This window comes from Hippopotamus amphibius, chromosome 9 (genome assembly GCF_030028045.1).
Source record: "Hippopotamus amphibius kiboko isolate mHipAmp2 chromosome 9, mHipAmp2.hap2, whole genome shotgun sequence".
Classification (NCBI taxonomy): Eukaryota; Metazoa; Chordata; class Mammalia; order Artiodactyla; family Hippopotamidae; genus Hippopotamus; species Hippopotamus amphibius.
Window position 1 is genome coordinate 104,223,671 of NC_080194.1, and position 71,014 is coordinate 104,294,684.

Here is a 71,014-nt window from a genome sequence, read left to right on the forward strand (position 1 = left end):
CATGAGCTGCTTATATATTTTGCAGATTAATCCTTTGTCAGTTGCTTCATTAGCAAATATTTTCTCCAATTCCGAGGGTTGGCTTCTTGTCTTGTTTATGGTTTCTTTTGTTGTGCAAAAGCTTTTAAGTTTCATTAGGTCCCATTTGTTTATTTTTTATTTTATTTCCAGTATTCTAGGTGATGGGTCAATAAGGATCTTGCTTTGACTTACGTCATAGAGTGTTCTGCCTATGTTTTCCTCTAAGAGTTCTATAGTGTCTGGCCTTACATTTAGGTCTTTAATCCATTTTGAGTTTATTTTTGTGTATGGTGTTAGGAAGTGTTCTCATTCCATTCTTTTGCATGTAGCTGTCCAATTTTCCCAGCACCACTTATTGAAGAGGCTGTCTTTTTTCCATTGTATAGTCTTGCCTCCTTTGTCAAAGATAATGTTCCCATATGTGTGTGGGTTTATCTCTGGGCTCTCTATTCTATTCCATTGATCTCTGTTTCTGTTTTTGTGCTAGTACCATACTGTCTTGATCACTGTAGTCTTGTAGCCTTGTAGTAGAATCAATTAGGGAGGCTGATTCCCCCAGCACCGTCTTTCCTTCTCAAGATTGCTTTGGCTATTTGGGGTCTTTTGTGTTTCCATACAAATCATAAAATTTCTTGTTCTAGTTCTGTGAAAAATGCCATTGGTAATTTGATAGGGATTGCGTTGAATCTGTAAATTGCTTTGGGTAGGATAGTCATTTTCATAATGTTGATTCGTCCAGTCCAAGACCATCGTATGTCCCTACATCTGTTTCTATCATCTTTGATTTCTTTCATCAGTGTCTTATAGTTTTCTGCATACAGGTCTTTTGCCTCCTTAGGCAGGTTTATTCCTAGATATTTTATTCTTTTTGTTGCAGTGGTAAATGGGAGTGTTTCCTTAATTTCTCTTTGTGCTCTTTCTTTGCTAGTGTATAGGAATACAAGAGATTTCTGTGCATTAATTTTGTATCCTGCTACTGTACTAAATTCATCGATCAGTGCTAGCAGTTTTCTGGTAGCATCTTTAGGGTTTTCTATGTATTTCTGTCATCTGCAAAGAGTGACAATTTTACTTCTTCTTTTGCAATTTGAATTCCTTTTATTTCGTTTTCTTCTCTGATTGCTGTGGCTAACACTTCCAAAACTATGTTGAATAATAGTGGTGAGAGTGGGGACCCTTGTCTTGTTCCTGTTTTTAGGGGGAATGATTTCAGTTTTTCACCATTTAGAATGATATTGGCTGTTGGTTTGTCATGTATGGCTTTTATTATGTTGAGGTAATTTCCTTCTACACCGTTTTTCTGGAGAGTTTTTATCATAAATGGGTGCTGAATTTTGTCAAAAGCTTTTTCTGCATCTATTGAGATTATCATATGGTTTTTACCCTTCAATTTGTTGATATGATGTATCACGTTGATTGATTTGCATATATTGAAGAATCCTTGCATCCCAGGGATAAACCCCACTTGATCATGGTGTATGATCTTTTTAATGTGCTGTTGGATTCTATTTGCTAGTATTTTGTTGAGGATTTTTGCATGTATATTCATCAGTGATATTGACCTGTAATTTTCTTTTTTTGTGACATCTTTGCCTGGTTTTGGTATTAGGGTGATGGTGGCCTCATAGAATGAGTTTGGGAGTGTTCCTCCTTCTGCTATATTTTGGAAGAGTTTGAGAAGGATAGGTGTTAGCTCTTCTCTAAATGTTTGATAGACTTTGCCTCTGAAGCTACCTGGCCCTGGGCTATTGTTTGTTGGGAGATTTTTTTTTTAAGCTCTTTATTGGAATATAATTGCTTTACACTCTTGTACCAGCTTTTGAGGTACACCAAAGTGAATCAGCTGTATTTATGCATATGTCACCATAACCCCTCCCTTCCGTGACACCCTCCCAGCCTCCCTGTCCTGGCCCTCTAAGGCATCACCCATTATTGAGTTGATCTCCCTTTGTTATACAGCAACTTCCCACTAGCTATCTATTTTACAGTTGGTAGTGTATATATGTCAATGCTACTCTCTCACTTGGTCCCAGCGTCCCCTTCGCCTGCTGCCCCCCCAACCCCGTGTTCTCCAGTCTATTCTCTGCATCTGCATCCTTATTCTTGCCTGTCACTGGGTTCATTAGTACCTTTTTTTTTTTAATTCCATATATATGAGTTAGCATACAGTATTGTTTTTCTCTTTCTGGCTTACTTCTCTCTGTATGACAGTCTCTAGGTCCATCCACCTCACTACAAATAACTCAATTTCATTCCTTTTTATGGTTGAGTAATATTCCAGTGTGTATATGTGCCACATCTTCTTTATCCATTCATCGTTGATGGGAATTTAGGTTGCTTCCATGTCCTGGATATTGTAAATAGTGCTGCAGTGAACATAATAGTACATGTTTCTCTTTGGATTATGGTTTTCTCTGGGTATATGCCCAGCAGTGGGATTACTGGATCATACGGTAGTTCTATTTTTAGTTTTTTAAGGAACCTGCAAACTGTTTTGCATAGTGGCTGTACCAACTTACATTCCCACCAGCAGTGCAGGAGAGTTCCCTTTTCTTGTTGGGAGTTTTTTTTAAGCTCTTTAATGGAATATAATTGCTTTATACTCTTGTACCAGCTTATGAGGTACACCGAAGTGAATCAGCTGTATTTATACACATATCCCCATATCCCCTCCCTCCCAAGACTCCCCCCCACCCTCCCCGTCCTGGCCCTCTAAGGTATCACCCATCATCAAGTTGATCTTTGTTGGGAGATTTTTAATCAGTCTCAATTTCAGTACTTGTGATTGGTCTGTTCATATTTTCTATTTCTCCCTGATTCACTCTTGGAAGATTGTACTTTTCTAAGAATTTATCCATTTTTTCTGGCTTATCCAATTTATTGGCTTATAATTGCTTGTAGTATTCTCTCATGATCTTTTGTATTTCTGCAGTGTCGGTTGTTACTTCTTTTTCATTTCTAATTCTGTTAATTTGTGTCTTCGCCCTCTTTTTCCTGATGGGTCTGGCTAAGGGTTTATCAACTTTGTTTATCTTCTCAAAGAACCAGCTCTTAGTTTTATCGATCATTGCTACTGTTTCCTTCATTTCTTTTTCATTTACTTCTGGTCTGATCTTTATGATTTCTTTCCTTCTGCTCACTTTGGGTTTTTTTTGTTCTTCTTTCTCTAATTGTCTTAGGTGTAACATTAGGTGGTTATTTGAGATTTTTCTTGTTTCTTGAGGTAGGATTGTATTGCTATAAACTTCCCTCTTAGAATTGCTTTTGCTGCATCCCATAGGTTTGGGGTCATTGTGTTTTCATTGTCATTTGTTTCTAGCTATTTTTTGATTTCTTCTTTGCTTTCTTCAGTGATTTCTTGGTTGTTTAATAACATATTGTTTGGCTTCTATGTGTTTGTATATTTTATAATTTTTTTCCTGTAATTGATATCTAGTCTCATGGCATTGTGGTAGGAGAAGATGCTTGATACGATTTCAATGTTCTTGAATTTACCAAGGCTTGATTTGTGACCCAAGATGTGATCTATCCTGGAGAATGTTTCGTGCACACTTGAGAAGAAAGTGTATTCTGTAGTTTTTGGATGGAATGTCCTATAAATATCAATTAAGTCAAGATGGTCTAATGTGTCATTTAAAGCTTGTGTGTCCTTATTTATTTTCTGTTTGCGTGATCTGTCCACTGGTGTAAGTGGAGTTTTAAAGTCTCCTACTATTATTGTGTTACTGTCGATTTCCCCTTTTATGGCTGTTGGAATTTGCCTTATGTATTGAGGTGCTCCTATGTTGAGTGCATAGATATTTACAATTGTTATATCTTCTTTTTGGATGGGTCCCTTGGTCATTATAGAGTGTCCTTCCTTGTCTCTTGTAATTGTCTTTAGTTTAAAGTCTAATTTGTCTGATATGAGTACTGCTACTCCGGCTTTCTTTTGACTTCTATTTGCATGGAATATCTTTTTCCACCCCTTACTTTCAGTCTGTATGTGTCCCTAGGTCTGAAGTGGGTTTTTTGTAGACAGCATATATAAGGGTCTTGTTTTTGTATTCATTCAGCCAGTCTGTGTCATTTGGTTGGAGCATTTAATCCATTTACTTTTAAGGTAATTATTACTCTGTATGTTCCTATTAGCATTTTCTTAATTGTTTTGGGTTTGTTTTGTAGGTCTTTTCCTTCTCCTGTGTTTCCTGCATAGAAAAGTTCCTTTAGCAGTTGTTGTAAGGCTGGTTTGGTGGAGCTGAATTCTCTTAATTTTTGCTTGTCTGTAAAGCTTTTGATTTCTCTGTCGAATCTGAATAAGATTCTTGCTGGGTAGGATATTGTTGGCTGTAGGTTTTTCTCTTTCAGGACTTTCAGCATATCCTGCCACTCCCTTCTGGCCTGCAGAATTTCTGCAGAAAGATCAGCTGTATCCTTATGGGTTTTCCCTTATATGTTATTTCTTGCTTTTCTTTTGCTGCTTTTAATATTTTTTCTTTGTGTTTAATTTTTGTTAGTTTGATTAATATGTGCCTCGGTGTGTTTCTTCTTGGGTTTATTCTGTATAGGACTCTCTGCGCTTCTTGGACTTGATTAACTATTTCCTTTCCCATAATGGGGAAGTTTTCCACTATAACCTCTTCAAATATTTTCTCAGACCCTTTCTTTTTTTCTTATTCTTCTGGGACGCCTATGATTCGAATGTTGGTATGCTTAATGTTGTCACTGAGGTCTCTGAGACTGTCTTCCATTCTTTTTATTCTTTTTTCTTTTTGCTGCCCTGTGCCAGTTATTTCTACTATCCTATCTTCCAACTCACTTACTGGTTCTTCTGCCTCAGTTTTTCTGCTGTTTATACCATCTGGAGTATTTTTAATTTCAGTTATTGTGTTGTTCGTTACTGTTTGTTTGCTCTTTAGTTCTTCTAGGCCCTTATTAAATATTTCTTGTATTTTCTCTATTTTGTTTTTGAGATTTTGGATCATCTTTACTATCATTACTCTGAATTTTTTTTCAGGCAATTTTCCTATTTCCTCTTCATTTATTTGGTCTTGTGGGTTTTTTTCTTGCTCTTTTGCCTGCAAGGTATTTCTTTTTTTCTCATTTTGTCTAATTTATGGTATTTGCTGTCTCCTTTCCCTATGCCGCCTAGTAGTAATTCCTGTTGTTTCTGTTCTCTGCCCCCTGTTGTGGGGTTGGTCCAGTGTCCTGAGTAGGCTTCCTGATGGGAGGGTCTGGTGCCTGCTTTCTGGTGTGTGGATCTGAGTCTTTTCTCTCTGATGAGCAGGGCCGTGTCTGGTGGCCTGTTTTAGGGTATCTGTGAGATTAATATGGCTTTAGGTAGTCTGTGTGCTGATGGGTGGGTTTGTGTTCCTGTCTTGTTTGTAGTTTGGTGGCAGTTGCAGGCAGTCAGGTGAAGCTGGGCCTTAGACTCTGATAGAGGCCCCTGTGAGAATTCTCTGCAGTTAATCTTCCCTGTGGCTGAGGAATCTCTAGTGGTCGAGCATCATGGACTTGGTGCTCCCTCCCCAGAACCTCCAACTGGACTTCTGGTCGAGGAGTCCAGACTCTGGAGGTCGTTGTCCTGGAAATAGAGGGAATTAAAAAAGACTATCCAAGCCCCAGACCAATGGTAAAAGGTTAAGTAAAACAAATAAATACTGAATCAAGGGAACAGGTACATGAACAAGAAACATAAAATCTGAACCCAATATAATATAAAGCATTAGAACATCTTGACAAAAGAATCCCAGAATGCAATCAGACAATTAAAGAGAAAACCAACAAAAATTCAAACAAAGAAAAACCAGGGAAACTGTGAAAACGAGGACCAAATAGATACAGGGAACAAATATAACAAAGAGCAAGTGAACAACCAGATAGACTGAGGATCCCAAAAACAAAACCAAACAATTATAATTAGAACTAAGATAAAGACAAAACCTAATAACGGAAACCAAAGCAGTGTGTCATCTGAAGAATAAAGCAAGGAAACAGAGCAGACCAATAATATTGATTAAAAGTATAATAAGATAAAATAAAATAAAAAGAGATAGAACACAGAGCAACAGAAGAGTGTAGTATGACTGGAAAAAGAAAAAGAAAAAGAAAAAAATAAAATAGAAATGTATTAAAGATAAAGAAGAAAAGAAGATAGGGGAGATAAACTCAGCACTACAAAAAAGCTAGCTAGAAATAGAAATATATAAAAAGGATAAAAATAAAAATATAAGTAAAAAATAGAATTAAAAATATTTTATAAAATGTGAAGATCCTTTAGGACCAAGACGGTAATTAAAAAAAAAGAAAAAAGAAAAAAAGAAAAGCTAGACCTGACCACAGAAGGGATCAGATCAATAGAATTAATAATAATAATAATAATGTTTCTTTGGGGTCTCAGCTGTAAGTGTCCTTGTACATGCCTTGAGCCTCAGGCCACCTTCACCTCCTCAAGAGGTCCTCTTCTGCCTCTGGGTTGGACTCTGGACCTGCTGTGGGTCCGATGGGGTCCACTTAGGCTATGATCTGGGCCAATTCCTGTGTGTGCTTGTTCCCACAGTCCACAGCTGCCAGAGTTAGACCTTATTCATTTGTGGGGACATTCACTGTCTACTCAGATATTCCAAAGACATAGGGTCTACCTAGCTGATCACGGGGATTTAGTCTGCAGTGTGTATATCTTATGGAAAGATTTTAGAACTTTTTGCTTAGTCCCCTTGTCCCTCATGTTCAGCTTTGGTTTTGTCCCTGCTTCCACATGTGGTCTAACTGCCAGAGTCTGGTCCTGAGGCTGCCTTGGAGCTCTTTGGGTCTGCTTTATTGAGGGTTTCCTTTATTGTTCATCTGCAGATGCAGGTGTGTGGGGAGAGAGAGGCTTTGATAGTGGCTTCTCTCCCTGTGTGTGACTCAACAGTAGTGCCCTGCTTGGATCGTGGGAGCCCCATGGGGGATGCCAAATGCCCAGGGATGCCAGTGGCCACGGGTACAGGAAATCTGGCCTTAGTGTGGTTCTTCACTGGTGCCTGGTGCAAATGCCTGATGGGCAGCCCTCAGGGGCTTTTTGTATTACTCTGTGACCAGCAGAGCTTCCTTTATTGTTTGTCTGTAGGCACTGGTGTGTGAGGAGAGAGAGGGTACAATAGTGGCTCCTTCCCCTGTGTGTGAGTCAGCAGTAGCACCCTGCCTGGTCGCGGGAGTCCTGGTGGCGGCAGCAGTGCCTATTGCACAGGGAAGCTAGTGGGCTCGGGTATAAGTGGAGTGTCTCCAGACCTGGCCCACTCTGTGGACTTCTTCTGGTTCTTGGCAGCAGGCTCACCAGGCCGGCTCCCCCAACCCAGGGGGCTTTTTCTACCCCTCGACTGCAACTTCCAGGCACAGAGGGGGCTGCCCTTTGTTCATCACAGGTGGTGAAAGAGAGGCTACAACTGCGGCTCCTCCCCCCTGCATGTTAGTCAGCAGTAGCATGTCACCACCATGGCAGCCCAGCTTTCTTCAGTAGGCATTCTCTGCTGTGGATTTCTTCCCTCCTGTCCCCTCTCCATCCCCCCACAGCCAAATGTTTCTCACCCTGAGTCAATTCTCTGGTTCCCACATTCCAGATCTCAGACCGCCTGTACAGCTGTGAACCCACATCTCTGTCAGGGACATGCAGAGCTGTGGTACAGACCCTCTGTGTGTTTCTCACTCTTTCCCATCTGCCACAAATTGACCGCTTCTCACTCTTTAGACCGTCCCAAATTCCTTCTGACCCAATCAAATTCCCCATTGGAGAGGGGGTTTTCCTGTCAGATAAGGGGTATTTCCCCAAATTTGGCACTCTCTCCTCTGTTTCAGCTTCCTCCGCCCCAGAGTGGAGGACCCATCCCTTTCCTTTCTTTTCCTCCTCTTTCTCCTTCCCCGCCCCCCTCTGTCCTACCCAGTTATGTTGGGATCTTTGCAGTTCTTTCTGGTGTCCAAGTTCTTCTGCTAGTGTTCAGCCAGTTTTCTGTGGGAATTATTGAATCTTTTGATGTATTCCTGATGCATCTGTGAAAAGAGATGCACTCCATGTCCTTCTACTTTGCCACCATCTTCCCCCTCCCCCCGTGACATTTCTATATCATAAACATACTACAGACACAGATAGAAAATAGGTACATGAAAATGTGCTCAACATCACTGATCATCAGGGAAATGCAAATAAAAATCAGAGTGAGATGTCACCTAACACCTGTTAGAATGGCTGTTATCAAAAAGACAAGAAATAACAAGTGTTGGAGAGGAAGTGGAGAAGAGGGAGCCCCTGTGGACTGTTGGTGGGAATGTGAATTGGTGCAACCACTATGGAAAACAGTATGGAGGATCCTCAAAAAAATTAAAAGTAGAACTATTAGGATTTCCACTTCTGGGTATTTATCAAAGGAAAAAAAACCTAACTTGATAACATAACTGCATCCTCATTTTCATTGGAGCATTATCTACAATAGCCAAGATACTGCATGTCCATCAATGGATGAGTGGAAAAGTAAATGTGGTATATATATACACAGTCATATATTATTCAGCCACAAAAAGAAGGAAATCTTGCCATTTGCAATCACATGGATGCACTATGCTAAATGAAATAACTCAGAAAGGAAATGACAAGTACTGTATTATCTCACTTACATGTGGAATCTAAAACAAAATCAAAACTCATTGATCAGAGAACAGATTGGTGGAGTCTTTTGAAGTTCCTTATACATTTTAGAACTTTTGGTTCTATTTTTGTGAAAAACATCATTGGGGTTTTGATGGGGATTGCACTGAATCTGTAGACTGCTTTAGGTAGTATGAACATTTTAACAATGTGAATTCTTCTCATCCATGAGCATAGAATGTCTTTTTAAAAAAAGAATATTCATATGGCACACTGGGATAAACTAAAAGGAACTTGGGAACACCTCTACGAGGCATGAGCACAGAATATCTTTCCATTACTTTGTGTCTTCTTCAATTTCTTTCAACAATGTCTTACAGTTTTTATTGTGCAGGTCTTTCACTTCCTCATTTAATTTTATTCCTAGGTATTTTACTCTCTTTGTTATGATTATAAATGTGATTTTTTCCTTAATTTCTCTTTCTCTTAGTTTCTTGTTAGGATAGAGAAACACAGCAGATTTTTGTATATTTATCTCATTCCCTACACTTTACTGTATTCGTTTATTTTTTTCTAGTAGTTTTTTTGTGCAGTCTTTAGTGTTTTCTACATATAAAGTCATGTCACTTGCAACTAGTGACATTTTACTTCTTCCTTTGCAATTTGGATGCCTTTTATTTCTTTTTCTTGCCTAACTGCCTTGTCTAGGACTTCTAATACTATGTGAAGAAGAGGGGCAAGGGTGAGCATCCTTATCTTCTTCCTAATCTTAGAGGGGTAGTTTTCAGTTTTTCACCATTGAGTATGATGCTAGCTGTGGGCTTGTCATATAAGGCCTTTATTATATAGAGGTATGTTGCCTTCATATGCATTTTATTGAGAGGTTTTTAAAAAATCTTAAGTTGTTGAACTTTATCAAATGCTTTTTCTGCATCCAATGGGATGATCATATAATTTTTATCTTTCATTTTGTTAATGCGGTGTATCATGTTGATTGACCTGCAGATATTGAACCATCCTTGTATTCTTGAAATAAATCCCACTTGATCATGATGTGTGATTCTTTCTTTCCTTTTTTTCTTAATATTTATTTATTTGGCTGTGTCGGGTCTTTGTTGAGGCTTGTGGGACCTTTCCTTGCAGCATGGGCTTCTCTCTAGTTGTGGCATGCGAGCTCTAGAACACCTGGGCTTAGGTGCCCTGAGGCAGTGGGATCTTAGTTTCCCAACCAGGGGTCATCCCCTACATTGGAAGGCGGATTCTCAACCACTGGACCACCAGGAAAGACCCATGATCCTTTTAATGTAATGTTGAATTTGGTTTACTAATATTTTGTTTCTTGTTTGTTGAACGTCAAACATTTGAATTTAATAAGATGGCAGCTCTGGCAATCAGATTCTCCTCCTTCCCTAGGGTTTGCTGTTTTCTTTTGTTTTTTTAATTTTTTGATCATTGTGGTTTGTCTGTGCCAAGGATCAGAATAAGGTGCAAATTAAGGTCTTCTCAGGTCTTTTCTAATCCTGCCCCTGGGCATGCATGGCCACTTTCTAATTTTCTCCATATGCATAGTAGTTTTTGAATGTCCTAGTCTTTAATGTCTGACTCCCAAAAGGAGAATAGACGAAAAATGAAGGGGGGAGAGGTGTTGACCCTTTAAATCACCTAGAAGTCATTTCAGATGGAGGGGGAGGGGCTAGCAAAAATGGGGGGGTGCAACAACAATGGCTGTCTACCTCTTTTCCTGCACTGATGTGATCAGAAGCAGCAACCAATGGATCAGAGCACAGATCCCTGATATTTGGAGTTCATGGTCCTTTTTGCCTACCCTAGCTCCCACAAGCTGTGTGCAAGCAACTCCAGGAACACATGCATAGCTGCCTGCCATGGGGCTGGAAGTGTTGAATGGTAGCTGCTACAGTGCTAAGAGCTAAAATTGTCCAAAATTAACTGAAATTTGCAAGTTACCATGCAGGTCTTTCCCTGGAAGTTTCAAGCCTTCAATAGGCTCTAGAATTCTGAAATAGTTACATCAGACAGATTCTGCTAATGCAACTGTTGTTTAAGTGGGGAGATAGATTCGTGGTGTGTCAAAGCCCATAGCATCCCCAGAATCCTCCTCTAAATTATTTTTAAATTACCTTCAAAAACATAATATAGTCTCCAAGTTGTCAAAGATAAACAAAGCCAAACATTAAAGTGGTAAGGACAGATTTTATTCAGTAATATACTATTGCAATAGGAAAAGAAGTCTAACATAAACTGAACTCCACTTTGATTTGCCCAGAAGTGACATTTTAAAGGGAGAGTGAAGGTGTAGGCAAGGGGGTGAGCAATGGCTCAGCAGTGTTGGGAAAGTGAAAAATTACAAAAAGGGGTGAGTGGTCCATGTGAAATCCATCTCGATTTGCTACCTGGCACTTATACATTTAGGTTCCTACTCTCCACAAAGGCTAGGAGACAGGAGACCTGTCTTCAGGTGTTGGCTGCAACAAACAGTAAGTTCTTTTGACAGCCTTGAGTTTTCTTAGGCAGGCATTTTAAGGAGGACTGGTGTCATCCCAGGGATGGGGCCTTGAGTGGTTAGAAGCTATGTTAGTGTCTATGCAAGTGTTTATAGTTCAAGGTTGAGGCTTAGTAAAGAAGGGGACTCAGAGGAGCCAGTATAGAGTTTGGTCAAGGAGATGTTTGTCAAAGTAAAATTTAAAAGCTACAGATAAAGTGAAACTTGCCTGACAGTCATTCCCATCCTTAGTTCATTTATACTTTCTGAGCTAACCTTTCCTTGTTATTAGAGTAAGTGAGCCTTTCCCAAAGTGTGAATGTACTTTTATATATATGTATATATATACACATAGGTGTGTGTATTTGTGTATTCTTAGGAGACATGTGTGTATGTGTTTTAACAAAACTGTGTCTACTGGTTTCACTGAACAAGACATTCTGAGAGTCTTGCCATAATGGTACCATTATTTTTGATTTGAGCATGGTAATCTATAGTGTGACTTGTCCATAGTCATTCTAGTTTCCTTAGGAGGGTTATTTGGGTTTTTTCCAATTTCTATTGGAATTGCAATAAATTGGATGGCAATGAACACTCTCGTGAATGCCTCCTTGAAGTGCTTCTTTTTTTTTTTAAGCTCTTTATTGGAATATAATTGCTTTACACTCTTGTACCAGCTTTTGAGGTACACCGAAGTGAATCAGCTGTATTTATACATATATCCCCATATCCTCTCCCTCCCGCGACTCCCTCCCACCCTCCCTGTCCTGGCCCTCTGAGGCATCACCCATCATCGAGTTGATCTCCCTTTTTATACAGCAACTTCCCACTGCCTATCTATTTTACAGTTGGTAGTGTGTATATGTCTATGCTACTCTCTCACTTGGTCCCAGCTTCCCCTTCGTCCCCCGCCCCACAACCCCGTGTGCTTCTTAAACACAGAGATGGAAAGGTGGAATTACTGGGTCCTTGAGCATGGATTTAAAATTTTAATAGACGCCACCAAATTGAATTATTTATTTATTTATTTATTTGGTTGTGCGTGGTCTTAGTTGTGGCATGCGGGATCTTCACTGTGGTGTACAGGATCTTCATTGGAGCATGTGGGGTCTTCATTGTGGCATGCAGGATCTAGTTCCCCGATGAGGGATGGAACCTGGGCCCCCTGCATTGGGAGCATGGAGTCTTAACCACAGGATCACCAGGGAAGTCCCCAAATTGCCTTTTTAAAGCATAAAGCAGCCCAACACACTGACCCTCCCTCCAGCTGGGTAAGAGCTTTCATTCTTCCCACTTTTCCCAATGCTGGATAGAATCTAAGTTCCTAATACCTGATAATCTGCTGGATCGAAACCAGTCATTTTGTTGGATTGTTTCTACTAGCCAGCTGTGTTTCCTTTTCTGGGACCTGGCCCAAATCCTCAGATATTAAAATGACTTCTGATGGAATTCTGCATTGTTGCCCGGCACTGGTGGTGGGATCATAGCCCCAGAGTCATGCTAAGGGCTGGATGGAGAGTGGGAAGAGCGAGGGGCAAAGGGAATGCAGAAAACAACTCTTCATCTCCCCCCTCCACCCCTGCAGCTGGAAATGAAACTAAGGTGACGCCCCAGACTCCGGAGTCCAAGGTCTTGGCCAGGTGTGTTCTCTGTCCAGTTTTGCTAGTTCTTGGTGGGGCACAGGGGAAGGGCAGGGCAGGGCAATGTCCTGGGAACTGCTCTGAGTGGGCCAGGCAGGCTGGGGTTGGAGCTCTGGGCTGACACCTCCTGGGCTTGACGTATCTTCTAGAAAGTCCTTTCTTCCTGCAGCAGTGGCAGATACAGGGAGAAGGCAGGAAGAGTGGTGCAAAGGGCGGTGCAAAGGTGAAGCTATGCTCAGCCCGCAGGCCCAGCAGGGCAGAGAACTTCCAGCTGGTGCTGCCGTGCACACCGTGCCGCCTCCCCGCTGCTGTCCCCAGTGCCGGCGCTGGCCCTGCTCCCCGCCTCCGCGGCACCGGACCCATGCAGCTGCTCAGGGTCCTCCTCCTCCTCTGGATGCTCAGGGTCTCCCTGGCGGCCACAGGTAAGGGGGCGAGATGGGGGTGGGCTGGGGAGAGCCTCTTGATGTTCCAGGCCAGGGGTCTGTGTGTGTGTGGGTGGCTCTGGGATCTAAGGGGAGGCTGAGGAGGGGTCCCGCCGAGCTCTCGGCGCAGGGAGAACTGAGGCAGGGGAGGAGAGGGAAGCTGGGTCCAGTGGTGCTGCTCTCCACCTGGGATCCAGCAGGTTTGCAGGAGTCCCTGCTCGCGTCAGGAGGGTGGGATAACCTGTTTCTGGAAGAGTGCTCTTCCCACTGTGATTCAGTTTTCTGAGCCCCCTTCCCCGTGTGGCTCCTGCTCCCCCAGCACTGATGCTTCCTCCACCCTGGACTCTATCCCTCCCTTTACTTGCACTGGTGCAGCCCTCCTGGGGGCGCCTGCCTCTGCCCCTGGGGCCCCCTGCTCTCTCTGGGGCGTCTCCACCTTTGGTCCCTGTGCCCCCTCCCCCGGCTCTGCCCCTGACTCTCCCACCCTGACCCAGCCCATGCTTCTGGGCACAGCTGTCGTTGGCAGGGCTGTGGGGGGAGATCCTGACGGGTCCCAAAGGGTGGTTGTGAGACCACCTGGTGCGGGGTCCTGCTCCTTCTGTCTCCCACCCCTCAGGAACCTCAGAATTGCTCTGCACTCCCCTCCCTCTGCGACCCGCCCAGTGTCTGCTTCTGACCCCCAGCCCTGGACCTTCCCGACCCTGAGGTCCCCTGGTCCTCACTCTCGCTTACCTTCGGGGCCACCTCCTCTCTCTAAAGGCTCTGGGCCAGGAACCTTCATGATGCCCTCCCCTACCTCCCTGACAGCCCAGCGAAGCTGAGACGTGAAACCCCAGCTCTCAGAGCACAGATGTGCTGAGTCTGAGATTCGAAAGTTAACTCTGAGTGGGCAGGAGGTTTGGGTGTTTCCTGCTGGCGACTGCTGTACCTGCCAGTCCCCCTCAGCATTATGAGATCTTTGACCCTCACTCTTATCACCTGTAAAGTGGGGTTGATGACATCTGTAGAGGGAGGGGCTCATGTTTGTAAGCTAATTAACCCCTTGGCCAAAATAGAATTGGTTATAGAAAATATATCTATTTTTATTAACACTCACTGCTACACCTTAAGGTCTCCAGGACTCATGCCTGCCTGCTGAGGTACCTCTTTCTGGAATTTTCCTTTTCTGTCCTGTCCCTCAGCCTGAGTGTGGTCCTCTCTCCTTGTCTCTCAAACTTCATGAAGTCTGAGCTTCAATCTCTGCTTTTCCCATTGTTATTCTCTTTGCAACTATCTGCTCTCTGACCCTTCTGTCTCCTGAAGTCCGTGACATGTCTACACCCTCAGCCCAGGGTTGGCTGGGTTCTCTCTCTCTAAAGAGAGAGTCAGACCAGAGAGCAGTGGGTTACAGGGAGAGGGGCAGAGGTGGGCTAAAGGGTGAGGGAGGAGAACCAGAAGGGACAAGGACTTCAGGCAGCAGCTGAAGGCGAGGGGAGGGAGCAGAGGAAGGGAAAGGTGTGTGTGTGAAGAGAGAGGGACAGAGTGGCGATGGGAGGAGGCAAGACATTCTGCTGAACCTGCTTGCTCAGCACTGCCATCCCAAGAATGCAAGGTCGGTACTCAGACATGTGGGCAAGGCATTAAGGGATTAAGGGCTCCCTCCACCCCAACTCCTCTTGGGGAGGCTGTCCTGGGGAGCAGACAGATGTTGGCCTTTAGAATCTTGAAGGACCCCAGCCCCAAACTGCCTCTGATGGGGGAGGAACTCATGGCATTTCCTACCTTCTGTGACATGTATCTGAAAAATGTGTGAGTAAGCTATGTGGTGTTATGGTGATAAAACAACCTACCAATGAATTCCTCTGTTCTACCACCAATACAGGAGCTTCAGCCATGGCCACATCCACCTCTAATGCACTTTTGCATGCTACTCTCAGCAACCCCCCACACTCCATAGGCACAGCAAGGTGGCCACTGAATACCCCCAAAACTTCTCCCACTCCTGACACTAGAGAAAACTTACCTGTGACGGTCATCACCTCTCCCCACCTGAAATCCATTCCTGAAACATTGCTCAAATCACCAGTCAATTCCAACACCTCAACAATCCCCACGTCCAAGTTTGTCTTCAAGGTTGAAACCACTCCACCTATGGTGATTGTCTATACAGGTACAACAGAGTGCATTAGTTCAACCAACTTTATTATCACCACCATGTACCCCACCACCACCTGCATGGCACAGACCCAAGTGTCCTTCACCAGCTCTTACACCACCATGCCTGTGACACAGAAGCCACGGGGAACCACCACCAGTATTTATCCTGTGGCAACTACCAAGACAGTCACCTCAGCCGTGACCAATTTTCCCAGTATCACCACCTCGGGGAAAACTCCCACAACCAAGGGCCAAATATCTTCCATTGACATAGATACCACCACAACTCTAGATACTCTGACTAATGTCACAAGAAGCACTAGCTCAACAACTGCAAGTATGCACACAAGGAATTCTCCTACCCCAACAATGCTGTCTACCTCTGCTACTATGCCTTCTCTAACTACAAGGAACACCTTGTTAACACTCCCTCTTTCCAGCACTTCACCCATGCCCACAGATATCAACCCATCATCCCCCACCACCCACAACAGAGGCACAACATCCAGTGTCATCTCAACCTCCGCCACCATGCCTAGTGTGACATCCATGTACACGAGTACCCCCCGCTCGGGGACTCCCTTCCCCTCCACAAGCATTCCAGCCACATCTGTGGGGTCCTCTTCCATGTCTCCCAGCACTAGCATGGCCACTCAGACACAGAGTACCACCTCACCTGCAACCAGCAACAATGCTCCCCTCCTGACCACTGTGGCTCCTTTCGGTGACACCTCTACACAGTCTCTCATGGCAGGGGGTACCTCTCATCCTTCAATCACATCATTTGCCACTCCCACGAGCAATGCATATTCTACTGCATCCACCACCTCTACTCCCGTGGCCACTAATACCGTGACATCGTCCACGAGTGTGTCTCAGTCCTCTCCACCTGCCACAACCACAGAGCCAGGCTCCACTTTGGCCACAAACACGAGCCCCTTGTCCACCCTGATTAGCACAACCTCCGCTACCCACACCGCTTCCATCCTTTCGTCTCCAAGTACCCCCACCAGGTCCACAGCTGAAACCGACACTTCCACGGCCACTGCAGCCGCTACCACCTCCATCACAGGCACTTTGACTACTGCCTCCACTCAGGAAACCACCCCGGGAGCGACCACTCACCTGGTCACCATACCCATCCCGACCACACCAGAAAGCTCTTCGGTCCTCACCTCTTCAACCATCCTCGCCACCGGCAGCACAGCCACATCTGCTTCCACCTCATCTCTCCCTGCCTCTACCATTGTGCAGACGTCCACAACAACACCGCCATCCTCTGTGAGTGCCACAGCCCCTACCAGGACTCCAGCCACCACTGAATCCCCTTCGACCAGCACCACTCTTCCATGGACCTCCGCAACAGACCTCAGCTCCACACTCCCTCTTTCCAGCACTTCACCCATGCCCACAGATATCAACCCATCATCCCCCACCACCCACAACAGAGGCACAACATCCAGTGTCATCTCAACCTCCGCCACCATGCCTAGTGTGACATCCATGTACACAAGTACCCACCGCTCGGGGACTCCCTTCCCCTCCACAAGCATTCCAGCCACATCTGTGGGGTCCTCTTCCATGTCTCCCAGCACTAGCATGGCCACTCAGACACAGAGTACCACCTCACCTGCAACCAGCAACAATGCTCCCCTCCTGACCACTGTGGCTCCTTTCGGTGACACCTCTACACAGTCTCTCATGGCAGGGGGTACCTCTCATCCTTCAATCACATCATTTGCCACTCCCACGAGCAATGCATATTCTACTGCATCCACCACCTCTACTCCCGTGGCCACTAATACCGTGACATCGTCCACGAGTGTGTCTCAGTCCTCTCCACCTGCCACAACCACAGAGCCAGGCTCCACTTTGGCCACAAACACGAGCCCCTTGTCCACCCTGATTAGCACAACCTCCGCTACCCACACCGCTTCCATCCTTTCGTCTCCGACAAGTACCCCCACCAGGTCCACAGCTGAAACCGACACTTCCACGGCCACTGCAGCCACTACCACCTCCATCACAGGCACTTTGACTACTGCCTCCACTCAGGAAACCACCCCGGGAGCGACCACTCACCTGGTCACCATACCCATCCCGACCACACCAGAAAGCTCTTCGGTCCTCACCTCTTCAACCATCCTCGCCACCGGCAGCACAGCCACATCTGCTTCCACCTCATCTCTCCCTGCCTCTACCGTTGTGCAGACGTCCACAACAACACCGCCATCCTCTGTGAGTGCCACAGCCCCTACCAGGACTCCAGCCACCACTGAATCCCCTTCGACCAGCACCACTCTTCCATGGACCTCCGCAACAGACCTCAGCTCCACACTCCCTCTTTCCAGCACTTCACCCATGCCCACAGATATCAACCCATCATCCCCCACCACCCACAACAGAGGCACAACATCCAGTGTCATCTCAACCTCCGCCACCATGCCTAGTGTGACATCCATGTACACGAGTACCCCCCGCTCGGGGACTCCCTTCCCCTCCACAAGCATTCCAGCCACATCTGTGGGGTCCTCTTCCATGTCTCCCAGCACTAGCATGGCCACTCAGACACAGAGTACCACCTCACCTGCAACCAGCAACAATGCTCCCCTCCTGACCACTGTGGCTCCTTTCGGTGACACCTCTACACAGTCTCTCATGGCAGGGGGTACCTCTCATCCTTCAGTCACATCATTTGCCACTCCCACGAGCAATGCATATTCTACTGCATCCACCACCTCTACTCCCGTGGCCACTAATACCGTGACATCGTCCACGAGTGTGTCTCAGTCCTCTCCACCTGCCACAACCACAGAGCCAGGCTCCACTTTGGCCACAAACACGAGCCCCTTGTCCACCCTGATTAGCACAACCTCCGCTACCCACACCGCTTCCATCCTTTCGTCTCCGACAAGTACCCCCACCAGATCCACAGCTGAAACTGACACTTCCACGGCCACTGCAGCCGCTACCACCTCCATCACAGGCACTTTGACTACTGCCTCCACTCAGGAAACCGCCCCAGGAGCGACCACTCACCTGGTCACCATACCCATCCCGACCACACCAGAAAGCTCTTCGGTCCTCACCTCTTCAACCATCCTCGCCACCGGCAGCACAGCCACATCTGCTTCCACCTCATCTCTCCCTGCCTCTACCATTGTGCAGACGTCCACAACAACACCGCCATCCTCTGTGAGTGCCACAGCCCCTACCAGGACTCCAGCCACCACTGAATCCCCTTCGACCAGCACCACTCTTCCATGGACCTCCGCAACAGACCTCAGCTCCACACTCCCTCTTTCCAGCACTTCACCCATGCCCACAGATATCAACCCATCATCCCCCACCACCCACAACAGAGGCACAACATCCAGTGTCATCTCAACCTCCGCCACCATGCCTAGTGTGACATCCATGTACACGAGTACCCCCCGCTCGGGGACTCCCTTCCCCTCCACAAGCATTCCAGCCACATCTGTGGGGTCCTCTTCCATGTCTCCCAGCACTAGCATGGCCACTCAGACACAGAGTACCACCTCACCTGCAACCAGCAACAATGCTCCCCTCCTGACCACTGTGGCTCCTTTCGGTGACACCTCTACACAGTCTCTCATGGCAGGGGGTACCTCTCATCCTTCAATCACATCATTTGCCACTCCCACGAGCAATGCATATTCTACTGCATCCACCACCTCTACTCCCGTGGCCACTAATACCGTGACATCGTCCACGAGTGTGTCTCAGTCCTCTCCACCTGCCACAACCACAGAGCCAGGCTCCACTTTGGCCACAAACACGAGCCCCTTGTCCACCCTGATTAGCACAACCTCCGCTACCCACACCGCTTCCATCCTTTCGTCTCCGACAAGTACCCCCACCAGGTCCACAGCTGAAACCGACACTTCCACGGCCACTGCAGCCACTACCACCTCCATCACAGGCACTTTGACTACTGCCTCCACTCAGGAAACCACCCCGGGAGCGACCACTCACCTGGTCACCATACCCATCCCGACCACACCAGAAAGCTCTTCGGTCCTCACCTCTTCAACCATCCTCGCCACCGGCAGCACAGCCACATCTGCTTCCACCTCATCTCTCCCTGCCTCTACCGTTGTGCAGACGTCCACAACAACACCGCCATCCTCTGTGAGTGCCACAGCCCCTACCAGGACTCCAGCCACCACTGAATCCCCTTCGACCAGCACCACTCTTCCATGGACCTCCGCAACAGACCTCAGCTCCACACTCCCTCTTTCCAGCACTTCACCCATGCCCACAGATATCAACCCATCATCCCCCACCACCCACAACAGAGGCACAACATCCAGTGTCATCTCAACCTCCGCCACCATGCCTAGTGTGACATCCATGTACACGAGTACCCCCCGCTCGGGGACTCCCTTCCCCTCCACAAGCATTCCAGCCACATCTGTGGGGTCCTCTTCCATGTCTCCCAGCACTAGCATGGCCACTCAGACACAGAGTACCACCTCACCTGCAACCAGCAACAATGCTCCCCTCCTGACCACTGTGGCTCCTTTCGGTGACACCTCTACACAGTCTCTCATGGCAGGGGGTACCTCTCATCCTTCAGTCACATCATTTGCCACTCCCACGAGCAATGCATATTCTACTGCATCCACCACCTCTACTCCCGTGGCCACTAATACCGTGACATCGTCCACGAGTGTGTCTCAGTCCTCTCCACCTGCCACAACCACAGAGCCAGGCTCCACTTTGGCCACAAACACGAGCCCCTTGTCCACCCTGATTAGCACAACCTCCGCTACCCACACCGCTTCCATCCTTTCGTCTCCGACAAGTACCCCCACCAGGTCCACAGCTGAAACTGACACTTCCACGGCCACTGCAGCCGCTACCACCTCCATCACAGGCACTTTGACTACTGCCTCCACTCAGGAAACCACCCCGGGAGCGACCACTCACCTGGTCACCATACCCATCCCGACCACACCAGAAAGCTCTTCGGTCCTCACCTCTTCAACCATCCTCGCCACCGGCAGCACAGCCACATCTGCTTCCACCTCATCTCTCCCTGCCTCTACCGTTGTGCAGACGTCCACAACAACACCGCCATCCTCTGTGAGTGCCACAGCCCCTACCAGGACTCCAGCCACCACTGAATCCCCTTCGACCAGTACCACTCTTCCATGGACCTCCGCAACAGACCTCAGCTCCACACTCCCTCTTTCCAGCACTTCACCCATGCCCACAGATATCAACCCATCATCCCCCACCACCCACAACAGAGGCACAACATCCAGTGTCATCTCAACCTCCGCCACCATGCCTAGTGTGACATCCATGTACACGAGTACCCCCCGCTCGGGGACTCCCTTCCCCTCCACAAGCATTCCAGCCACATCTGTGGGGTCCTCTTCCATGTCTCCCAGCACTAGCATGGCCACTCAGACACAGAGTACCACCTCACCTGCAACCAGCAACAATGCTCCCCTCCTGACCACTGTGGCTCCTTTCGGTGACACCTCTACACAGTCTCTCATGGCAGGGGGTACCTCTCATCCTTCAGTCACATCATTTGCCACTCCCACGAGCAATGCATATTCTACTGCATCCACCACCTCTACTCCCGTGGCCACTAATACCGTGACATCGTCCACGAGTGTGTCCCAGTCCTCTCCACCTGCCACAACCACAGAGCCAGGCTCCACTTTGGCCACAAACACGAGCCCCTTGTCCACCCTGATTAGCACAACCTCCGCTACCCACACCGCTTCCATCCTTTCGTCTCCGACAAGTACCCCCACCAGGTCCACAGCTGAAACCGACACTTCCATGGCCACTGCAGCCGCTACCACCTCCATCACAGGCACTTTGACTACTGCCTCCACTCAGGAAACCACCCCGGGAGCGACCACTCACCTGGTCACCATACCCATCCCGACCACACCAGAAAGCTCTTCGGTCCTCACCTCTTCAACCATCCTCGCCACCGGCAGCACAGCCACATCTGCTTCCACCTCATCTCTCCCTGCCTCTACCGTTGTGCAGACGTCCACAACAACACCGCCATCCTCTGTGAGTGCCACAGCCCCTACCAGGACTCCAGCCACCACTGAATCCCCTTCGACCAGTACCACTCTTCCATGGACCTCCGCAACAGACCTCAGCTCCACACTCCCTCTTTCCAGCACTTCACCCATGCCCACAGATATCAACCCATCATCCCCCACCACCCACAACAGAGGCACAACATCCAGTGTCATCTCAACCTCCGCCACCATGCCTAGTGTGACATCCATGTACACGAGTACCCCCCGCTCGGGGACTCCCTTCCCCTCCACAAGCATTCCAGCCACATCTGTGGGGTCCTCTTCCATGTCTCCCAGCACTAGCATGGCCACTCAGACACAGAGTACCACCTCACCTGCAACCAGCAACAATGCTCCCCTCCTGACCACTGTGGCTCCTTTCGGTGACACCTCTACACAGTCTCTCATGGCAGGGGGTACCTCTCATCCTTCAATCACATCATTTGCCACTCCCACGAGCAATGCATATTCTACTGCATCCACCACCTCTACTCCCGTGGCCACTAATACCGTGACATCGTCCACGAGTGTGTCTCAGTCCTCTCCACCTGCCACAACCACAGAGCCAGGCTCCACTTTGGCCACAAACACGAGCCCCTTGTCCACCCTGATTAGCACAACCTCCGCTACCCACACCGCTTCCATCCTTTCGTCTCCGACAAGTACCCCCACCAGATCCACAGCTGAAACTGACACTTCCACGGCCACTGCAGCCGCTACCACCTCCATCACAGGCACTTTGACTACTGCCTCCACTCAGGAAACCACCCCGGGAGCGACCACTCACCTGGTCACCATACCCATCCCGACCACACCAGAAAGCTCTTCGGTCCTCACCTCTTCAACCATCCTCGCCACCGGCAGCACAGCCACATCTGCTTCCACCTCATCTCTCCCTGCCTCTACCGTTGTGCAGACGTCCACAACAACACCGCCATCCTCTGTGAGTGCCACAGCCCCTACCAGGACTCCAGCCACCACTGAATCCCCTTCGACCAGTACCACTCTTCCATGGACCTCCACAACAGACCTCAGCTCCACACTCCCTCTTTCCAGCACTTCACCCATGCCCACAGATATCAACCCATCATCCCCCACCACCCACAACAGAGGCACAACATCCAGTGTCATCTCAACCTCCGCCACCATGCCTAGTGTGACATCCATGTACACGAGTACCCCCCGCTCGGGGACTCCCTTCCCCTCCACAAGCATTCCAGCCACATCTGTGGGGTCCTCTTCCATGTCTCCCAGCACTAGCATGGCCACTCAGACACAGAGTACCACCTCACCTGCAACCAGCAACAATGCTCCCCTCCTGACCACTGTGGCTCCTTTCGGTGACACCTCTACACAGTCTCTCATGGCAGGGGGTACCTCTCATCCTTCAGTCACATCATTTGCCACTCCCACGAGCAATGCATATTCTACTGCATCCACCACCTCTACTCCCGTGGCCACTAATACCGTGACATCGTCCACGAGTGTGTCCCAGTCCTCTCCACCTGCCACAACCACAGAGCCAGGCTCCACTTTGGCCACAAACACGAGCCCCTTGTCCACCCTGATTAGCACAACCTCCGCTACCCACACCGCTTCCATCCTTTCGTCTCCGACAAGTACCCCCACCAGGTCCACAGCTGAAACCGACACTTCCACGGCCACTGCAGCCGCTACCACCTCCATCACAGGCACTTTGACTACTGCCTCCACTCAGGAAACCACCCCGGGAGCGACCACTCACCTGGTCACCATACCCATCCCGACCACACCAGAAAGCTCTTCGGTCCTCACCTCTTCAACCATCCTCGCCACCGGCAGCACAGCCACATCTGCTTCCACCTCATCTCTCCCTGCCTCTACCGTTGTGCAGACGTCCACAACAACACCGCCATCCTCTGTGAGTGCCACAGCCCCTACCAGGACTCCAGCCACCACTGAATCCCCTTCGACCAGTACCACTCTTCCATGGACCTCCGCAACAGACCTCAGCTCCACACTCCCTCTTTCCAGCACTTCACCCATGCCCACAGATATCAACCCATCATCCCCCACCACCCACAACAGAGGCACAACATCCAGTGTCATCTCAACCTCCGCCACCATGCCTAGTGTGACATCCATGTACACGAGTACCCCCCGCTCGGGGACTCCCTTCCCCTCCACAAGCATTCCAGCCACATCTGTGGGGTCCTCTTCCATGTCTCCCAGCACTAGCATGGCCACTCAGACACAGAGTACCACCTCACCTGCAACCAGCAACAATGCTCCCCTCCTGACCACTGTGGCTCCTTTCGGTGACACCTCTACACAGTCTCTCATGGCAGGGGGTACCTCTCATCCTTCAGTCACATCATTTGCCACTCCCACGAGCAATGCATATTCTACTGCATCCACCACCTCTACTCCCGTGGCCACTAATACCGTGACATCGTCCACGAGTGTGTCCCAGTCCTCTCCACCTGCCACAACCACAGAGCCAGGCTCCACTTTGGCCACAAACACGAGCCCCTTGTCCACCCTGATTAGCACAACCTCCGCTACCCACACCGCTTCCATCCTTTCGTCTCCGACAAGTACCCCCACCAGGTCCACAGCTGAAACCGACACTTCCATGGCCACTGCAGCCGCTACCACCTCCATCACAGGCACTTTGACTACTGCCTCCACTCAGGAAACCACCCCGGGAGCGACCACTCACCTGGTCACCATACCCATCCCGACCACACCAGAAAGCTCTTCGGTCCTCACCTCTTCAACCATCCTCGCCACCGGCAGCACAGCCACATCTGCTTCCACCTCATCTCTCCCTGCCTCTACCGTTGTGCAGACGTCCACAACAACACCGCCATCCTCTGTGAGTGCCACAGCCCCTACCAGGACTCCAGCCACCACTGAATCCCCTTCGACCAGCACCACTCTTCCATGGACCTCCGCAACAGACCTCAGCTCCACACTCCCTCTTTCCAGCACTTCACCCATGCCCACAGATATCAACCCATCATCCCCCACCACCCACAACAGAGGCACAACATCCAGTGTCATCTCAACCTCCGCCACCATGCCTAGTGTGACATCCATGTACACGAGTACCCCCCGCTCGGGGACTCCCTTCCCCTCCACAAGCATTCCAGCCACATCTGTGGGGTCCTCTTCCATGTCTCCCAGCACTAGCATGGCCACTCAGACACAGAGTACCACCTCACCTGCAACCAGCAACAATGCTCCCCTCCTGACCACTGTGGCTCCTTTCGGTGACACCTCTACACAGTCTCTCATGGCAGGGGGTACCTCTCATCCTTCAATCACATCATTTGCCACTCCCACGAGCAATGCATATTCTACTGCATCCACCACCTCTACTCCCGTGGCCACTAATACCGTGACATCGTCCACGAGTGTGTCTCAGTCCTCTCCACCTGCCACAACCACAGAGCCAGGCTCCACTTTGGCCACAAACACGAGCCCCTTGTCCACCCTGATTAGCACAACCTCCGCTACCCACACCGCTTCCATCCTTTCGTCTCCGACAAGTACCCCCACCAGGTCCACAGCTGAAACCGACACTTCCACGGCCACTGCAGCCACTACCACCTCCATCACAGGCACTTTGACTACTGCCTCCACTCAGGAAACCACCCCGGGAGCGACCACTCACCTGGTCACCATACCCATCCCGACCACACCAGAAAGCTCTTCGGTCCTCACCTCTTCAACCATCCTCGCCACCGGCAGCACAGCCACATCTGCTTCCACCTCATCTCTCCCTGCCTCTACCGTTGTGCAGACGTCCACAACAACACCGCCATCCTCTGTGAGTGCCACAGCCCCTACCAGGACTCCAGCCACCACTGAATCCCCTTCGACCAGCACCACTCTTCCATGGACCTCCGCAACAGACCTCAGCTCCACACTCCCTCTTTCCAGCACTTCACCCATGCCCACAGATATCAACCCATCATCCCCCACCACCCACAACAGAGGCACAACATCCAGTGTCATCTCAACCTCCGCCACCATGCCTAGTGTGACATCCATGTACACGAGTACCCCCCGCTCGGGGACTCCCTTCCCCTCCACAAGCATTCCAGCCACATCTGTGGGGTCCTCTTCCATGTCTCCCAGCACTAGCATGGCCACTCAGACACAGAGTACCACCTCACCTGCAACCAGCAACAATGCTCCCCTCCTGACCACTGTGGCTCCTTTCGGTGACACCTCTACACAGTCTCTCATGGCAGGGGGTACCTCTCATCCTTCAGTCACATCATTTGCCACTCCCACGAGCAATGCATATTCTACTGCATCCACCACCTCTACTCCCGTGGCCACTAATACCGTGACATCGTCCACGAGTGTGTCTCAGTCCTCTCCACCTGCCACAACCACAGAGCCAGGCTCCACTTTGGCCACAAACACGAGCCCCTTGTCCACCCTGATTAGCACCATCCGCACTACCCAAACCACCCCCCTCCCATCATCTCCCAACAGTTATTCCAACAGGTCCATAAGGGAAATCTTCACTTCCATCGACACTCTAGGCATTGCACGTGCAATCCCAGGCCCTTTGCCTCCTGCCTCCACTTTGGAAACTACCATTGGCCCTACCACTCTCCTGGTAACCACACCCATGCAGAGAAGTCCAGAAAGCACTTTAGTCCTCATCCCTGCACTCAGCTACTTAAGTGGCAGCACCGCCACATCTGCATTTACCGCATCCCTCCCTGCCTCTTCTATCATGCGGACATCGACAACTATGCCACCATCATCTGTGAGTACTGGAGCTCCTACCATGGCAGCCTCTACCACTGACTACTCTTCAACAAGTACCACTCGTCCATCAAACTCCATGCCCCAACTCAGCTCTGCAGTTGCTGTTTCCAGCACCTCACCCTCCCCTACAAATATCATTCCATCTTCCCCTACCCTCCACAATACAGACACAACATTTGGTAATGTCACCACCTCATTCACCATGCCTGCTCTGACTTCCATTTTCACCGGTACTGAGAGTCCTGCAAATTCCTCCCTCACCGCAAGCATTGCTCTTACACCTACATCCTCCCCTACTACATCTATTCAGACAGAGAATATCACCTCATCTACAAGGAGCACAAATGCACTGCACACAACTGAAGAAACCACCTTGGCATCCACTTCCACTAATACATACCTGACATCCAGTACCTTGGGACTCTCCCTGTCCACTGCCACTACTACGCAAATTGCCAAGACGAGGGATACCACCTCTCTGCCTTCATCCACTATGAAAACTACAGTTCCTCTTGTCAGTATCAGTTCTACAGAGTCTCTAACGACAGATATTACTGCTACCCCTCCAAGCACGTCCTTAGTCACGGAATGGAATACAGTCTACCTCCAGACATCTCCCACCTTTATTTCAGTTACCTCCAATACCTTGTCAACATCCAGTATACCTCTATCTTTTCCTTCTTCCCCAACCACAGAACCAGTCCACACTTGGACCTCAGACACTACTCCTCTGTTCACCTTCATTTCTACAATCCCTACCACCCAGTCCACATCCACCCCTCCATCTCTGATTAGTACTTTCACCACAACCACAACTGAAATCACCACACCCACCTATACTTCAACCCCTGCCACCTTGATTATGGGAACTTTTACCACTCCCTCAACCACAGAAGCACTAAAGACTGGGACCACAAACATGGTAACAACACCCACCTCGATAAGAGCTCTGAGTACCTCAAGTGTTTCTACATCCTCACCTTTCCCTGGGTTAAGTACTTCTACTAGTGCGATAAGTACCCCTTTTAGTACCATCATCTCCTCTTCAATACCCGCAATAACAATATCATCTCTATCTTCCTTTAGCACAAGTTCAATGGTCTCTATGACAAGTAATTCTTTTCCTACCTCCTCTCGTATGTCCAGTGCAGAAAACACAGGGTCTTCTTCTGGCACTGCTTTTCCTTCTCTTTCATCATCTGAACCTACCAGAACTTCTCCCACCATGTCTTCCCTAATGACCTCTCCTACCCAAACCACCACCATGTTGACTCTTGCTTCCACTACCCAATGTCCGGAATCAATATCGGTTACAATAGTGTCTGCTTCTCCCACTACACCATGTACAGAGGTGGGTCCAAATCCTGAAGTTACTGCTCCAGTCACCATCCCATTATCAGTTTTTACCTCTGCTACTGAGATGGCCACCTCTCCCAGTTCCACCATTAGGACAACTGTGTTCCCTGCAAAAACGGACACTTCTACATCCATTCTGGAAACTGACCCCACCAACATGACAGATGCTGCCAGTTCTGTCAGCCCTGGAACCACCCCCGTTAACACGGATTTCACCAGCACACAAAGACCCACCAGTGGGACCCAGATCAGCTCCAACTTTGTAACCACCTCCCACATGGCCAGCTTCACGAGCCCCCCAGAGACCCTGAAACCGAGTAGCAGCTTTTCAACTGCCATGATGACTTCAAGCAAGTTGACACACCCCACCTCACCCATCACCAGCACTCCAGGGAGGCCGGTAATTACCACCAAGACCCTCTCCACCCTTCCGTCATCTAGCACAACTTCGACCACGACTCAGATGACCACACCGTCTAGCTTGATCACAACACCAGGTTGGATCTCCTGCCTGCTTGTTGCTTCTCCTCCCTCTCCTGCTAAATTCCCAAGAGCAAGGTCAGTCCTGTCCTGAACTTCCCTTTTCTCCTGTGCTACCCAGGCATTTGTTACCATGGTGGCACCTGGATGCAGGGCAAGTGCTTATGCCCCAGCACTTTCTCTGGCTCCCACTGCGAGTTTGCTGTGGAACAGATAGATCTGGGTGAGTTGCTCTCTGCACCGTCTCTTGGGAGGTGCCACTGATGCTAATGGGCCCAGCCATTTTGCCAAATCCCTGCATCCTTGCTTTCTCCCTCATGCTCTCCTCTACCCCACACCATGCCTACTCTCCACCCTCACCTCCGGGAGGTGGCTGGGGCCACTCTCTTTCCTGAGACCTCCTCCCGGTCTGGGCTATTGGAGTTGTGTTAGGTTTTAATCTCTGCTGTGACAAATTACCACAAGCTTAGCAGATGAAAAAGGCAAATTTATTACTGTTCAATTCTGTAGATAAGCAGTCCAACATGAGTCTTGCAGGGCTAACATCAAGGTGTTGGCAGGGCTGCATTCTTTCTGGAGGCCCTAGGGGAGAATCCAATTCTTTGCCCTTTCCAGGTTCGTGAGTGGCCCACATTCCTTGTCTCAAGGCCCCTCGCTCCATCTTCATGGCAGCAGCATTGCGTCTCTGTGCCTTTTTTCCATGCTCACATCTGCCTCTGACTGATTCTGGCTTCTTCTGCCTCCCTCTTCCACTGCTGTGCACCCTTGTGATTACACTGGGCCCACCCGGATAGTCCATGTTAATTTTCCCATATTAAAGTCAGCTGAGTAGTACCCTTTGCTCCATCTGACACTTTGATTCCTCCTTGCCATGTAGCATAATACATTCCCAGGTTCTGGGGATTACACAGGGGCCATTATTCTGCTTCCCACTGGGGCGGACAAGGGAGAGACCACAGGCCTGACTGCTGGACATCCCAACTTCCAGTGTTTCTCACATCTCAGGACAGCTCATCCCAGAATTCCTACCTCTCTCCCTCCTTCTATTCAGTCAGTCCTCAGGGAACATGGAGAGGGGGAAGGGGGTTGGGGTGGTGATGGTGGTGACGTCAGAAAGGAGTGGATGGTGAAGTGACCAGAGCAGGGCATGTTGTGTGCAGACACAGTGGAAGCGGAAGTGGGCATGGAGGTGTCTGTCGACCAAGAGTTCTCCCATGACCTCAGTGACAACACTTCTAAGGCCTACAGGGATTTCACGAACACCTTCCGGGATCAGGTGAGAGGGAAGGGGAGGGAACTCGAAGGTCCGCCCCTGGAATGTAGCTTGGGTCCCTGGGTGCTCTCTGGTCTGGATGTTCAGATGTGAGCCCAGCATTTTTGGCATTTCAGATGAAGAAGGTTTACCAAAATGTGCAGGGCTTCAAGGAGGTGGTGATCCTTTCTCTGAGGTAGGAGACCCTTCCGGGGCTGTGGAGGCTGTCAGGTGGGGGGAGAATGCACAAAGAAGGGCTGGGGAAGCCATCCCTTGCCTTGGGGATCATCAGATGTCATAAAGAGAGGGATAGAGGGAGGATGCAAGGGAACCACTCCATGGGGGATATTTTGCAATCGTTTTCTGGAGTCATTTCTCTGTAGGAGGGATGTCACCCCTCCTCTCGAAGCATGTTGGGAGGAGAATGATTGACTGGGACATACAGGGTGGTGGTGCATGAGGGATGGCACCTGGCATCTGGACTATAGCTGGTCTCTCTCTGGTTGGCACCTGCTTGCTGGATGGGTCAGCAAGAGGGAGGCAAAGATCCCAGGAGGGTCTGGTTTGATTATGGCTGAGGCAATGCAAAGAGAATGTCAATCATTCCTCGTCCCGCCTGCCCAGGCTGACAAAGGCAGAGATGCTGGCAGCCCCTTCTCGACATAATGTGTCTTGAATCCCAGCTCACTGCCCCCTTCCTGCCAACACCCACCTAGTTGTGGTTGGACTGGGAGTGCCCTTCTACAGACCTATGGTGGCCCAGGCCTGGGCACCTTTTAAGGCTTCTTGCCCCCTTGCCCCCCTCAGGAATGGCAGCATTGTGGTGGACTATCTGGTCCAGGTGGAGTTACCCTTCAGCGTCCAGCTAGAGAGCGAGTATGAGAAGGTGAAAGTGGCCTTGAAGGAGGAGCTCCAGAATGTCAGCCAGGACGCGGACAGCTGCCAGAATGACCAAGGTGAGCAGAGGCTGTGGGGGCCTTGGGCTGGACGGAGGGGTAAAGGTCACAGCCACCATCCCAGCCTGCTCCAGCTCAGACAGGGGCCTCCTGGGGTCAGGTGCCAGCCCTGTGTTACCTCTGGCAGGTTGGGAGAGGAGACGCAGGTCCCCAGACAACTGGGTCAAGGATGGGGCTAAGGAGAGGTTGGCCCGAACCAGGGGGCAGGGGAAGAGACAGTTCTGCTCATGGTTACCAGGGTGGCTGAGGACCCCTGACTATTCAGGGGACGTGAGGGAGGCCAAGGGGGCCTTCCCTTGTGACCCATCCACCCTTCCCCCATACTGACCAAGTCCTCTCTGCCCCTCTTTGTGCCTCTCCCAATTCCACCTGTGCCTGTGGCCCCTCCCAGTCCTGTGTTTTAAGCCTGACTCCATCAAGGTGAACAACAACACCAGGACAGAGCTGACCCCGGAAGGTGAGAGGTGGGGCTAAGGACTGAGTGGCCCCAGGACGCCATGACCCCTCCCACAAGGGACATCTGCCTATTGAAATTTCCAAAAGAGAAGAGGGAGACCCTTTGGGGAGGCAAGCGGTGTGGACCTAGCAGGGCTGCCTGCCTGGCCCTTGTTAGTCCTTCCACCTGCGGACCAGCAGGGAGGGTGAGGAGAGGGTGAGGGGCCTGCCCTCCTCTCATCTAACCCCAGGGTCTACCGCTCGACACCCCACCCTCGGAAATGTAGCCCTTCTCATCCATTTTCAGGGTCATTATAGCCAGGCCCCAGAGTAGGGCCGATGAGGTCTTTGCCTCTGTAACCCCCTACCTACCCCCTAGCCATCTGTCGCCGCGCTGCTGCCCCGGGCTACGAGGATTTCTACTTCCCCCTGCTGGAGGAGAACAAGCTCCGCTGTGGCACCAAATGCACGGCGGGCGTGGACGGCGCCTTGGACTGTCATCAGGGCCAGTGCGTTCTGCAGAAGAGCGGTCCTGCCTGCCGGTGAGGCCCCGCCCACAGCCAGCTGGGCCAATCACCCGGCTCCGCTCAGCCGGCCCCGTCGGAGGCCCCGCCCACTCTCTCCCGCGTGGACCCCCGCCCACCGGCCGGTACCCGCGTGGTCCCGGGGCGTAAGGCCCTGGAGGTGGTGGGGGTGTGTGACCTGTGGACCTCCTCCCCCAGCTGCTTCTCCACGGACACGCACTGGTTCTCGGGCCCGCGCTGCGAGGTGGCCATCTCCTGGAAGGCGCTGGTGGGAGGCCTGGCGGGGGCCGCGGCGCTGCTGCTGCTGCTGCTGCTGGTGGCGCTGGGCATCTTCGTCGCGCGCTCCCGGAGGAGGGGCGGCCAAGGCGGAGGCCGGTGAGTGCGCTGGGGGTGGAGGGGTGAGGGTGGCAAAGGGGGCCCAGACCGGGCGGCCCTGCCCTGACAATGCGGCGCCCGTCTGGCAGGTCCTGGGACGACAGGAAGTGGTTAGAGACCTGGGATGAGAACACCACCGGGTCTTTTTCTAACTCGGGCTTCGAGGATGACGGAACATGTGAGTCCTGTCTCCTGGGGAAGAGGGACAGGGGCTTCCCTGGGCATCATTTTGGCCAGGGCAGGACCAGAGGGCCTCTCTTGCCCGAGACAGGCACATATCTCCTGCCCCAGAGTTTGCCTCGCGGCTTCCTCGCCCCCTACTAAGGCCTGCACAGGGCCTGCACAGGCCGTCCCCGCAGGGCAGGCACAGGGACGCAAGAGCCCCCTGAGGCCCTGCCTTCCTCATGTGCCCTTCCCTCTCCCTTTTGCTCCCCACCTCTTCCCTCTCCCTCCCCTCATTCTCTTTTCTTTCTCTGTATTTAAAGATAAGAACTTCCATGTGGCCTTGGAGAATGTGGACACTAATGTGAAGGTGAGGGGTGGGGGGAGGGGGGAAGTGATGGTAAGCAGCTCTCCCAGGTCCAGCTTTTGATGCCCCCCTCCCCCCCGCTCATGCCAAGGGGCTGGACCAAGGCAAGGAGGCAGTGACCTCTGAGCCAGCCCCAGCAGGGTGGCTCCCTGTTCTCACTCCCTGTCTCACCAATTCTGTGGCAGGTGCACTTCGAGAAACCTGCGGTGACCTCACTGTGAGCCCCGCATTGCCTTCTCCATCCTGCGCGGGACAGCAGAGGGAACCCTCTGCCCTGCCTTTGAAGAGATGGCCATGGACTCGCGTGGCTCAGTCTCCTGGTTTCCTTGGGCAAAATCAGACTTCCCCCTGACCTGCATCCTTTTCCCAACTTGTGTGAAACCCACCTGGAGACCCAGTTCAAATCCAGGCTCTTCCACTGTGGGACCAGGGGCAAGTCAGTAACTTCTCCAAACCTCAGTTTTCCCTGTGAAATGAGTGTGGCCCACTCATCCTGATACCTCATGGGGTTATTGTGAAACCCAGATGTGCTCGGTCAGACCTCTGTCCCAGTGCACCTTCCTGTGTTGGCCCTCATGTTTTGGGGCTTCTCTCAGATCCCCCATCCCCACATCCTTATCCGGGGCTCAGGCCTCCATCTCTCCTTACCCTGTGTGCATCCCTACTGCCCGTTCCTCACCCCATGCCTGTAACCAGGCTGCAGCCCGTCCCATCCTCCTAATTGCTCCTTATGTAACTCCCTGCTGGACCCCTTGCCTCCATCCCTTAAACCCTCTACCCTCTGAACCCACTTCTTTAGTCACTCCTCCCCACACCCCAGCACCCAGCCTTGCATCTCCTCCAGTGTCTGCACCTTCCCCATACATGTTCCCTCAGCCCTAATTCCTCCCCTGCCCCCCACCCCCATCTTGGTGTCCCAGTCCTAAATCCTCCCTCCTCCACACCCCCCATCCCTAGCTAGGTACAGTTGCCCTCTGCATCTTAGGACCCTAGATTGTGTTCTCTAGGCCAGGGCCCCCATTCTGAGGCTCCATTCTTCCTGTCACCCCCAAAGGCCCTGGATCCCGGTGGGTGGGGGTGGGACGTAGGTTTCCGCAGGTCTCTGAGGATGAGGAGAAGTTGGGCCCTGAGGTGGGAAAGCTCCCTCAGCCTCTCCTCCTCATCCCCCTAACTCTCCCTCTCCTCCCTTAGGGCTTCCCCCCTTCCTACCTCTTTCCCCACCCCTCCTCCCCCTTTCACTCCCTGCTCTCACCCCTATGCCTGCAATAACCTCTGAAGTCAGAAGCCCCAAGCCTCCTTTGCAGGAAGACTTCACTCACTTGGGGACAGGTAGTCTGCAAGTCTCCAGTTCTCCCAATTGAACATAATATAACATTTATTGTAAAAGAAACTGCTCTGTGTCTTTCTCTTTCTCATGCTCTGGAGCCTGCACTTGGTTGAAGAACAAGGACGTTGGAGGAGATATTGTAGGAGGGCCTTGAAGCACTGGTTTCTCCCAGTGAGGAAGGAAGGGGTTTGTGGGCAGCTCTCAGGGGCCATGATCATCCTCAAAGGGATGTCGAGATTGAGGACCCATTTTCTCAGGGAGTGGGTGGGAGCAGAGGATGGGAGCCTGTTGGGTTTGTCATCTGTGCCCCTTGACGTTAAGAGCTTAGCGCTGGGTCGGGGAGGTGAGTGACTCCTGCTGGGTCAGCTGGTGGGTAAGTGGGGCATCCCCAAAGACCTTGAGACTCAAGCCTGGGTAGCAGACACACTGGTGCCAGGGCCTGCCGTGCCTGGGGCTGGGGCCCTCTTGTTCCCACTCTTGTGGGCATCCAGGCCTGTGGGACTGGAGCTGAGGGTGTTCAGGGCTGGCAGAATGACGTTCTTTGGGTGGGGGTGTTGGAAAGCCCCCTGGGACCTTTGTTCAGGATAGGAGAGGGACTGGCAGCGGCCAGTGTGAGAGTGGAGACCATAAAGCCTCAGGTGTGACTGAGAGCCTCACCCAGCAGACGCACTCGTGGTCTGAGGTGGCCCCTCAGGGGGGAAAGGCACTGCCCTGCTTGGAAGGGGCCAGCTCGACGTGGGTGACAGTGAAGGAAGGCCCAAAGGGGGGCCTCTCAGGAGTAAGGGCGGAGGGTCCTTTGTTCGGCCTGGCCTGCCTGGCAGCTCCTTCCCGGGCTCTGTTGCCCCTCCCTCCAGAGTCACCATCTCCCTGGCATTTCTTGGCCCCCGTCTCTTGGCAACCAGCACACACTCTCACACCTACCTGTCCCTCCTTCCGCTCCTGCCCCACCCATGGCTCTGGCTTCTGCTGTATAGAGACCCTGTGGAGGGTGGTTCAGGTCTCTTAGGAGGAGGGTTGACTGGCTGCCCTTTGGCCAGTTCCGTGTGGTCAGCGTGTGTCACCCACTCAGCCCCATCATCTCACCTCCACCCTGGGCCAGGCACTGTCCTTCCCAAGGCAAAGGTCTCCAGGGTCCCCTATATAGCTGATCTCTCCCCGGGAGGCGCTCATTTCTTAGTCTCTCCTGATGAGGGAAGACCCTGCAGCCAGGGCCTCACTCTCAGGGAGATGCTGGTGATCCGAATCCTGCTGATGGTTCTCTGGCTCTGGGTGCTCAGCACTGCCACGTCCACGACATCGGGTAAGTGAGACCCAGCCCAAGCTCCCCGGTGGTCCCGCTGTGCGCCGGCCTCAGGCAGGGCTGCAGGTGGCCAGTCTCCCTTCTTCCTTCCCTCCCTTGCTTTTCAGGGGAGGGGGCTGCCCAAGGGCTGGACATCCAGGCCATGACCTCATCCTGCCTTTGGGAGCTAAAGGGGTCACCCTGGAGACCCGCGGGTGCTGAGGGAGGGGCCTGTGCTGTGCTGTTGATGGTCTGCACCAAGCCCCAGGCCCTGGGGCTGAGTAGGAGCTGGAATCCACCCCTTCTGTTCTCCAGGCTCCCCCCTGGGGAAACAGGGGCCTCTTTCTTCACCTAGATGGTGGGCCCTGCCTGCCCTCATCCTGGGGGCTGCTTCGGCCCAAGGGTCGGCTCTTTCTAAACCTCACAGAGACACTGCACGGGCTGCCAGCCCTGGCCCGGGAAGGCAGCAGCCCACGGGGTGTTCAGCAGCCTGGGCACAGCCCCTCTAGTTAGAAAAGGCTGACGGGCTGAGGGAGGGGCAGACTCTGGGGTCCTGCCACAGCCATTTGTCTGGGGAGACTGGTTACAAGCTGATTCCCATGGGTTCCCTCATGTGGAACAAACTTTCTGACACCCTGGAGACAGGGACGCGCCCCCGGGAAGGGGTGGGCCGTGTGGATGCTGGGGTGAGGGGCACTGGGGGAGTGAGCCCAAGGTGTCAGGTGAAAGAGGCATCTCTTGAGTTGAAGGACCTGCAGAGTGCGTGGTGAGGGGTGGCGAGTGGGTGGGGGGTGGGAGCTGCAGTGGGGGGGGTCTCCGGGGGTCTTCAGGGCAGCTGTGAGACAACCCACACAGGAACGTAGGCCCTCAGAGGCCGCCTCGGCCCACCGTGCCTTGATGTACTTCCTTCCCCGCTCCCAAGACACGTTGGGGGCATCAGCACTGGCTGGGAGAAGCTGAGGGCGGAGGAGCTGGGACTGGGGGGTGTAAACTGTGTGGATTTAGGGACATGATGAAAATATGTTAATTACAGACATATTAGCTTTAAGCTGATATACAGAGAGAAGGAAGCTATGGGTGGGGGTCCACCTTGGGGGGGCCCGCGTGTCCATGCTCCACAGGCAGATGCTGAGGAGAGGGGTGGTGGGGACGATGATGACAGTGGGGAAGGACCCAGAAGTCAGCAAGCGCATTGCCTCTGTGCCTCCCGCCGTGCCCGAGAGACATCCCTGTTGGCAAGGTGCTCACAGCTGCGTGGAAAAGATCGTGCTGAATCCATTAGCACGCTAAGGAGTCAAAAAGCATCTCTCTCTGATAAATGCAGACAGACGTCAGGAGTGGGGGAGGTCAGGCAAGGAGGGCCATTTCGGGGGTCCCCAGGTCTGGTGATACCCCAAGGCCCCCTGCCCCCTGCTCGCAGAAGGCTCTGCTATTTACAAAGCCATTTCACAGCATGTAGCCCGAATGACTCTCATCAGGAAGATTATGAAAGGAAAGGAAGGCAGACAGGAAAGTGAGGCTCCGAGAGGGTGAGCGACTTCCCTGGAACCAGCATGACCCGTAATTATATGGTGATTAGCATGACCTCAGCGGTATGACGCTAGGTTTGTGCTGCCCTGACCCCACACTGGAGGCCCTCCGCCCTCTGCAGTACCTCCACCCCCCTGCATGTATTCTGGGTCCTCAGGGAGGGTTTAGACATCAGATCAGAGACCACTAGTGGCACCTGTGATTTTCTTTGTTTCTCATCTGCTCCGTCCTCTGGGTACCCCAGTTTGCCATGAGGACTGATGAGGTCTTGGACAAGCGAACAGCAAGGAGAAGGAATGCCAGCCTGAGAAAGCAGAGAAACACTGCAGGGCTGTGCAGGGGAGTCAAGGTTTAGGAATGCCCCCAAGGTAAGGGGCATGTGACCAGTGGGGAAAGCATGCTGGTGAGGGAGCATCTTTGGGCGACAGGAGCATTAAGACCAGGCGGAGGCTTTTAGACACCAGAGGACCTGGGCAGGGGTGGACAGAGCAGGGGTGGGTCAAGGATAGAGGGGGTGGGTCACCCCTGCCAGGACAGATACAAAGAGGGACATTTGAGAGCCATCCTGGCATTGAGGCCATGAGGGTCCAGCTGGGAACCCAACTTCCCTGGAAATGGAGAGGAAGTTTCCTCTCGATGATGAGCTGTGGGGGTACCAAGATAGATGGTTCTAGAGCCTGCGTGACTTAGGAGGGGGAGATTCTTTTTGGTGGTTGACAATGGGCTCCAGGTAGGCCTGTCAAGCTTGGGGTGAGCATGGAATTTCTGGATGGAGCTTTCCTGAGCCTGGGGCTCAGGGAGGAGGACGAAGATAGGGACATGGTCTAGAATTCTCCATTCTCCATGTGCTACAGGGGCCGAGAAGACCAGACAATGCCAGGGGTCAACATGAGGGCTGGAGTCGGTGTCCTGTTTTGTGTATGTGATGTTCCCAAGTGTTTTTAGGAAGGGTGGGGGAGGGGAGCTGCTTGGGTTGGCAGCAGGGAACAGGGACCAAGCGCAAGGGTCTCCAGGGGTCAGAGTTCTGGAGTCTAGAAAGATGAAAGTGGAAGTAGACGTGTTCAATGTGTAAAAGTGTGGTGAAGGCCAGAACAGATATATTCATAGAGACAAAGGGGCAACCTTTGAAACGTATGTGATGTAAATTTAGAGCAATTAAAAGGAAGTGGAGTTTTATGCCGAGTAATAAACTTACTCATTCAGCAAACACAGGAGGCCTGGCTCTGCCCAGGCAGGTACTCTGAACCAGGCAGGATGAATAAGCCAGTTTATAGTCTTGTTTATAAGATAGAAACATGTGAACGGGGCAGAAAGAACCACAACCCAGGGCTGGTGCTGGGGCTCCAAGAGAGGCCCCGGTGGAGGGGGCGGGCACTCAGAGGCTGAGTCTGCCTGGGCTGATCCGGGAGCCTGTGGGGAGAGGTGACATTGGAGTTTGCTGGCTGACGGGGAGTCGTATAGGGAAGAAGTAGTAATAGATACTCAAAAGTCTTAGACAATTTCAGCATTGACAAAGTCGTATGTAGCTGTGGATACATCTGGAATACTGACAACCAGATTCCCTGGGTACAACAAATCGGGAAGCCACACCTCCCTGTAGTCTGGGTGTGACCCTAGAGATCAAAATTGCTGGCGGACATTGAGGGCCTGCTACATGCTAGACAGTGTTCTAAATGATATCTCATTTAAATTTCCTGGCAACCCTAGGAGGAAGTACTGTCACTGGTTTCTGTTTTATACATGGGGAAACTGAAGCATGCAGAGGTTAACCAACTAGTTCAAGGTTTCCCATCCATCAGGTGGAGGACCCGGGATGGGAACCCACACTGTCAGGCTCCAAAGCCCACATTCTTTACCACTTGCTCTAACTGGGGCTGTCCGTGTCTGTTAGTTTCCTGGGACTGCTGCACAAAATTACCATAAACTTGGTGGCTTTAAACAACAGACGTTTATTCTCTCATAGTTGTGGAGACCAGAAGTCCGAAATAAAGTATCACCAGGGCCTGGTCCTTCCAAAGGCTCTAAGGAAGAAGCCCTCATTGCCCCTTCCAGCTTCTGGTACTTCTTGGCATTCCTTGGCTGTGCGGCATCCCTGCAATCTCTGCCTCTGTCTTCTCACGGCCTTCTCCCCTGTGTGTGTCAAATCCCTCTCTCCTTTCTAAGGACACCAGTCATTGGATTTGGGGCCCGCCCTAAATCCAGGATGATCTGATCTTGAGAGCCTTAACTTATTTACATCTGCAAAGACCCTATTTCCAAATAAGGTCAGACTCAAGGGTACGGGGTGGGGGGGGAGGGGTAGGACTTGGACATATCTTTGTGGGGGACACAACTCAACCCGCCATACCATGCTTCTACAGCAATCAGAGCAACAGCTGTCTCTTCAGGGAGGCGGTGGGCGGGGGTAGGTGGCACTGGCTGCTGGTGCTAGGAAGCCGGGAAGCCCATTCATTTGCCACAGGCGTGTGCAGGGCAGAGGGTGGGGGCAGAGCCAAGGTGGCCCCGGCCCGGTCTCACCCCTATGGTGACTCTGCCAGGTGGCAATGACCTTACAGAAAAGAAGACTAGCCCAACCCACTGAGGTCATGCTTGGCAGGGCTGAAAGTACATCCAGGACTGAGTGACATAGCCTGGTGATCCCCATACTGCTTCTCCTGTAGAATATTCTAGAATCAGCAGGGTGGTGAAGACAGGCATCATTCATCCCCATTTTCCGGGGGAAATGGAAGTTCAGAGAGGTTAACTGCATGAGATCCTGCAGCTGGGTAGCACCTGCCCTCACAGATGTGCCCCGCCCCTCCACACCCTTCAGGGCTGCTCCTGTGGACCCCTGAGTCCACAGGCAGAAATGTGTTTTGGAGGTGGTAGGAGGAGACCATCTTATATCGAGGTGGTAGTCCATAGACTTGTCCCAAGGTGCTTCTGAGGGCTTTTTCCCAAGAATACCACCAAGTGAAAAACTTGCCAGGCAAACCAGCTGCCTAACTCAAATGGTTATCTTTCATTTTTTAAAAAGAATTTTTTGACGTGGACCATTCTTAAAGTCTTTGTTGAATTTGTTACAACATTGCTTCTGCTTTATGTTTTGGTTTTTTGGCCTGAGAGGCATGTGGGATCTTAGCTCCTCAACCAGGGATTGAACGCACACCCCCTGCATTGAAAGGTGAAGTCTTAACCGCTGGACCGCCAGGAAGGTCCCTCAAATGATTACCTTTTAAAGAAAGAAGCAATAAGAACGGTACATGGGGCAAGAAATACAAAACTTTACTTGTTTGGTAGGAGAGCTGGTGCCTTGGACGGCTAGTGCAACACGGATATTCGATCATTTTTGTTAAGCATTTTCACCACAAAGATGTGGGCAATCCCAGCTTGGGAATTACTAGTGATTTTGCCTGGGTTCTCCAAGGTACTGGGCACACCTAAGTTTTTATTTTTACAGTATCTACATTATTGGGTTTAAACATTATATCATGAATTCCTATTTATGGTAGAACATTTAGAAAATATAGACAAACAAAAGGAGGAAAATCTCTCCTAAGCTTACCACTCAGATAAACACTGTTAACATTCTGGTCTTTTTCTGAAGACGTATTTAGATTTATTCTATGGGTAGTTTCTATTTTAATGGCTGATTAATATTCTATTTTATGGAATACCCTAGTCGTGTAACCAGTCTCCTATTCTTCTATTCTTGGACAGTGTTTCCCCAATTTTTCATTATAATAGATATTGATGTAATACACATTCTCTTTTTTTTAGCTCTTTATTGCAGTATAATTGCTTTACACTGTTATGCCAGATTCTGCTGTACAACAAACTGAATCAGCTGTATTTATACATATATCCCCATATCCCCTCCCTCCTGCGGCTCCTTCCCACCCTCCCGTGGCTCCTTCCCACCCTCCCTATCCCAGCCCTCTAAGTCATCACCCATCATCGAGTTGATCTCCCTGCGTTATGCAGCAGCCTCCCACTAGCTATGTATTTGACATTTGGTAGTGTATATATTCTTGTAAAAAATTTTTAATAAAATCCACATCAGACTATTTCACTTTAGGGTCAGTAAGTAGAAGTGGAATCATTAAAATGATATCTCTGGGGACTTCCCTGGTGGAGCAGTGGTTAAGAATCCACCTGCCAATGCAGGGGACACAGGTTTGAGCCCTGGTCTGGGAAGATCCCACATGCCTCAGAGCAACTAAGCCTGTGCACCACAACTACTGAGCCTGCACGCTAGTATAGAGCCACAACTATTGAGCCCACCTGCTGCAACTACTGAAGCCCGTGTGCCTAGAGCCTGTGCTGCACAGCTAAGGAAGCTACCACAATAAGAAGCTCACACACCGCAATGAAGAGTAGCCCCCACTCGCCACAACTAGAGAAAGCCCGCACGTAGCAACAAAGACCCAACTCAGCCAATAAATAAATAAATTTATTAAACAAACAAAAAATGGTATGACTCTGCCCATGATCTCTGATGCACATTTTCAAATTATCCTTTAGAAATATGATACTAAGTTAATGTCCATCAGCATGCTTTTTAAAAAAAAAAAAGTTTATTTATTTGGTTGTGCTGAGTGTTACTTGCATCAGGCAGGCTCCTTAGTTGCAGCATGTGGTCTCCTTAGTTGTGGCATGCATCGGGAGGCATACATGTGGGAGGAATGTATGTGGGAGGCATGCATGTTGTGGCATGCATGGTCTAGTTCCCTAACCAGTGATCAAACCCCGGCCCCCTGCATTGGGAGCTCAGGGTCTTATCCACTGAGCCACCAGGGAAGTCCCGTCCATCAGCATCTTATTCTCATTTAACATCACAGAAGGGGTGCAATGTGATAAGTAAAAATAAATAGTATCTTGCTTTGTTTTGAAAATCTTTGCTTACCAGTAAAGTTGACTATTATCTTCTCATAGGCTTAGTGGCCATTTAAATTGTTTCTCTGGAGAATATCTGTGATTTTCCTTTGCTCAGCTTTCTGATGGAACATCCCTGACCCTGGAGGTTGACTTTGGGAAGGACTTTGCTCAACTTCTCTCCCACATCCTTTGAGGATGACGTGGCCACCAGAATCTCGGGCAGTGAGGGTTCTGAAGCTCTTCACCAGGGCACTATCTAGGGTGCCTTTTTCTTGTCCCTCCCAGAAATGAATGAAAGCCTTGGGCACGGAGGGTGTTGCTGCCGGGAAGGTGGGGGATACAGCAGAGCCTTTATCTTGAGGGTCCCACTTTGCTTGTGAGCAGGAAAGAACAGCACCAGGGAGGAGAAGAAGGGTGATTAGGAGGCAGTGGTGTCTTAGGACATGAATGAGATGAGAGATTCCAGGAGGAAAGGCAGCCTGGTGAAACGGATAGGGATTCAGGCACTCAAGCTGATTAGCAACTGTAGTGGAGATGTGGGTGGCAGCAAAATGAGTAAATGGTGTGAATTCAGGAATAAAGACAAAAGAAAGCCTGTCCAGAGGCCATACCAGCGAGTGTCCTGGCCTTTCACGGGGCCCCCGGCATCCCGCCACGTAACTGCCGTGGGCTCATGAATGTCCCTGCTTCTGCCCTCACTGCCCCTTCACTCCAGGGCTCTGCACCTAAGGCACAGTTGTGACCATGGCCTTCTGCTGGACCTTCTTCACCATTGCTGAGTCAAGTCCAGAGCTGGCTTCACACCCACCTTGCCAGCCTTTCTTCTGCCCCCTCTGGTGTCTCAGTATTTAGTTCTGCCCCAAACATGTACTCTGAGCCTCCATACATGCTGTTCCCCCAACTTAAAACCTTTTCCATGCTCTTCTCCACTTTCCAAACCCATTCCTTGTGCTAAAAGTAAAAGCTACCTTCAGATTGTGCTTGAATTCTCGTACCTGACTAGCTTAGATGAACTTGGAAAATATTTAACCCTTAGAACCTCAACTGATGTGTGAAGCAGGAATATTCATGTCTACCTCCCAGGGTTACATTAAATAACTAAGAGAAAGTGTCAGGTAGACTTTCCAGTATTCATTCACTCCTTTACTCAAGACGTGCTCATGGAGCACCTGCTCTGAGTCAGGCTGAACGGGGCAGAAATGTTCCTTATGTTCTCAGAGAGGGGCAAAGGCAATTACATACACAGTCATCGAGTTACAGTTGTGATGCAGCTACATAGGAATTTGATAGGCAGCCAATAAATGTTACCTCTCCCCACTGCTATTCATTCTTTGTGATTCAGTTAGGGACATGATCATAAATTGCCTTTTATGCTTTCTCATTGTTTGACGTGTCACAACAAAAATAGTCTACTTTTATAACTTAAAAAATCCAGTAAAATTTATAATGGCTAAGTCCAAAAAACCCCTTCTTTTTCTTTCTAATCTTTTTAAAAAATTTTATTTGTTTTTTATTTATTTACTTATTTATTTTTTATTTAGTGGCTGCATTTGGTCCTCTTTGCTGCGCATGGACTTTCTGTAGTTGCAGAAGGCAGGGGCTACTCTTCACTGTGCTGTGCGGAGCTTCTTATTGTGGTGGCTTCTGTTGTTGTGGAGTACGGGCTCTAGGCACTTGGGCTTCAGTAGTTGTGGTGTGTGGGCTTGGTAGTTGTGGCTCACAGGCTCTAGAGCGCAGGCTCAGTAGTTGTGGCACATGGGCTTAGCTCCACGGCATGTGGGACCTTCCTGGACGAGGGATCGAACCTGTGTCCCCTGCATTGGCAGGCAGATTCTTAACCACTGTGCCACCAGGGAAGCCCCCAAACCCCTTCTTTTTAAAGAAAGGAAAAGGACAGCTTGGATTTTTTGTTTTTTCTTTCTTTCGGTTTTATTTTTTTATTTTTTTAAATTTTATTTATTTATTTATTTTTTTTGGGGGGGTACACCAAGTTCAATCATCTGTTTTTATACACATATCCCCGTATTCCCTCCCTTCCTTGACTCCCCCACCTCGAGTCCCCCCCACCCTCCCCGCCCCAGTCCTCTAAGGCATCTTCCATCCTCGAGTTGGACTCCCTTTGTTATACAACAACTTCCCACTGACTATCTATTTTACAGTTGGTAGTATATATATGTCTGTGCTACTCTCTGGCTTCGTCTCAGACAGCTTGGATTTTATATTACTTTCTTTTTGAAGCCTTCTAAGAAAGGCAGAGGGGCAGTTCCCTCCCTCCCCCCCCCACCTTGTTGACCCATACTGTCCCTTCAGATGGGCCTTGACTGTCCCCAAATTGCACAGGGATGCCAGGAGCCCCCGCGAGGGGTGGGGGCTCCTTTGTCCACCAGTCTGGGTTTACTCTGAGCCTTGCTACCCTCTGCTTTGGGTTGACCAGAGTCCCCATGTGCGTGCGTGCATTCACGTGCTCTCTCTCTCTCTGATCCTCCTCATGCCTAAGACTCAGGGATGCCCCCACCTCCACCTTTGGCAGCCTCTCAGCTCAGCCCCTTCTCTTCCCCTTGCAGAATTAGACAAAACCTAACTCCATAAGCAAGAGGATTGGGCAAAACAAACATATCTACTGACTTAAAAACAACCAAGCAATCTTGTCAATTTTTTACATTAATTTAGAATTCCACAAATCATAGGCACTATAGCCCCTTCGACCTGAACTGCCTTAATCAGCAATTCGATATTGTTGCAGGAATCGATCCCATGAGAAACCAAGCACCACACTCGGAGTGTTGGAGAACTCAGGTTTATTGAGCCGGTGGACCCAGACGAGCTAACGCTCCAAAATTCTGGGCCCTGTTCCAGGTGAATTCTCTCCTTATATAGGTTAAGACACATAGCTACAGTTGGCATTAATGGATTGGTTACAGTTGGCATTAATTGAATGGCTACTCAGTTTCTATAGATTTCAGGTGATTACAGAGTGCAGGAGTTGCTAGGGGTTACATGCAAAGGGTTTTCAAACAAAGGCAAGAACATTCCATACTTATCTGATCAGCTTTTAGGTTCCAGTTGATTGTTAAAGTATTTTGTCTTCACTCTAGTGCAGCAGGCAGGTTTCACAGAAGCAGAGCAGACATAAAGGTATGAACTCCAAATTTTCCCTCATCATTCCCCCCTCTCGATGCCCCTAAAAATCTTTATAAAGTGTCAACTTCTTGATCATCTAGGCCCATGGGTTGATAACCTCTCAGGGCCAGAAGGTGTATGGTGGCTCTCCTATCCATAGTGTCTTCAGCCAGGCTGGTAAACCACTCTCAGGAATAGTGGTCCATGTGACTCCCTGACCTGATCTAGTCATGTGGATACATAGAGTACATGAGGGGTCCATCTTGTTTTCTAATGCACTACAGCTTAGGAGGATATAAATCATTATTACACAAAACATTTTTTTAATAAATTTATTTATTTATTTATTTTTTTAACTAGCTGTGTTGGGTGTTTTTTGCTGTGCGTGGGCTTTCTTTGGTTGGGGTGAGTGGGGGCTACTCTTCATTGTGGTGAGCGGGCTCCTCGTTGCCGTGGCTTCACTAGTGGTGGAGCACAGGCTCTAGGCACGTGGGCTTCAGTAGTTGCAGCACATGGGTTCAATAGTTGTGGCTCAAGGGCTCTAAAGCACAGGCTCAATAGTTGTGGTGCACAGGCTTAGTTCCTCCGCAGTATGTGGGATCTTCCTGGAGCAGGGATCGAACTTGTGTCCCGTGCATTGGCAGACAGATTCTTAACCACTGGGCCACCTAAGAAGTCCTACACAAAACATTTGATTCCACTTAATTCCACTACTTTTGGGCAGATTATAGCCAAAATGACCCCTTGTGTTTGATCTATAGAGAACACCAAGGCCAGTGGTATAACTAGTCTCTACAAGGCAGGGTGTCATCGTAACCCTGATTTTCAGATGTCCCTCGTCGAATTTCTCAAGCTTCCGCCGTGCATAGACCAGTCAGCCCTGGAGTGACTGGAGCAGGGCTGAAGCTCTTAAACTGGACTCGGTTGTCTCCATAGGAAGACCCAAAGTGGCTGGTTCGGATGAGTTTTTGCAGTCCAGGTCTCTCGCTCTTCCAGAGGTGCTGCTTTCTTCACCTGGGTGTGGTGGATCCTGTAACTTTAACAGCAGTAGGGGTTGCCAGGACAGCTGTATGAGGGCCCATCCAAACTGGCTGAAGTGGTTCCTTTCTCCAATCTTTTACCCATATCTCATCTCCAGGCTGATAGGGATGAACCCAATTGCCCAAAGGAATGGGGGTCCTTTCTAAGGTTTCTCGAGTAATACGGTGGAAGACTTTCCCAGGGCCTGGAGGTGTTGGGACATCTCCAGGTCAGCTAGTTGTTGGGGGTCTCCCTTGAGTCTCCCTATCACTGGTGGGGTGGGGGGGGCGTGGTCTCCTGTATAAGATTTCAAAGGGAGAATATCCTGAGGACCTCGTTGTGCACTGGGCTCGGAGCAAGGCTAGGGCAGCATGTCAATCCAGGGTAATTGGGTCTCCTGATAGAGTTTAGCTAACATAGTCTTAAGGGTCTGATTATGCTCTCAGCTTTCCCTGAGCTTTGTAGCCTGTAAGCGGCCTGAAGCTTCCATCTGATTCCCAGTGCCTTGGACAAGGGCTGGACTATCTCAGACACAAAGGCTGGCCCATTGTCAGACTCTATGAAAAGAGGTAGCCCATATCTGGGGATTATGTCTCTTAGTAGGGCCTTGGCCACCTCTCGTGCTCTCTCACTGTGCGTGGGATAGGCCTCAGCCCATCCCGAGTAGGTACAGACTATTGCAAGCAAATACCTATAGCCCCGGCAAGGCTTAATTTCAGTAAAGTCCACCTCTAAATCTTCAAAGGGTAACATTCCAATTGTCTGCACCCCAGGACTGGGTCTTGGTCTTTAGCTGGCATTGTTTTGTGCACAAGTCACACACCTAGCACTGATCTGGGCACACAGGATTGGGAGCTTAGGAACGAAATAGTAGTGGCTCAGTAGACTTTCTAGTGTAGTTTTTCCCAAGTGAGTTGTCTCGTGGTGTTGCTTTACTAGCTGAATGGCTATAGTACTAGGAACAAAGAGCCTTTGGTCTGGAAGCTTCCACCAGCCTTCCTTCCCCTTAGTTCCTCCCTCATTTAAAGCCCATTGATCTTCCTCTTTGGTATATCTCAGGGACGGAGGCAATTCCAGTGCTAAGAGGACCTTAGAGATTGGTTCAGGGCCTGATGTGGGACTCGGTTGGGTCACTGCCTCCTTGGCTGCCTGGTCAGCCAACTGATTTCCTTTGCTGACTGGATCAGTTCCTTTCTGGTGGCCTTTGCAATGGATGACTACCACCTGGGAGGGCTTCTGAATTGCCTCTAACAATTGAAGGATTTCTTCTTTGTTTTTGATTTCTTTTCCCCCTGCTCTTAGTAGTCCCCTTTCTTTGTAGATGGCTCCATGTACATGGAGATGTTGGCTCGCTTCCCTTCGGCATGCCTTAACGCCTGGATGAGTGCCCAAAGTTCAGCCCGTTGTGTTGACCACCCCTGGGGCTAGGGCTCAGCTTTTATTATTTTATCTGTTGTTGTTACTGCAGAGCCTGCTTTGCATTGTCCCTCCTGGACGAAAATGCTTCCATCAGTAAACAGTTCCAATTCTGAGTTCTGAAGGGGAGTGTCCATTAGGTCTGGCCTGCTTGAATAGACTTCATCTAAAACCTCTTCACAGTTGTGATCGGGGGTTCCCGCCTCCGTATGTAAGAAGGTGGCTGGATTTAAAGTCCACACAGTCTCAAGGCGGAACCGTGGGTTTTCACAGAGCAGTCCTTGATAGTGCATCATTCTGGTGTTGGTCAGCCATTTATGCCCCTGGCTGTTCATCAGTGTAGTAACAGCGTGGGGAAGCTTTACATTTATATTTTGGCCCAGTGTAATCTTGTCTGCTTCCATGACCAGGGCCACTGTAGCAGCTAGTGCCCAGAGACACAGTGGCCATCCCACAGCCACAGGATCCAGTTGTTTGGACAGATATGCGATGGGGCGTTGCCATGGCCCAACTGTTTGTGTGAGGACCCCCAATGCAGTATGATTTCTCTCATGCACAAAGAGGTTAAAGTCCTGTGTCACATCTGGCAGCCCTAATGCTGCAGAGCTGGTTAAGTGTCTTTTTATTTCTTCTAAAGCTTTTTCTTGTTTAGGTCCCCACTCTAGGGAAGTCCCTACCAGATCCTGCTATGGCCTCGTATAGCGGCTTGGCAATTTCAGAAAAACCCAGTATCCAGATCCGACAGAATCTGGCAGCCCCAAGGAATTCTCAGACCTCTTTCTTAGTGCTTGGCCAGGGTATTGAGCAGATGGTTTGCTTCCTCTCATGTCCAAGTGCCCAATGTCCCCTTGAGATGATGAACCCAAGGTATCTGACCTCCTGTCTGCAGATCTGAGACTTTCTCCATGACACCTTGCACCCTATGTTGGAGAGTAGGGCCAATAGGGCTTTGGTGCCTTTCCAGCAGTCCTCTTGGGTGGGACTGGCTAGTAACAGGTCGTCTACATACTGGAGTAGGGTGCAGTTCAGACCCTCTCCAGGGAAGCCAGAAAGATCTGTGGCCAGTGCTTCACCAAACAAGGGAGGCGAGTTTTTGAAGCCTGTGGCAGTCGGGTCCAAGTCAGCTGTATCTTCCTCCCATTGTGTGGGTCTTCCCACTCAAAGGTGAATAAGGGCTGGCTTGCCAGTGATAGCCGGAGGCAAAAGAAGGCATCCTTGAAATCAAGGCAAGTGAACCAGCTTGCTTGGGCGGGCAAGAGGCTCAGCAGGGTGTAAGGGTTCAGGACCGCTGAATGGATGATGACTGCTATGTTATTGATGGCATGGAGGTCCTGGACAGGATGGTAGTCATTTCCTTCAGGCTTCTTAACTGGTAAGAGCAGAGTGTTCCAAGGAGACTGACATTCAATCAGAATTCTGGCATCACGCAGGCATTGAATGTGGTCCTGGATTCCCAGGCATGCTTCTTAAGGTACTGGATACTGCCTCTGCCTGACAGGAGTGGCCTCTGGCCTTAGGTCCACCACAGTGGGTGCATGGGTTTTGGCCAAACCTGGGGGCCCCTTTTCTGCCCAGACAGCTGGGAACTCTTCTAGTAGGCTAGTTGGATTTTTTTGTTCTCTTTTTGAAGAATAGAGATGCCATTCATCTTCCCTGGGCACAGTCATAGCCATTATCAGAGCTGGTTGGCTCCCCAGGGTGAGACTTGTGGGTTTCCCGGGGGCAAAAGTGATTTGTGCCCCCAGCTTTGTTAGCAAATCTCTACCCAGCAAAGGAATGGGGCACTCTGGTAAGTACAAGAATTCATGAGTCACCAAGTGGCCCCCAAGTTGACACGAATGGGCTTTACAGAATGAGTGAGCAGGCTTGTCTCCTGTGGCCTCAGTGATAGTTGCTATCCGACCTGTAAAGAGAGCCACAGGTGTGGAGTATTCAGCTCTGGTGTCCACCATGAAAGTCATTGATTGGCCCCCAATTTTCATCTCAACTGTTGGCTCCTGGGGGCCCAGGGTCAGGGAGCCCAGTTTCCCCTATTCTGACCCTGTTCCAGCAAGGCCAATAAGGTCTTGGATGACTGGCTCAGGCTGGTACTTTCCTCTGATTGTAGGATTGAACTTCTTTGACCCTTCAGTTGCCCCTCTGCAGTGGGAGCATTCCTTTTTCCAGTGCCCAGTTTCTTTACAATAGGTGCACTGGTCGCGATGTAGTGGTGGTCTCTTCTTGGCTTCCCCTTTCTGCGGGGGAGCAGCCTGCTTCACTGGACCTGGGTTCCCCAGCGTGGCGGCCATCAGGGACAACTTCTGCTTCATACGCTTGTCAGCCATCTTTTGGGCTTCACGGTCACGATTCACAAACACCTTGTTTGCAACTTCCAGCAGTTGGGTGGTATTCATCCCAGCGAAGTTTCTGAAGCTTACGGTGGATGTCAGCATGAGACTGGGCCACGAACGCTGCATTAACTTGGGTTGGTTCTCTCATGCCTCAGGGTCAAGAGGGATATATACCCGGAATGCTTCACATAATCTCTCGTAAAACTCCAGAGGTGATTCGTCTGGCTTTTGGTGCACTTCCATCTTTTTGGACATGTCGGTTGGTTTCCTAGCCCCTGCTCTCAGCCCCTGCAGCAGGACTTGTTGGTACTTGTCAAGAGAGTCCTTCCCATCCAGGGTGTTGAAGTCCCAGTTGGGTTGGACATCTGGTGTGACCCCCAGGGCCCAGGCTGCTGGATATATTGTACCAGCTGGTGCCTGCCCTTGGAGCCATCTCCGAGCCTCTGATAAGATCTGGCAGTGTTCCTTGGTATAGAAGAGAGTCAGGAGGAGATGGTGACAGTCATCCCAGGTAGGTTGGTGGGTGTGAAAAATGGACTCAAGGAGGTCAGTCATTGCTTGTGGCTTCTCCGAATAGTACAGGGTATGTTGTTTCCAGTTGAGGAGGTCGGTAGTACTGAAGGGCTGATAATAAAGGACTGGGCATCTTGGCTGGATGGAGCCATCCTCATTGACCTAAGGAGGGCCTTGGGCCTCTCGCAAGGGCACCTGCAGGGCTGTGGGCTGCTGCACTGGTTGGCCAGCCAAGCAAAGCCACTGTGGGCTTGGAGGGGGCTCTGGATTTGGCTACAGAGGGCAGAGGGCTGTCTGGTAGAGGATGAGGAGGCTGAATGGGAGCTGGTGGAGCTGTTGATATATAGGGCGGAGGCAGAGGGGGCTCCTCTTTAGGGTCCTCTTGGTGGATAACCTTGACCAGTTTTTCTTTACTTTTTCTTGGAGCCAGTTGGGCTACAAAGATCCTACACTGTCCCTGCTTATTCACGCAGAACTGAACCCAGGGAGGCAGCTGAATAGCAATTTGTAACCAGGAATCTATGTATGGAAACTGATCTGGGTGCCCAGGGGTCCCTGTCACCACTCAGTACACTGCTCTAACTGTAGGGAGATTCAGGGTACCCTCCATAGGCCATCCCACCCCGAAGGTGGGCCACTCCAGCTCACACAGCATGCAGAGCTTTCCCACGGTCATCTTAACCCCATAGTCTCTGGAAAAACCTTTCTTAAAGTTTTTAATCATACAATCCAAAACAGTTGGCTTTGAGGAATTTCCTCCCATCTTAACAAGTGCAATCTGCTTCTTTAAACAGGAAGGAGAAGGGAAAACCCAATATACTGGTAGCTGAGGAAAGGGGAGGGTAATCCAAAGTTGTAGGGGATAGTTTTGATGAAGGACTCTAAAGCAAAGAGCATGATTTCCAATTATTCTTTTCCTCCCCATGTATCCCACCCTGTGTTGATGGCACGAAGACAAACAAGGATGGGTGTCCCCTCCGAAGAGGAGACCACTCAGATGCCCACCAGGCCGCATCCCCATGGGGAGCTTAGGTGCCTCTTAGCTTTGGCGGGTGGTATAGAATCCCAACTTGAATCTGACTTGTGGGGAGAGACTGGGCCCCCCAGAGGCAGATACTGCCCTGAGCTATATGAGGTCACCACGGAACTGCAGGTTAGGGCCCACTCGGACTCTGTAGCCATGAAGGCTGTGGAGCCACACAATCATCCTGGAACGAGGATGAACCAGGGTTCTCACTTACATGCACATTCAGACCAGAGTTTATCACAGTGCCTCACCCCTCTGGGAAGGTCCCTAACTGGTGGGTGTCTCCCCACTCTGGGAAGGTCCCTAACTGGTGGTCTTCTTACTGAAGACCTTAGGAGGTGATCAAGCTCCTCTTCCGTCCGGAGACAGGACCTGACTGAGTTTAGTGCCCTGGGGCCTTACCTGGTCCTGTGACCATTCCTGGTGAGTTGGTCCATCCCTCCAATTAGTGCGATCGGGGCCTGGCCATCTAGAGAGTCGGAGCACTGGTCCGAAAGAGAACCCAGAATACCGTCGGGTGGTGTGAATCCTTTTTGTCTCGGAGCTCCTTTGCTCCAACCCAGCCAAGCCACCAGTCCAGCAGCTCAAGGGGCTGGCATGGTTGCAATCTCACTGGGGCTTCCAAAATGTTGCAGGAATTGACCCCATGAGAAACCAAGCACCACACTCAGAGAACTCAGGTTTTTTGAGCCGGTGGACCCAGACGAGCTAATGCTCCAAAATTCTGGGCCCTGTTCCAGGTGAATTCTCTCCTTATATAGGTTAAGTCACATAGCTACAGTTGGCATTAATGGATTGGCTACAGTTGGCATTAATCAAATGGCTACCCAGTTTCTATAGATTTCAGGTTATTACAGAGTGCAGGAGTTGCTAGGGGTTACATGCAAAGGGTTTTCAAACAAAGGCAAGAACATTCCATACTTATCTGATCATTTTTTAGGTTCCAGGTGATTGTTAAAGTATTTTGTCCTCACTCTAGTGCAGCAGGTAGGTTTTACAGAAGCAGAGCATGCAGAAAGCTATGAACTCCAAGTTTTCCCTCATCAATATGGCTCTTCCGCTAATGTTCTGACAGTAGCTCTGCAAAGCCAACGATCCAGAACTGTTGGTGTGAATGACATATCTTCACTCCTCCTTTACCTGGTCTCCAGCCCTGGTCCAGCTCCTGGCCTCTCCCTGTGACTGTCTGCCTCTTTTAGGACCCTGTGAGAATAGGGGTGTTTGGGATGGCAGAGGGTGCTGCTGCCCTGACAGCCTCCACAGTCTCCTCTGTCAGGGGCCAGAGTCCACCTTCCTGAGAGGTGAGGCCCAGGGCATCTTTGCAGAGGAGTGGAAAACCAACAGGAAGGATAAGAGGCCACATGCTTTGCCCTCTCAAGGAAGTTTCCCTACATCATTCTGTGGAATTCCTAATAATCCTTAGGTTTATTGCACAATTGTCACACAGATTCTCTCCACATTTGATCTTATTCATCTTATAGGCAGGGTGAAGAGGAGCCATTTTACACAGGAAAATAGAGCCCTGCATGTGCAGCCACATGTTCTAAGCGGAACAAAGAAGACAGATAAGCCAGCAGTCCCGGGGGCAAGCCCAGCTCCCATTATTACAGGGCCCACTGAGTTGACTGTGGGACCAGGGTGTAGAGGAGCTCACCTGTGCAGTTGTGAGGGCCACAGGATGGCCAGGTAGAGGTGGTAGTATTCCAAGTAGAGTGACTAGCCCTTGGGTAAGTGTATCTGGAGAGAAAGGGTGAGGGATGAATTAACCATGGTAATGGGAGACAGCCTTAGCTCGCCTATTCCTCCTGGGTAAGTAGGAAGTCCTGGGGTAGGGGAAGTGTCGAAGAGGTAAAGGATGAGAAAGACAGACTTCCCAAAAAAAAGTATGGACCATATCATAGAAGCCTACAAGTTGCATATGTGAGGGGTAAAGGAAGGAACAGGGGACACTTCTGTGAAGAACTATTCGATAGAAACCATGATAGAGAGGATAAGAAAAAGGCAACCATCTTCTACTTTGTGTCTGTGTCATCGGAACCCACAGTTTCCACGGAGGCTTCCCCTAGCTCGGCCACTGCGAGTTCTGAAGTCCCATTGAGCACTGGACAGGCATCCAGCAGTCCCGCTGTGTCAGGGTCGACCGCCACGCCAGTCACACTGAATCCCACGGAGAGCAGCACCGTCTCTGCGTCTTCTCAAGCCACAGACTCATCTGCCGCGAGCTCCACTGAAGGTGCAGGTCATGTGACCATGTCAAGCCCTGGTCTCTTGCCTAGCACTTCTGCTGGTTACCCGCCAACAACATCTTTCCCTCCACGATCTCCATCCTCTACAACGCCCTCAGAGGATTCCACATCAACAGTCTCTGCTCACTCTTCCCACAGCACACACAGTCCCAGTCCTGCTTCCCCATCAACGCCAGCTGAGCGCTCTACCGCCGCAGCAGACGCTGCTCAAACATCCTCCACTGTCACGGGGGACACAACCATCTTCTCCTCTGTGTCTGTGTCATCGGAACCCACAGTTTCCACGGAGGCTTCCCCTAGCTCGGCCACTGCGAGTTCTGAAGTCCCATTGAGCACCGGACAGGCATCCACCAGTCCCGCTGTGTCAGGGTCGACCGCCACGCCAGTCACACTGAATCCCACGGAGAGCAGCACCGTCTCTGCGTCTTCTCAAGCCACAGACTCATCTGCCGCGAGCTCCACTGAAGGTGCAGGTCATGTGACCATGTCAAGCCCTGGTCTCTTGCCTAGCACTTCTGCTGGTTACCCGCCAACAACATCTTTCCCTCCACGATCTCCATCCTCTACAACGCCCTCAGAGGATTCCACATCAACAGTCTCTGCTCACTCTTCCCACAGCACACACAGTCCCAGTCCTGCTTCCCCATCAACGCCAGCTGAGCGCTCTACCGCCGCAGCAGACGCTGCTCAAACATCCTCCACTGTCACGGGGGACACAACCATCTTCTCCTCTGTGTCTGTGTCATCGGAACCCACAGTTTCCACGGAGGCTTTCCCTAGCTCGGCCACTGCGAGTTCTGAAGTCCCATCGAGCACCGGACAGGCATCCACCAGTCCCGCTGTGTCAGGGTCGACCGCCACGCCAGTCACACTGAATCCCACGGAGAGCAGCACCGTCTCTGCGTCTTCTCAAGCCACAGACTCATCTGCCGCGAGCTCCACTGAAGGTGCAGGTCATGTGACCATGTCAAGCCCTGGTCTCTTGCCTAGCACTTCTGCTGGTTATCCGCCAGCAACATCTTTCCCTCCACGATCTCCATCCTCTACAACGCCCTCAGAGGATTCCACATCAACAGTCTCTGCTCACTCTTCCCACAGCACACACAGTCCCAGTCCTGCTTCCCCATCAACGCCAGCTGAGCGCTCTACCGCCGCAGCAGACGCTGCTCAAACATCCTCCACTGTCACGGGGGACACAACCATCTTCTCCTCTGTGTCTGTGTCATCGGAACCCACAGTTTCCACGGAGGCTTCCCCTAGCTCGGCCACTGCGAGTTCTGAAGTCCCATCGAGCACCGGACAGGCATCCACCAGTCCCGCTGTGTCAGGGTCGACCGCCACGCCAGTCACACTGAATCCCACGGAGAGCAGCACCGTCTCTGCGTCTTCTCAAGCCACAGACTCATCTGCCGCGAGCTCCACTGAAGGTGCAGGTCATGTGACCATGTCAAGCCCTGGTCTCTTGCCTAGCACTTCTGCTGGTTATCCGCCAGCAACATCTTTCCCTCCACGATCTCCATCCTCTACAACGCCCTCAGAGGATTCCACATCAACAGTCTCTGCTCACTCTTCCCACAGCACACACAGTCCCAGTCCTGCTTCCCCATCAACGCCAGCTGAGCGCTCTACCGCCGCAGCAGACGCTGCTCAAACATCCTCCACTGTCACGGGGGACACAACCATCTTCTCCTCTGTGTCTGTGTCATCGGAACCCACAGTTTCCACGGAGGCTTCCCCTAGCTCGGCCACTGCGAGTTCTGAAGTCCCATCGAGCACCGGACAGGCATCCACCAGTCCCGCTGTGTCAGGGTCGACCGCCACGCCAGTCACACTGAATCCCACGGAGAGCAGCACCGTCTCTGCGTCTTCTCAAGCCACAGACTCATCTGCCGCGAGCTCCACTGAAGGTGCAGGTCATGTGACCATGTCAAGCCCTGGTCTCTTGCCTAGCACTTCTGCTGGTTACCCGCCAACAACATCTTTCCCTCCACGATCTCCATCCTCTACAACGCCCTCAGAGGATTCCACATCAACAGTCTCTGCTCACTCTTCCCACAGCACACACAGTCCCAGTCCTGCTTCCCCATCAACGCCAGCTGAGCGCTCTACCGCCGCAGCAGACGCTGCTCAAACATCCTCCACTGTCACGGGGGACACAACCATCTTCTCCTCTGTGTCTGTGTCATCGGAACCCACAGTTTCCACGGAGGCTTCCCCTAGCTCGGCCACTGCGAGTTCTGAAGTCCCATCGAGCACCGGACAGGCATCCACCAGTCCCGCTGTGTCAGGGTCGACCGCCACGCCAGTCACACTGAATCCCACGGAGAGCAGCACCGTCTCTGCGTCTTCTCAAGCCACAGACTCATCTGCCGCGAGCTCCACTGAAGGTGCAGGTCATGTGACCATGTCAAGCCCTGGTCTCTTGCCTAGCACTTCTGCTGGTTATCCGCCAGCAACATCTTTCCCTCCACGATCTCCATCCTCTACAACGCCCTCAGAGGATTCCACATCAACAGTCTCTGCTCACTCTTCCCACAGCACACACAGTCCCAGTCCTGCTTCCCCATCAACGCCAGCTGAGCGCTCTACCGCCGCAGCAGACGCTGCTCAAACATCCTCCACTGTCACGGGGGACACAACCATCTTCTCCTCTGTGTCTGTGTCATCGGAACCCACAGTTTCCACGGAGGCTTCCCCTAGCTCGGCCACTGCGAGTTCTGAAGTCCCATCGAGCACCGGACAGGCATCCACCAGTCCCGCTGTGTCAGGGTCGACCGCCACGCCAGTCACACTGAATCCCACGGAGAGCAGCACCGTCTCTGCGTCTTCTCAAGCCACAGACTCATCTGCCGCGAGCTCCACTGAAGGTGCAGGTCATGTGACCATGTCAAGCCCTGGTCTCTTGCCTAGCACTTCTGCTGGTTACCCGCCAACAACATCTTTCCCTCCACGATCTCCATCCTCTACAACGCCCTCAGAGGATTCCACATCAACAGTCTCTGCTCACTCTTCCCACAGCACACACAGTCCCAGTCCTGCTTCCCCATCAACGCCAGCTGAGCGCGCTACCGCCGCAGCAGACGCTGCTCAAACATCCTCCACTGTCACGGGGGACACAACCATCTTCTCCTCTGTGTCTGTGTCATCGGAACCCACAGTTTCCACGGAGGCTTCCCCTAGCTCGGCCACTGCGAGTTCTGAAGTCCCATCGAGCACCGGACAGGCATCCACCAGTCCCGCTGTGTCAGGGTCGACCGCCACGCCAGTCACACTGAATCCCACGGAGAGCAGCACCGTCTCTGCGTCTTCTCAAGCCACAGACTCATCTGCCGCGAGCTCCACTGAAGGTGCAGGTCATGTGACCATGTCAAGCCCTGGTCTCTTGCCTAGCACTTCTGCTGGTTATCCGCCAGCAACATCTTTCCCTCCACGATCTCCATCCTCTACAACGCCCTCAGAGGATTCCACATCAACAGTCTCTGCTCACTCTTCCCACAGCACACACAGTCCCAGTCCTGCTTCCCCATCAACGCCAGCTGAGCGCTCTACCGCCGCAGCAGACGCTGCTCAAACATCCTCCACTGTCACGGGGGACACAACCATCTTCTCCTCTGTGTCTGTGTCATCGGAACCCACAGTTTCCACGGAGGCTTCCCCTAGCTCGGCCACTGCGAGTTCTGAAGTCCCATCGAGCACCGGACAGGCATCCACCAGTCCCGCTGTGTCAGGGTCGACCGCCACGCCAGTCACACTGAATCCCACGGAGAGCAGCACCGTCTCTGCGTCTTCTCAAGCCACAGACTCATCTGCCGCGAGCTCCACTGAAGGTGCAGGTCATGTGACCATGTCAAGCCCTGGTCTCTTGCCTAGCACTTCTGCTGGTTATCCGCCAGCAACATCTTTCCCTCCACGATCTCCATCCTCTACAACGCCCTCAGAGGATTCCACATCAACAGTCTCTGCTCACTCTTCCCACAGCACACACAGTCCCAGTCCTGCTTCCCCATCAACGCCAGCTGAGCGCTCTACCGCCGCAGCAGACGCTGCTCAAACATCCTCCACTGTCACGGGGGACACAACCATCTTCTCCTCTGTGTCTGTGTCATCGGAACCCACAGTTTCCACGGAGGCTTCCCCTAGCTCGGCCACTGCGAGTTCTGAAGTCCCATCGAGCACCGGACAGGCATCCACCAGTCCCGCTGTGTCAGGGTCGACCGCCACGCCAGTCACACTGAATCCCACGGAGAGCAGCACCGTCTCTGCGTCTTCTCAAGCCACAGACTCATCTGCCGCGAGCTCCACTGAAGGTGCAGGTCATGTGACCATGTCAAGCCCTGGTCTCTTGCCTAGCACTTCTGCTGGTTATCCGCCAGCAACATCTTTCCCTCCACGATCTCCATCCTCTACAACGCCCTCAGAGGATTCCACATCAACAGTCTCTGCTCACTCTTCCCACAGCACACACAGTCCCAGTCCTGCTTCCCCATCAACGCCAGCTGAGCGCTCTACCGCCGCAGCAGACGCTGCTCAAACATCCTCCACTGTCACGGGGGACACAACCATCTTCTCCTCTGTGTCTGTGTCATCGGAACCCACAGTTTCCACGGAGGCTTCCCCTAGCTCGGCCACTGCGAGTTCTGAAGTCCCATCGAGCACCGGACAGGCATCCACCAGTCCCGCTGTGTCAGGGTCGACCGCCACGCCAGTCACACTGAATCCCACGGAGAGCAGCACCGCCTCTGCGTCTTCTCAAGCCACAGACTCATCTGCCGCGAGCTCCACTGAAGGTGCAGGTCATGTGACCATGTCAAGCCCTGGTCTCTTGCCTAGCACTTCTGCTGGTTATCCGCCAGCAACATCTTTCCCTCCACGATCTCCATCCTCTACAACGCCCTCAGAGGATTCCACATCAACAGTCTCTGCTCACTCTTCCCACAGCACACACAGTCCCAGTCCTGCTTCCCCATCAACGCCAGCTGAGCGCTCTACCACCGCAGCAGACGCTGCTCAAACATCCTCCACTGTCACGGGGGACACAACCATCTTCTCCTCTGTGTCTGTGTCATCGGAACCCACAGTTTCCACGGAGGCTTCCCCTAGCTCGGCCACTGCGAGTTCTGAAGTCCCATCGAGCACCGGACAGGCATCCACCAGTCCCGCTGTGTCAGGGTCGACCGCCACGCCAGTCACACTGAATCCCACGGAGAGCAGCACCGTCTCTGCGTCTTCTCAAGCCACAGACTCATCTGCCGCGAGCTCCACTGAAGGTGCAGGTCATGTGACCATGTCAAGCCCTGGTCTCTTGCCTAGCACTTCTGCTGGTTACCCGCCAACAACATCTTTCCCTCCACGATCTCCATCCTCTACAACGCCCTCAGAGGATTCCACATCAACAGTCTCTGCTCACTCTTCCCACAGCACACACAGTCCCAGTCCTGCTTCCCCATCAACGCCAGCTGAGCGCTCTACCGCCGCAGCAGACGCTGCTCAAACATCCTCCACTGTCACGGGGGACACAACCATCTTCTCCTCTGTGTCTGTGTCATCGGAACCCACAGTTTCCACGGAGGCTTCCCCTAGCTCGGCCACTGCGAGTTCTGAAGTCCCATCGAGCACCGGACAGGCATCCACCAGTCCCGCTGTGTCAGGGTCGACCGCCACGCCAGTCACACTGAATCCCACGGAGAGCAGCACCGTCTCTGCGTCTTCTCAAGCCACAGACTCATCTGCCGCGAGCTCCACTGAAGGTGCAGGTCATGTGACCATGTCAAGCCCTGGTCTCTTGCCTAGCACTTCTGCTGGTTATCCGCCAGCAACATCTTTCCCTCCACGATCTCCATCCTCTACAACGCCCTCAGAGGATTCCACATCAACAGTCTCTGCTCACTCTTCCCACAGCACACACAGTCCCAGTCCTGCTTCCCCATCAACGCCAGCTGAGCGCTCTACCGCCGCAGCAGACGCTGCTCAAACATCCTCCACTGTCACGGGGGACACAACCATCTTCTCCTCTGTGTCTGTGTCATCGGAACCCACAGTTTCCACGGAGGCTTCCCCTAGCTCGGCCACTGCGAGTTCTGAAGTCCCATCGAGCACCGGACAGGCATCCACCAGTCCCGCTGTGTCAGGGTCGACCGCCACGCCAGTCACACTGAATCCCACGGAGAGCAGCACCGTCTCTGCGTCTTCTCAAGCCACAGACTCATCTGCCGCGAGCTCCACTGAAGGTGCAGGTCATGTGACCATGTCAAGCCCTGGTCTCTTGCCTAGCACTTCTGCTGGTTATCCGCCAACAACATCTTTCCCTCCACGATCTCCATCCTCTACAACGCCCTCAGAGGATTCCACATCAACAGTCTCTGCTCACTCTTCCCACAGCACACACAGTCCCAGTCCTGCTTCCCCATCAACGCCAGCTGAGCGCTCTACCGCCGCAGCAGACGCTGCTCAAACATCCTCCACTGTCACGGGGGACACAACCATCTTCTCCTCTGTGTCTGTGTCATCGGAACCCACAGTTTCCACGGAGGCTTCCCCTAGCTCGGCCACTGCGAGTTCTGAAGTCCCATCGAGCACCGGACAGGCATCCACCAGTCCCGCTGTGTCAGGGTCGACCGCCACGCCAGTCACACTGAATCCCACGGAGAGCAGCACCGTCTCTGCGTCTTCTCAAGCCACAGACTCATCTGCCGCGAGCTCCACTGAAGGTGCAGGTCATGTGACCATGTCAAGCCCTGGTCTCTTGCCTAGCACTTCTGCTGGTTATCCGCCAGCAACATCTTTCCCTCCACGATCTCCATCCTCTACAACGCCCTCAGAGGATTCCACATCAACAGTCTCTGCTCACTCTTCCCACAGCACACACAGTCCCAGTCCTGCTTCCCCATCAACGCCAGCTGAGCGCTCTACCGCCGCAGCAGACGCTGCTCAAACATCCTCCACTGTCACGGGGGACACAACCATCTTCTCCTCTGTGTCTGTGTCATCGGAACCCACAGTTTCCACGGAGGCTTCCCCTAGCTCGGCCACTGCGAGTTCTGAAGTCCCATCGAGCACCGGACAGGCATCCACCAGTTCCGCTGTGTCAGGGTCGACCGCCACGCCAGTCACACTGAATCCCACGGAGAGCAGCACCGCCTCTGCGTCTTCTCAAGCCACAGACTCATCTGCCGCGAGCTCCACTGAAGGTGCAGGTCATGTGACCATGTCAAGCCCTGGTCTCTTGCCTAGCACTTCTGCTGGTTATCCGCCAACAACATCTTTCCCTCCACGATCTCCATCCTCTACAACGCCCTCAGAGGATTCCACATCAACAGTCTCTGCTCACTCTTCCCACAGCACACACAGTCCCAGTCCTGCTTCCCCATCAACGCCAGCTGAGCGCTCTACCGCCGCAGCAGACGCTGCTCAAACATCCTCCACTGTCACGGGGGACACAACCATCTTCTCCTCTGTGTCTGTGTCATCGGAACCCACAGTTTCCACGGAGGCTTCCCCTAGCTCGGCCACTGCGAGTTCTGAAGTCCCATCGAGCACCGGACAGGCATCCACCAGTCCCGCTGTGTCAGGGTCGACCGCCACGCCAGTCACACTGAATCCCACGGAGAGCAGCACCGTCTCTGCGTCTTCTCAAGCCACAGACTCATCTGCCGCGAGCTCCACTGAAGGTGCAGGTCATGTGACCATGTCAAGCCCTGGTCTCTTGCCTAGCACTTCTGCTGGTTATCCGCCAACAACATCTTTCCCTCCACGATCTCCATCCTCTACAACGCCCTCAGAGGATTCCACATCAACAGTCTCTGCTCACTCTTCCCACAGCACACACAGTCCCAGTCCTGCTTCCCCATCAACGCCAGCTGAGCGCTCTACCGCCGCAGCAGACGCTGCTCAAACATCCTCCACTGTCACGGGGGACACAACCATCTTCTCCTCTGTGTCTGTGTCATCGGAACCCACAGTTTCCACGGAGGCTTCCCCTAGCTCGGCCACTGCGAGTTCTGAAGTCCCATCGAGCACCGGACAGGCATCCACCAGTCCCGCTGTGTCAGGGTCGACCGCCACGCCAGTCACACTGAATCCCACGGAGAGCAGCACCGTCTCTGCGTCTTCTCAAGCCACAGACTCATCTGCCGCGAGCTCCACTGAAGGTGCAGGTCATGTGACCATGTCAAGCCCTGGTCTCTTGCCTAGCACTTCTGCTGGTTATCCGCCAGCAACATCTTTCCCTCCACGATCTCCATCCTCTACAACGCCCTCAGAGGATTCCACATCAACAGTCTCTGCTCACTCTTCCCACAGCACACACAGTCCCAGTCCTGCTTCCCCATCAACGCCAGCTGAGCGCTCTACCGCCGCAGCAGACGCTGCTCAAACATCCTCCACTGTCACGGGGGACACAACCATCTTCTCCTCTGTGTCTGTGTCATCGGAACCCACAGTTTCCACGGAGGCTTCCCCTAGCTCGGCCACTGCGAGTTCTGAAGTCCCATCGAGCACCGGACAGGCATCCACCAGTCCCGCTGTGTCAGGGTCGACCGCCACGCCAGTCACACTGAATCCCACGGAGAGCAGCACCGTCTCTGCGTCTTCTCAAGCCACAGACTCATCTGCCGCGAGCTCCACTGAAGGTGCAGGTCATGTGACCATGTCAAGCCCTGGTCTCTTGCCTAGCACTTCTGCTGGTTATCCGCCAGCAACATCTTTCCCTCCACGATCTCCATCCTCTACAACGCCCTCAGAGGATTCCACATCAACAGTCTCTGCTCACTCTTCCCACAGCACACACAGTCCCAGTCCTGCTTCCCCATCAACGCCAGCTGAGCGCTCTACCGCCGCAGCAGACGCTGCTCAAACATCCTCCACTGTCACGGGGGACACAACCATCTTCTCCTCTGTGTCTGTGTCATCGGAACCCACAGTTTCCACGGAGGCTTCCCCTAGCTCGGCCACTGCGAGTTCTGAAGTCCCATCGAGCACCGGACAGGCATCCACCAGTCCCGCTGTGTCAGGGTCGACCGCCACGCCAGTCACACTGAATCCCACGGAGAGCAGCACCGTCTCTGCGTCTTCTCAAGCCACAGACTCATCTGCCGCGAGCTCCACTGAAGGTGCAGGTCATGTGACCATGTCAAGCCCTGGTCTCTTGCCTAGCACTTCTGCTGGTTATCCGCCAGCAACATCTTTCCCTCCACGATCTCCATCCTCTACAACGCCCTCAGAGGATTCCACATCAACAGTCTCTGCTCACTCTTCCCACAGCACACACAGTCCCAGTCCTGCTTCCCCATCAACGCCAGCTGAGCGCTCTACCGCCGCAGCAGACGCTGCTCAAACATCCTCCACTGTCACGGGGGACACAACCATCTTCTCCTCTGTGTCTGTGTCATCGGAACCCACAGTTTCCACGGAGGCTTCCCCTAGCTCGGCCACTGCGAGTTCTGAAGTCCCATCGAGCACCGGACAGGCATCCACCAGTCCCGCTGTGTCAGGGTCGACCGCCACGCCAGTCACACTGAATCCCACGGAGAGCAGCACCGTCTCTGCGTCTTCTCAAGCCACAGACTCATCTGCCGCGAGCTCCACTGAAGGTGCAGGTCATGTGACCATGTCAAGCCCTGGTCTCTTGCCTAGCACTTCTGCTGGTTATCCGCCAGCAACATCTTTCCCTCCACGATCTCCATCCTCTACAACGCCCTCAGAGGATTCCACATCAACAGTCTCTGCTCACTCTTCCCACAGCACACACAGTCCCAGTCCTGCTTCCCCATCAACGCCAGCTGAGCGCTCTACCGCCGCAGCAGACGCTGCTCAAACATCCTCCACTGTCACGGGGGACACAACCATCTTCTCCTCTGTGTCTGTGTCATCGGAACCCACAGTTTCCACGGAGGCTTCCCCTAGCTCGGCCACTGCGAGTTCTGAAGTCCCATCGAGCACCGGACAGGCATCCACCAGTCCCTCTGTGTCAGGGTCGACCGCCACGCCAGTCACACTGAATCCCACGGAGAGCAGCACCGTCTCTGCGTCTTCTCAAGCCACAGACTCATCTGCCGCGAGCTCCACTGAAGGTGCAGGTCATGTGACCATGTCAAGCCCTGGTCTCTTGCCTAGCACTTCTGCTGGTTATCCGCCAGCAACATCTTTCCCTCCACGATCTCCATCCTCTACAACGCCCTCAGAGGATTCCACATCAACAGTCTCTGCTCACTCTTCCCACAGCACACACAGTCCCAGTCCTGCTTCCCCATCAACGCCAGCTGAGCGCTCTACCGCCGTAGCAGACGCTGCTCAAACATCCTCCACTGTCACGGGGGACACAACCATCTTCTCCTCTGTGTCTGTGTCATCGGAACCCACAGTTTCCACGGAGGCTTCCCCTAGCTCGGCCACTGCGAGTTCTGAAGTCCCATCGAGCACCGGACAGGCATCCACCAGTCCCGCTGTGTCAGGGTCGACCGCCACGCCAGTCACACTGAATCCCACGGAGAGCAGCACCGTCTCTGCGTCTTCTCAAGCCACAGACTCATCTGCCGCGAGCTCCACTGAAGGTGCAGGTCATGTGACCATGTCAAGCCCTGGTCTCTTGCCTAGCACTTCTGCTGGTTATCCGCCAGCAACATCTTTCCCTCCACGATCTCCATCCTCTACAACGCCCTCAGAGGATTCCACATCAACAGTCTCTGCTCACTCTTCCCACAGCACACACAGTCCCAGTCCTGCTTCCCCATCAACGCCAGCTGAGCGCTCTACCGCCGCAGCAGACGCTGCTCAAACATCCTCCACTGTCACGGGGGACACAACCATCTTCTCCTCTGTGTCTGTGTCATCGGAACCCACAGTTTCCACGGAGGCTTCCCCTAGCTCGGCCACTGCGAGTTCTGAAGTCCCATCGAGCACCGGACAGGCATCCACCAGTTCCGCTGTGTCAGGGTCGACCGCCACGCCAGTCACACTGAATCCCACGGAGAGCAGCACCGCCTCTGCGTCTTCTCAAGCCACAGACTCATCTGCCGCGAGCTCCACTGAAGGTGCAGGTCATGTGACCATGTCAAGCCCTGGTCTCTTGCCTAGCACTTCTGCTGGTTATCCGCCAACAACATCTTTCCCTCCACGATCTCCATCCTCTACAACGCCCTCAGAGGATTCCACATCAACAGTCTCTGCTCACTCTTCCCACAGCACACACAGTCCCAGTCCTGCTTCCCCATCAACGCCAGCTGAGCGCTCTACCGCCGCAGCAGACGCTGCTCAAACATCCTCCACTGTCACGGGGGACACAACCATCTTCTCCTCTGTGTCTGTGTCATCGGAACCCACAGTTTCCACGGAGGCTTCCCCTAGCTCGGCCACTGCGAGTTCTGAAGTCCCATCGAGCACCGGACAGGCATCCACCAGTCCCGCTGTGTCAGGGTCGACCGCCACGCCAGTCACACTGAATCCCACGGAGAGCAGCACCATCTCTGCATCTTCTCAAGCCACAGACTCATCTGCCACGAGCTCTACTGAAGGTGGAAATCATGTGTCTACGTCATTCCCGCGTCCCTTCCTTACCACTTCTGGAGATTATCCACAATCAACATCTTTCATTTTAGGACTTTCTGCATCTCCAACACCCTTAGTCGTTTCCACCTCAACATTCTCTTATAAGTCTTCCCCCAGCACACACAGTGGCAATAATAGTTCCTTATCAAGCCCAGGTGAGCTTTTTACCCCTGTTTCATTTTCAATACGTAGCACTTTGACTCTCATAGATGGGTCACGTCATATACAAGTAGTTTTCATTTGACCAAACGTATTGTTTCCTTCAAAAAATATGTTTTTTTGTATAAATCCTAAGGTCATTCTCCATTTTTGTAGACTTCACCAACTTTCCACTAGCAGCAGTGTCTCCGACTGACCCCCCTTACATTCAGTGAGGTTTTCATTTTCTGTGTAGGCACCCCTGCATTGCCTAAAGCTGTAGTGACCTTGAATTCCACCTTTCCATAAGAGGATTTCAATTTTGCTTCTAGCATACTTTCAGTTGAGTCCTTCTCCACAACTTGTGGCTATTAAGAAACACACAGCTCTGTCACTGTGGTATCCCATTTTTTCACTGTCCTCTCAGGTTCATCTTATCGTTAATGCCTACCAGAATGTTTCTACACTAGTAAGAATGCAAGTCTTTCTTCCCTGTCTGTGCATGGTGAATTAATATCTACCAGTCTGTTCTCTGGGCTAAAACCTACATTGCCTCCCTAAGCATCCACTGTCTACCCAATAGCATCTGATTTGTTCCACCCCACTGGTTTAGTTGTTAACTTCTCCACATTTGTCAGTGAAAGTGGTGTCTACACATCAAGCCCTGGTGAATTATCCTCCATTAGATTGGTGTCTGAACAAAAAACCTCAATTTTCTTTGAAGAGCCATCTCTCTACACTACCATTTGTGATTTGTCTGGTTTTACAGTTTCTGTTGACACCTCCTCTATCACTCCTCATGGGAGTCCTGCATCCTCATCAGGTTCTGGCCTATGGTTGCCTTCTACTATACCCACTGAGAAATCCAGTGTCTCCACCACTACCACTTATTCTTCTAAGGCAGCCAATCCATCTCATGCCCCGAGATACCACAGGATATCCTAGTCCATTATCCTCATCAAGTCCCACCCACTCTTCTGCTTCCCCAGTCACCAATGGACAAACATTCACCACTTTGAGTGAGGATTCCACTTTTCTCATCAGTAGCAGTGATTCTGCCAACCATTGATTTCTACTTCCATCCTCTGTGCCGCAGACATCCCTAGTCCTGCATCTTCGTCAGCTCTTACTTCTTCCTCTATAACTAGATCCATCTCTGGACTGGCAGCCACCACCCTCGGTGGAGGATCTACAATCTTCCAGAGCAACTTGGGGTCACCAAACACAACAGTGTCATCTGACATCTCCCAAACCACATCCCTGGTGCTTCTTCTTCAGCATCAGCTACTTCTGGATTCTCCTCTGGGGCAGTCTCTGACTCTTCTTCAGACATTACAACTTCTGTTTTTTGTCCTCCACTTTACCAGGCTCCACTGGTTCTCCAGTCCCTGGGTTCAGTACCACTTCAACTCTGCGTCCCCCATTCACTAGCAGACACACAGCTGTGATGACAACCCACTCTCCGGCTACAACACCAAGTAAGTCTCCTTGTATATCACTTTCTGGACCCCTTCTATTCATCTTCCCTTATCAGCTAATCAGCTTTGTCCTCCTTGTGGTCTTTTTCCACCCTTGTAGTACTTTCTTGTTGACAGTGCACATCATTCACGGGGAATACATTTTTCCCTTTTGATTTGTAGGGCCCTTGTTTTCTTTTCATGTCCTCTTTTATCTCGTGCTTCCTTCCTCCCTGTGCCCTCCTCCTTTCCCCACTATCTCCTGGGGGTTGAGGTGGCAGCAGAGGAATCTCAGTTGCTGCATGATCAACTGGTCCCATCCGCATCTTTCAATGCAGTGTCTGAATCATGGGGCCTGAAACAGGAGTCGGTGTTTTTGTGTCTTGGGCTTCCATGGTAACTTCTGTGAATGTTCTACCGCTTTGCAGGGCAGTGCTACAATGGGACCATTTGGAATGGAAAAGAATGTGTCTGTCCCCAAGGCTACTCTGGTTACCAGTGTCAGTCCCCCGTGGAATATGTCTTCATAGGTAAAGACCTTTTTTGAGACTTTTTGAGATCATCTCCACATCCTTTAAGCACTTAAAATAGGAGGGCAGCACTGGAGGGATCATTTGCTACCACTGCCTAATTGTAGAGAAGAAAATGTGACTTTCATCCAAGACAAAATGCAAATAGAACACAGACCTTCTGCCTCCCCCTCCAAGGCCCTTTTCACTTGCTAGCCTGCCTCTCTCATCAGGGTGGTCATCTGGAGCCTTCCACTTAGGTCTCACTGTGTCATGATCCTGACCACTAGCTCCTCCTGGTATCCAGAGACAAGGGGCAGAAGTTTCAGCTACTCCTACCTGCCTTTTGAGTTTCCATCCTCCCTCCTACACACTTTCTCTACTTCCACAAAGCCAACAGATGAAGAATTAACCAATCATGAAAGGCATTACTGGGAGGTTGTTGTCTCATGCACGTGTGGCCTGTTCCCACAGAAATCCCGAAAAAAATCAATGCCACTGTAGACGTAAGAGTGAAAGTGACTAACTGGAATTTCACAAAAGACCTCAATGACAGCCTCTCCAATATACACCAGGAGTTCGTTAAAGTATTCAAGAGTCAGGTAAGAGCAGAGGAAGCCTAGATTCCCCAAAGTGAGAGGGGATGCCAGGGCTCGTCTTGACTTACTGTTCAGGGTTTCTCAGCTCATGGGTCCCTTCAGTCTTCCTAAGTCTTGAGAGGAGATCCTCTGAGAGCTTCCTTCCTTGAGCCCTACCCCCCAACACATTCTGGAAAAGAGACTATCCCTATGCCTTCCCTTCATTCTTTCCTATGGGCTAATACAGGGGCTCCTTGGGGAAAGGAGGTTCTGGGGTCCTGCCCCTGGGACAGAGAACAGAGGCTGCTGCACACTCCACGTTTCTATGAGCTCAGCTGTCTTATTTCTTTCAGATGGATAAAGTTTACGGTGGCAATGACTTTCCCCAATACAGAGGCGTGATCATTATGAGACTGCTGTGAGTATGGGGGTGGAGAGATGTATAGACTATGGGAAGCTCCTTCTCTCTTGCCTGCTCTCCTGCCTCCTCTTATCATGAATGGTTAGAGTATCAATATCTGGATGGGTCATAAAGGCTCCCAGCTTGAAGGCAACACCTGAGGGCTCTGAGACCATGCATTCATTCATTCAGCATTCACCCATTTAACAAACTAGTATTGAAAGCCTACCCTGTGCTAGGTGCTGGGGACACAGTTGTTCTGGTCTTCATGGAGCTTAGAGTGGCAGAACACAGGTAGCAGAATGGCTGTGCAGTCTGGCTAGAGTTATGCTAAGGGACACATAAGATGCAATGGGAGAGGTCCTGAATGCAAGCTCAGTGAGATGGAGGGAAGTCTTCCTGGAGGAAGTGACAGCTAAGCTGAGGCTTGAAGGATGAGGAGGAATGAGCCAAGTACAGGGAAGGGAAGGGGAAAGAGTTACAAGAGGAAATCGGTGACCATGAGCCTAGAGGTGAGAGAAAGGAGGGCAGATTCCAGGAACATGAAGCACACGTGGCTGCTTGAGGGCAAAAGGTCTGTAGTGGGAGAGGAGGTTGGAAAGGTGACCTGTGCCAAGTTATTAAGATGCGAAGCATCAGCAGTTGTGGCCCATGTGGGATAGTATCTGATTTGCACTGCAGACAACTCAATCTGGCTGCAGAGCTGAGAATGAGTGGGCAGGGGAGGGAGGAGACAGTAGCCTGGACCTGAGATGTGATAATGAAGTAGAAGAGTAGTCCAGTGTGAAAGGTCTTTAGTAGGCAGGACCATGGGATTTTAATGGGTGTTTGAGGAAAAGGAGGAATGACACCAGGTTTCTCGGCTGCTGGCAGTGTGGGGTGCCCTTTGCTGGGATGAGGAACGTAAGGAGGAGCAGGATGGGGGAAGAAGATGATGAGTTTGGCTTGGGCCTTGTCAAGCCTCAAGTGCCTGGGGCCCAGGCACGTGGAATGGTTGAGTGATGGAGCAGTTGATGGTCAAACATGTGACAGGAAGGGTCTACAGACACTGGCATTGGCATCCCTTGATAGTCCTCGCTGGAAGCCCTGGGAGTAGACCAGATGGCCAGGGCAGTCATCACAGCATGGAGAAAAAGATGTCCCAGGGAAGAAGCATGGGAAGCACCAGCATTTAAAGGATAGGCAGGAGAAGTAGAACTCTGAGAGTGCAAAGAAGCAGACAGAGGGATGGGAAGGGAGCCTGGGGGGTGTCAGTTCCCAACATGTCAAGGGCCCGTGGGGTTCCATAGCCCAGCATCCTCCAGCCCCACCCAGCATCAGAGCCATTGTTTCCATCTCCATTCTGGCTCAGTATTTTGTTGGTTCAAATGCTCCTGGGTCCTGCTCCTGTCTTCTCTGTCACAATGGCTTTGAGTAGTGATAGACAAGCTCAAGATCTCTCCACTCAGGGCATTGCTGACCATCTAACAACAAGCTTCTGGGTTAGAATCCAAAATTTCTAAGGTGACCTCATGTTTCTTCATTTCTGAAAGCTTACTTATCTGTTTTTCAAAATATAATCCAATAGCTTGTATTTAAAATTTTTTTAATCTGAAAGACTTTCATTGTGGTAAAATAGCCATAGCATAAAATCTGCCATTAACCACTAAATTCACCGTCTTACATGTATGGCTCAGCAGCATTAGGTACATTTACATTGCTGTGCAACCACCACCACCATCCATCTCCAGAACTTTTTCATCTTCCCAAACTGAAGCTCTATACTCATTAAACAATAACTCCCAATTCCCCCTCATCCCACATCTGGCAATCACCATGCTACCTTCTGTCTCTAAGAACTTGATTACTTCAGGGACCTCATATTACTACTCATAAATACTCATACAGTAGTTGTCTTTTTATGACTGGCTTATTTAACTTAGTATAATGTCCTCAAGGTTCATACCTGTTGTAGTATGTCTCAGAATTTCCTTTCTTTTTAAGACTGAATAATATTCCATTGTATGAACAAACATTTTGTTTATCCATTCATCTGTTGATGGGCACATAAATTGCTTCTACCATTCAGTTGTTATGAATAACAGTGCTACGAACGTGGGTGTGCAAATATTTCTTCCTGCCCCTGCTTTCAATTCTTTGGGCTAGGTGCCCAGAGGTAGAATTGCTGGACCATATGGTCATTCTATTTCTAAGGATTCAATTTCTCCATGTCTTTGCCCAACAGCCTCCATTTTTAGGAATGAATTTCACCCATTGGCATATATTGTAATCACAGGTTTACTCTGCAGCCTCCCTCTAGGTTGTTAACTGCTGGAGGGAAGAATCTCTGTTCTGTCCTGCCTCTGGGTCATACGGCTAATTTTTTCTCATCACCCCTCTTGCTTCTTGCGCCCCACTTGCTGGGAAGGTGGGCAACACGGGGTAACTGATGATTCCTGGTTCCAGCCCTGGTAGTGTTGTGGTGGAACATGAAGTTGTCATGGAGGCAGACTTCACTTCAGAGTCTCAGCCGCTGTTTGCAAACCTCACTAAGATCATAAGGGCCAAGATTATGAGTGAGACCGGAAATCTACCCAGCAATTCTGAAGTGTGCAAAAGTAAGCCCACCTAAAACCCCTTGATATTGGTGGGGAAGGGATGGGAGAGGTCCCTTATGGAGGTCTCAGCCCCACCCCCACACTCTGCATCACTCCTCTCTTCCGGAACTCCAGAGACCTCCCTGGAGGAATCCAGAAGTCAAGCCCGGGTACCTTCCCCAGACTCTGTGCTGCTCCCGGCAGCTCCTCCCAGTCCTGGGCTGAGGTTGTCACCAGCCCTAATGTCCCCATCTGAGCCAGCTCACAGGCCCAGCTGCCTCTAGGGCTGGGCCAAGACCCTACTAGTCTTGGCCCCAGCAAGGAGGAAGGGCAGGCTGGCTGCCCCTAGGGGGCAGAGGGTGGCACATCTGTTTTGTTCTTTCCCTCCACCCTCGGCAGATACCTCACTCCTGTGCTACAACAAGGAGGACACCTTGGTGAATGAGACTGCAAACCTTGGCTTTGACCTGCAAGGTAAGCAGCTCCGCAGAGTGTGGACAGTAAATCTGGGGCCTAGGGGCATGTTCACCTGGCTGAAGCTTCCTTCCTGCCCCCTACCCGCAGAGCAATGCTCTCAGAATGTTGCGAAGGACTTCGCCCAATTCTACTATGTGGATGATCTGAATGGGAAGCTGGCCTGTGTGACCAAGTGCACCTCAGGGACGAAGTCGCAAATGAACTGTCACCACGGCCAGTGCCAGCTGCAGCAAAGTGGCCCCCGTTGCCTGTGAGTGCCTGTTCCCTCTAAGCCCAGCATTTACCCTTTCTGGTGGCAGGACCCCACCCCCCCCGACAGTCACCCAAGGGGGCAGGGTGGGGGCAGGCAGAGCTTGCAAGGCACCTCCTCCCCCATCCTCTACATCCCTCTTTCCTCTGCCCTGGTCTCCCACCTCCCATCCCCACCAGAGTGACGGGGAGGTGCAAATTATAGACACAGGCATCACAGGACCAAGCAAGCCCCTTCCTGAAAAAATTCCAGTTATCAGTTTCCAAATCTGTATCTATGGATCTCTGTCTTCATCTATCATTCATTTCCCTGACATCATCCCAGCCACCATGCCATTATCCCCTCCAG

General features: G+C 51.4%; 2 protein-coding genes across 2 annotated transcripts in view; both read left to right on the plus strand.

Annotated features, from left to right (window-relative positions):
- Positions 1-12,988: 12,988 nt before the first annotated feature.
- LOC130860997 (mucin-3A-like) lies at positions 12,989-32,296 on the plus strand. The gene is made up of 29 exons (XM_057749506.1): positions 12,989-13,179; positions 15,096-15,652; positions 16,070-16,828; positions 17,371-17,553; positions 18,281-18,940; positions 19,285-19,467; positions 19,895-20,656; positions 21,199-21,381; positions 21,809-22,338; positions 22,968-23,014; positions 23,066-23,295; positions 23,723-23,971; positions 24,070-24,252; positions 24,386-24,484; positions 24,830-25,000; positions 25,637-25,750; positions 26,032-26,170; positions 26,280-26,398; positions 27,062-28,021; positions 28,126-28,227; positions 29,165-29,280; positions 29,394-29,452; positions 30,064-30,212; positions 30,604-30,669; positions 31,027-31,189; positions 31,370-31,546; positions 31,636-31,724; positions 32,032-32,078; positions 32,261-32,296. Exons 1-29 carry the CDS (start codon positions 12,989-12,991, stop codon positions 32,294-32,296), a joined length of 7,323 nt encoding a protein of 2,440 aa, XP_057605489.1.
- Positions 32,297-63,784: 31,488 nt separating this feature from the next.
- Positions 63,785-71,014, plus strand: part of LOC130860999 (mucin-12-like) — a 10,527-nt gene continuing 3,297 nt past the window's right edge. The window contains exons 1-7 of the mRNA XM_057749507.1: positions 63,785-64,247; positions 66,305-66,406; positions 66,860-66,987; positions 67,317-67,381; positions 69,809-69,960; positions 70,339-70,413; positions 70,504-70,666. Coding sequence (XP_057605490.1) covers positions 63,785-64,247; positions 66,305-66,406; positions 66,860-66,987; positions 67,317-67,381; positions 69,809-69,960; positions 70,339-70,413; positions 70,504-70,666 — 1,148 coding nt within the window. The remainder of the gene's footprint in view (positions 64,248-66,304; positions 66,407-66,859; positions 66,988-67,316; positions 67,382-69,808; positions 69,961-70,338; positions 70,414-70,503; positions 70,667-71,014) is intronic.

Bases quoted from the DNA above. Each gene is read 5' to 3' on its own strand.
- LOC130860997 (XM_057749506.1), top strand. From the start codon at position 12,989: ATGCTCAGCCCGCAGGCCCAGCAGGGCAGAGAACTTCCAGCTGGTGCT. The intron at 13,180-15,095 runs GTAAGGGGGCGA...TGCTACTCTCAG, and splicing joins GGTCTCCCTGGCGGCCACAG to CAACCCCCCACACTCCATAG. The intron at 26,171-26,279 runs GTACTGGAGCTC...TGCTGTTTCCAG, and splicing joins TATGCCACCATCATCTGTGA to CACCTCACCCTCCCCTACAA.